The sequence below is a fragment of the Odocoileus virginianus genome, chromosome 21 (assembly GCF_023699985.2).
Source record: "Odocoileus virginianus isolate 20LAN1187 ecotype Illinois chromosome 21, Ovbor_1.2, whole genome shotgun sequence".
Taxonomy (NCBI): domain Eukaryota; kingdom Metazoa; phylum Chordata; class Mammalia; order Artiodactyla; family Cervidae; genus Odocoileus; species Odocoileus virginianus.
The window spans coordinates 55374005-55429349 of record NC_069694.1 but is presented as its reverse complement, the minus strand read 5'-3'; the positions used below and the strand labels follow the sequence as shown (position 1 = coordinate 55429349).

General features: G+C 37.1%; 1 long non-coding RNA gene and 1 pseudogene across 1 annotated transcript; both read left to right on the top strand.

Annotated features, from left to right (window-relative positions):
* The first annotated feature begins 9247 nt into the window (after nucleotides 1–9247).
* On the top strand, nucleotides 9248–10882 carry LOC139030274 (uncharacterized). Its single transcript, XR_011482585.1, has 3 exons — nucleotides 9248–9394; nucleotides 9671–9950; nucleotides 10154–10882. It is a non-coding gene; the product is annotated as an uncharacterized lncRNA (long non-coding RNA).
* Nucleotides 10883–26805: 15923 nt separating this feature from the next.
* LOC139030255 (serine/arginine-rich splicing factor 3 pseudogene) lies at nucleotides 26806–52676 on the top strand (annotated as a pseudogene).
* The last annotated feature ends 2669 nt before the right edge of the window (nucleotides 52677–55345 follow it).

The window sequence follows — 55345 nt, the reverse complement described above, 5'->3', positions numbered from 1 at the left end:
TTTCACAGAGTTGAAGATTGAAAGAATAAGCAGAGCTAAAAGCATACCACCACGGAGCTGTTTATTGAGATTTTTATTATTACTTACATTTCCCTGTAGGCAGGGAACAACAATGCAGGAGACATGAGAGACATGGGTTCGATCCCTGGGTCAGGAAGATCCCCTGGAGGAGGGCATGGCAACCCAGTCCAGCATTCTTGCCTGGAGAATCCCATGGACAGAGGAGCCTGGCGGGCTGCAGTCCATGGGGTCACAAAGAGTTGGACACGACTGAAGCGCCTTGGCACTGCACAACCCAGGGGACAGTCACTGTATCTGCTCATGCTCCTCACAACTCACTAACCCTTGAGAAGTTTCCTATTTTACCAGAATGCATTTTTATGGATTCTTTTGTTTAGGGAAGTGAATGTGTAATAAGTGGTTGAGACAGTGAAGAAACTGCTTGCAATGCAGGAGACCCAGGTTCGATCTTTGGGTCAGGAAGATCCCCTGGTGAAAGGAATGGCAACCCACTCCAATATTCTTGCCTGGAGAATCCCATGGACAGAGGAGCCTGGCAGGCTACAGTCCATGGGGTTGCAAAGAGTTGGACAGGACTGAGTGACTAACACTTTCACTTTGACTTTTTTTGTCCTATATTACAAGTTAATCACTAAAAGGTTGCTGTCTATAAGCTTAAGTTATACATAAACGGCCCATCTCTGGGAACCCTGCTTTCCAGGGAATGCACATTAAGCTAAAATCCTCATAGGAAACATCCTGACCAGACCCACCTGTGAATCACTGCCAGGAGAAAGAAATTAACACACCCCCCTCCAGAGGCTGATAGGAAACAGAAGGCGTTTGACTGTACTCCCTCCACTTTTACTATTTAAAAAAAAAAGCCTAAATTCTAACTCAGGCAAGATGGTTCTTTGGGGCATGAGCCCACTCTCTTCTTGCTTAACTGACTTTCCAAAGGAAGTCATTATTCCTTGTCCCAACTACTTGCTTGCATCTTGATTACTGGCCTTTTGTACAGCAAGCAGTATAAGGTTAGACTTGGCAACAGATGGGTCAAAGGAAAACAAGTCTTGGGTGTATTCTAGAGGTCAGATGCTATGGGGCCCCTTTTTTGTGCTTGTGCATTTGTCTTAGCTGGAAATAACCCTGAGATATAAAAACAAATAGCCTACTGAAATAACCTGCTCGTAGCAGGGGACTCCGTGATGCTTCTCCTCTCTTTATATGAAGGCAGGAAAGACTGAAGTCTTAAGTTATTACCACTATACACCATATTATCATCTTATTCCAAATTCAAAGTACTAGCAGAAGTAGACTAAGAAAGTCATGTGGCCCCATGTTTCATTGGAAATTGTGGCAAGTACTTAGTAACGTTATATTCTTATATATATATATGTCTATATTCTTCAAGAGGGGATTTACCTTTTGAAAATAGTATTAAATCCTCCAGATCAAAAGCAAGTGGTCCAGGCTAGGTCAAAAGGGCTAAACTCAGTAACAGGTGGGTCATAGTAAAACATGTCTTGGTTCATGTTCTAGAGGTCAGATGCTAGGGGTCCCCTTTCTGTGTTTGTTCATTTGTCTTAGCTGGAAATAACCAGTTCTAGACTCTACCAATTGTCATGTATTTCTCAATAAGTAGCTCTGAAAGGCAATTACAAGAAGGAGTCTTAAAAATCCTTTGAGTAATGGCAGCACTACTTGAAAAAGTATGCTGACTTCCAAGGGCCCTATACTGTAAAAGGCAATACTAACTTGTACTTAAAAATTAGCTGCATCACTTGCCAGTCACATGCGTACTGATTTGAACTTTTATTGATCAGTGATGTAAATAGACATTTTGTTCACTCAAATATGCATTGATATTTATTGAGCATTTTATAGGACAGACACTATTATGGACCCTCGGGTATATAAAAAAACAAAAACAAAATCAGACAGTTTTCTTTAGGGAGCTTACGATTGAAAGGAGGGGAAAAAAATGTTTTCCTGGTAAAGTGCAGCCCAGTGAGTGGTATTTGAGCCCCATACTCACCCACAGTCTGCTCTGTGATGATGGTTGAGCTGGGAGTTCACAAACTGAATTTCCCAACTTTCCTTGTCTGATGGCTTCCTGTAAGATTCTGCCAAGAATTCTGCACAAGCAGAAGATTAGAAGGTGGAACATGGAAAAGCTATTGTCCTTTATTTCTCTGCCTCTCTGCTTCTATGTCTGGGGGAATGTCTGTGGCCTTTACAAAGTTGTAGAGCCAGTTGAGGAAGCCCCTCTTTAGTGGTTCAACCTTCCCTTTCCCTACACTCAGGTGGATGTCCCCAGAAGTGACTGTGCTCTTGGGCTCTGAAAATACCACCTCCCCACTCTATCCTACCAGTTCTAGGGCTGGCAGCCACTTCGTGAAATTAGGAATTTATGATTTAATCTCACCTTCCACTTTTTGCTCTTCTAGCCTTCAACATTTCTCCATAGCAAATGCTGTCTCTTTAGAATTCCTTGTATGATTTGTTTTCCTGCCTGAAATGTGTATTGATAAAGAAGCAAATGTGTACTACCTTATAGTATTTACAAAGCCATTGGCATGTAGCAGAGAGTTGTTGCAGTTTTCACAAAGGGATGTAACTCTGAAGTCTGTCTCCCAATGAATTTTTAAAACACCAGACCACACCAGCACACCTGTAGAGTACTGTACATGTGCATCAGTAATATTTCTTCATCACAACAAAATAAGGGCCACTAGGAAATGTGTGTGGCAGGGGCGGGGGAAGAAGAAATTTGGAAATTCCCCAAATATAATTCATATTCTTTGAAAAAGCAGTTTTACTTGTAGGCACTTATTTGAAGGAAGTAATGAGAGATGCGGCTTTCCCAGGTGTCTCAGTGGTAAAGAATCCACCTGCCAATGCAGGAGATGTGGGTTCAGTTCCTGGATTGGGAAGCTCCCCTGGATGATGGAATGGCAACCCACTCTAGTTTTCTTGCCAGAAAAATCCCGTGGACAGAGGAGCCTAGCGGGCTATAGCCCATGGGGTCACAAAAGAGTCTGACATGACTTAGCAACTGAACAACAACAAATAAAAGATCTCGGCAACAATTAATGCAGCTCCCCTCTTGGGCTCCATCCCATAGGCCTACAAGTCCTGTGCTGACCCAGCTTCAAGCCCAGAGTTAGCAACAGAGACACCAATGGTTTAATGGATGGGGAACTCACATGTGTGAAGCAAAGTCCTGGAGCAACACCTCATGGTGTATGGCAGACGGCAGGCAAGACATGGTGGCCATCTTCACTGGGGGACGGGAGTATATTACCAGGTATAAGGGAACTGATGTCAGGTGGGCTCATTAGTTACTAGGGAAACCAGTAGAGGGGCATGCCCCTCACCACCCCTTTGATGAGAACAATCACTAAATCACTAGCTGGAGCCTGAGGCAAGTTCATAGGAAGGTCAGCCATCTGATTAGGGTGCAGGCAGTAGGGGTGCAGGGCATGTGCAGAGTGCAAGAGAGCAAACTTCTTCAGTGACCTGACCATGCATCCCTCTAAGTTCCTTGAGGATGACTCTTCCAAACTTACGCATCCAACTGCCTATTGTCCATCTTACTAGTATGTCCCTTACAGTCTCAAAGTGGAGATGGCTATAAGGTGAATCCATCAGTTACCCGCATCCGTTTATCTTTTAATTACCTTTTATTGAAGTGTAGTTGCTTTAGTGTTGTGTTAGTTCCTGCTGTACAGAAGAATGAACACACATACATACCCCGCGCTTTCGGACTTCCTTCCATCCAGGTCACCGCAGTGCGTTAAGTAGAGCTCCCTGAGCCTGTCTTTTTACTTCTACTCTGAAAATGGTTCCTCTTTCAGTGCGTGCTCTGAAAATGGTTCCTCTTTCAGTGCGTGGGATCAGTAGCCAGCCATTTTCCTAAATAAGAAGCACTCTACCTCTCCTTCGGCCTCCTTATCTTCTTTGTGGCTGTAATCTCTTCCCTGACCTTAGCACACACACACACACACACACACACACACACACACACACTAGTCTTCATTTCTAAAAACACAACCTTGGATGATACATATCCTGATTCATATCCTAATTTTCCTATCAGTTTTCAGTCTATCAAATTCTTCCTAGAGATTTGTGGAAAAATAAACATTTATCACTTCCAACTCTACTAAAAATTTTTGCATGCTTCCCCACTGTCTGGGGGCAGTGCTGTCCAAAAAATAATTTTATAATTATAGAAATGTGCTATTTGCACTAAACCACTAGCAATATGTATGCACTGAGGACTTAAAATGTGCCTAGTGTACCCAAGGAATAGAATTTTTATTTGGTTTTAATTAATGTAATCAACCATATTTGGTTTATCAGCTACTATTATATAACACAGCTCTAGGTTCAAGAGGATTAAAATCTAAACTACCCAGCATTATATGCAAAACCATCCTCTGTTACCCCTCCCATTTTCATTCTATTCTCCTTTATGTATCCAATCTTCCAGGTATATTAAAATTTTTATCTATTTTCCTAAAACATACCTTTTTTCTTGTACTTTTTATGAACTTATAACTGGGTGAGAGAAAATCTCCTAAAATAAAAAGAGATATTCTTAAATGACTTTTAAAAAATACATTTGGGGACTTCCCTGGTGGTCCAGTGGTTAAGAATCTGCCTGCCAATGCAGGGGACTCCGGTTCAATCCCTGGTTCGGGAAGATCCCACATGCCATAGAGCAACAAAACTGGTGCGCTATCAATACTGAGCCAGCACTCCAGAGCCTGTGAGCCATGACTAGAGAAAGCCCATGCACAACAATGAAGGCCAAGCGTAGCAAAAAAAAAAAAAAAAAAAATTAATTAATTGATTAATCGAATAAAAATTTTAAAAAAATTAAAAAAATAAAAAATACATTTGGTAAGAAACTTTTTAGGAAAGAGCTAAAGAACTAGAAACGAATGCTTTCTCCCAGTGCCTTGGAAAGAACAAACGCTCAACACATGCTTATTGATGAACTGGTTGAGGCTAACTCTCTAATTTTTCTGAGCTTCGTTGGGAAGGTTGGTTGTAAGTAGCTGTTTTGGGAGGGATGGGAGACAGCCAGTTAGCATTTGACATTTTCTACATCATCCGTGGAAATCCATTTACAGCCATGGGTGCAGGTTTCTCAGTCTGTGATTGTGCCCAACAGGAAAACGGTTAAGACCCAGTGCAGCTGTAGCAGGAGAGAATACTTAGCAAGCCTCACGTGTCAAATAAATGGACTACATAAGAAACAGGGATTAAGATGGTTTTCTTATCATCTGTCAATAGAGTTTATTAAGGGCACTGTGATTAAATTATTCTGGAGACTTTCCTGGTGGTCCAGTGGCTAAAATTCCACGCTTCCAAAGAAGGGGGCCCAGTTTCTACCTCTGGCCAGGGAGATGGATTGCACATGCCACAATTAAAGAGTTTGAATGCCTGCAATGAAAGATCCCGCATGCTGAAATGACGATCAAAGATCCCACGTGTCACAACTAAGACCTGGTGGAGCCAAGTAAATTTTTAAAAATACTTTAAAAAATTTCATAAAAGATTGGTTTCCTGGAATATAAGAATATTTCAGAGATTATATGTCAGTGTTAACTGGAAAAATGTGGAGAATGGAGTATGTTTGATTTACCTGGAGAATTAGCACAAAAAAATCCCTAGTCTTTTCAAAATGAAAAAAAAGAAGCAAGTGAGACAAGGCAAAGTGAAAAGCATAAAATAATGCAAAGACACTTTAAGTAATGTCAACACACTTAACTAAATAGATGAAGAAAAATATTTAAATATTGGTTAGTGTGATGTTAAATGACTGCATTATTCGCAAAAATCAGTTCTGCTGGAGCACACAAAATAGAGTGGATGAATCCTATAGGATGTGTTAAGAACAGATAATGAGTAAGGCCTTGGAGTACAGACTGAAGCAGGGCAAGAGGTTTACCAAGGGGACACTCTGGTCACAGCAAACACCCTCTTCCAAAAACACAAGAGAAGACTCTACATGTGGACATTACCATATGGTCAATACCAAAATCAGATGGATTATATTCTTTACAGTCAAAGAATGAGAAGCTCTATACAGTCAGCAAAAACAAGACCAGGAGCTGACTGTGGCTCAGATCATGCACCCCTTATTGCAAAATTCAGACTTAAATTGAAGAAAGTAGGGGGAACCACTAGACCATTCAGGTATGACCTAAATCAAATCCCTTATGATTATACAGTGGAAGTGACAAATAGATTCAAGGGATTAGATGTGATAGACTGCCTGAAGAAGTATGGATGGAGGTTCATGACATTGTACAGGAGGCAGGGATCAAGACCACCCCAAGAAAAAGAAATGCAAAAAGACAAAATCGTTGTTTGATGAGCCCTTACAAATAGCTGAGAAAAGAAGAGAAGTGAAAGGCAAAGGAGAAAAGGAAAGATATACCCATTTGTATGCAGAGCCAAAGAATAGCAAGGAGAGATAAGAAAGCCTCCCTCAGTGATCAATGCAAAGAAATAGAGGAAAACAATAGAATGGGACTAGAGATCTCTTCAAGAAAATTAGAGATACCAAGGGAATATTTCATGCAAAAATGGGCACAATAAAGGACAGAAATGGTATGGACTTAACAGAAGCAGAAGATATTAAGAAGAGGTGGCAAGAATACACAGAAGAACTGTACAAAAAAGATCTTAGTGACCCAGGTAATCATGATGGTGTGATCACTCACCTAGGGCCAGACATCCTGGAATGTGAAGTCAAGAGGGCCTTAGGAAAAATCACTATGAACAAAGCTAGTGGAGGCGATGGAATTCCAGTTGAGCTATTTCAAATCCTAAAAGATGATGCTGTGAAAGTGCGGCCCTTCAATATGCCAGCAAATTTGGAAAACTCAGCAGTGGCCACAGGACTGGAAAAGGTCAGTTTTCATTCCAATCCTAAAGAAAGGCAATGCCAAAGAATGCTCAAACTACCGCACAATTGCACTCATCTCAAATGCTAGCAAAGTAATGCTAAAAATTCTCCAAGCCAAGCTGCAACAGTATGTGAACTGTGAACCTCCAGATGTTCAAACTGGATTTAAAAAAGCAGAGGAACCAAAGATCAAATTGCCAACGTCCTTTGGATCATCAAAAAAGCAAGAGAGTTCCAGGAAAATATCTACTTCAGCTTTATTGACTATGCCAAAGCCTTTGTGTGGATTACAAGAAACTGTGGAACATTCTTCAAGACAGGAATACCAGACCACCTGACCTGAGTAATCTGTATTCAGGTTAAGAAGCAACAGTTAGAACTGGACATGAAACAACAGACTGGTTCCAAATTGGGAAAGCAGTACGTCAAGGCTGTATATTGGCACCCTGCTTATTTAACTTATATGCAGAGTACATCATGAGAAAAACCAGGCTGGATGAAGCACAAGCTGAAATCAAGATTGCCAGGAGAAATATCAATAATCTCAGATATGCAGATGACACCACTCTTATGGCAGAAAGTGAAGAACTAAAGAGTCTCTTGATGAAAGTGAAAGAGGAGACTGAAAAAGTTGGCTTCAGTCAGTCAGTTCAGTTGCTTAGTCATGTCCAATCTTTGTGACCTGCAGCACGCCAGGCCTCCCTGTCCATCACCAACTCCCAGAGTTTACTCCAACTCATGTCCACTGAGTCAGTGATGCCATCCAGCCATCTCATCCTCTGCCATCCCCTTATCCTCCCACCTTTAATCTTTCCCAGCATCAAGGTCTTTTCAAATGAGTCAGTTCTTCATATCATGTGGCCAAAGTATTGGAGTTTCAGCTTCAACATCAGTTCTTTCAATGAATATTCAGGACTGATTTCCTTTAGGATGGAATGGTTGGATCTCCTTGCAGTCCAAGGGACTCTCAAGTCTTCTCCAACACTACAGTTCAAAAGCATCAATTCTTCAGTGCTCAGCTCTCTTTATAGTCCCACTCTCACATCTATACATGACTACTGGAAAAACTAGAGCTTTGACTAGATGGACCTTTGCTGGCAAAGTAATGTCTCTGCTTTTTAGTATGCTGTCTAGGTTGGTCATAACTTTTCTTTCAAGTAGTAAGCAGAGACATCTGGACATCACCAGATGGTCAACACTGAAATCAGATTGATTATATTCTTTGCAGCCAAAGATGGAGAAGCTGTATACAGTCAGCAAAAACAAGACCAGGAGCTGACTGTGGCTCAGATCATGAATTCCTTATTGTCAAGTTCAGACTTAAATTGAAGAAAGTAGGCAAAATAAAAAAGTTGGCTTAAAACTCAACATTCAGAAAATTAAGATCATGGCATCTGGTCCATCACTTCATGGCAAACAGATGAGGAAATAATGGAAACAATGAGAGACTTTACTTTTGGGGCTCCAAAATCACTGCAGATGGTGACTGCAGCCATGAAATTAAAAGACGCTTGCTCCTTGGAAGAAAAGTTATGACCAACCTAGACAGCATATTAAAAAGCAGAGGCATTACTTTGCCAACAAAAGTCTGTCTAGTCAAAGCTATGGTTTTTCCAGTAGTCACGTATGGATGTGAGAGTTGGACTGTGAAGAAAGCTGAGCACCAAAGAATTGATGCTTTTGAACTGTGGTGTTGGAGAAGACTCTTGAGAGTCCCATGGACTGCAAGGAGATCCAACCATTCCATTTAAATCAGTCCTGAATATTCATTGAAAAGGCTGATGCTGAAGCTGAAACTCCAATACTTTAGCCACCTGATGTGAAGAATGGACTCATTGGAAAAGACTCTGATGCTGGGATAGAAAGATTGAAGGCAGGAGGAGAAAGAGATGACAGAGGATGAGATGGTTGGATGGCATTACCATTGTGATGGACGTGAGTTTGAGTAAGCTCCACGAGTTGGTGATGAACAGGGAAGACTGGCGTGCTGCAGTCCATGGAGGTGCAAAGAGTCAGACACGACCGCGCAACTGAACTGAACTGAACTGATATTTTAAAACATTTAAATTATCAAGAAGAGAGAAGAGTAAGAGGCTTTAAAAACACTTATAATTAGGAGAAAGTGCATGTATAGTTCACCTTTTATGAATTCTTCTATTATTTCTATACAATTTATTCAACATTCCCTGTAACTTTATTCCTATTTCAAAAACACTAATAATGCAGTTGAGGTAAAAAATTTAATAAAATGAAATATCCCTATGAAATGAAAGCAATTTCCCCCTAATTTATCTCTTCTATAATTTATTTTAACAGGTCAGTGTATCTCAATTTCCTGGATAAGGAAAGGGCAACTCACTCCAGTATTTGTGCCTGAAAACTCCCATGGACAGAGGAGGCTGGTGGACTGCAGTCCATGGGGTCGCCAAGAGTCAGTCATGACCGAGCCACTGAGCACGCACACAGGTATCTCTATGTAGCACAGAAAATGTTGAGTTAAAAATCTGTAAAGTTTGAAATACCTGTAAGGGCATGTAGGGCTTTCTCTAAGAAGATTACCATACTTATGTAAGAAATGAAATTGTTTATGAAGCAAATACTTTTGGGAGCTTATTCAGTGGTTTTTAATAACAGGAGGTTTTGTTCTGTAGCTCACTCCAATTAACAGCCTTAATGCTTTACACTATTTTTCAAATGTGTTTGTTTTTACAGCTTAATTCTTTGAGTTTTCTCTCTCTCCAGAATTTGAAATGTTAAAAACAATTAGAAAAAGAAAGTACGTTCTGGAATGAATCAAAATAAAACCTATAGGGACTTCCTTGGTGTTCCAGTGGTTAAGAATCCACAATTCGATTTAGGGGACACAGGGTCTATCCCTGACTGAAGAAGTAAATCCCACACGACGCTGGGCAACTAAGCTTGCATGCCACAACTAGAGAAAGCCAGCTCAGCGAAGACCCAGTGTGGCCAAAAATAATAAATACATAAAACTCATAGTCGAAGAGGAATTGATGATATAATAGTAAGTGCTGCTTACTTTTTACTGATCTGTCTGGGATTTGGGGGATTTTAAAATATTTATGGTATTTTATAAAACACACATACACACTGCACAAGATTTGGTCTAATTACAAAGTACTATTATAAAGGAATACACTATTCCAGAAATTTGGATCAGAAAAATACTAAAAACTATTTTTGTAACTTTATACTCAAACTTCCCAGGTGGCGCTCATGGTAAAGAACCTGCCTGCCAATGCAACAGACGTTAAGAGACACAAGTTCAATTCCTGAGTCGGGAAGACCCCCTGGAGGAGGGCACGGTAACCCACTCCAGTGTTCTTGCCTGGAGAGTTCCATGGACAGAGGAGCCTGGTGGGCTGCAGCCCATAGCATCGCACAGAGCCGACTATGACTGAAACAACTCAGCACACAGGCACCGTGATTATAGATTTCACTGGATACATTCTTTAAAACAGGCGACATATTCATACAGAGAGAAGTAATCGGAAGAGCAAAACAAACATTTATTAGTGCATGTGTGTGGAATCTAGAAAGATGGTACAGATGAGCCTGTTTGCAGGGCCGGAATAGAGATGCAGGCGTAGGGATAAGTGGGCACGGCAGGCGGGGAATGGATTGACATATACTATACACGACTGTGTGTAGCACAGAGAGGTAGTGGGAAGCAGCTGTGCACAGCACAGGGAACTCAGCTCGGTGCTCTGCGGTGACCTAGACAGGTGTGATGGGGGAGCTGGGAGCGTGAGGGAGGCTCAAGACGCAGGGGACACAAGTACACACACAGCTGGTTTACTTTGCTGTACATCAGAAACTAACACGACACTGCAAAGCAATTATATGCCAATTCAAAAAACAGTATAACAGATTATTGTAGCCAATGCAAACGCTGTAATTTTTACAGTATTTAAAATTAAATTTCTAAATTCCGAAGAGTTAAGTTTCGAATGAGTATGAAAAGACAATTCTTGTATATGTGCAGAAAAATACAGATATTAAGACCAAATTATGGCTGAATCTGTTTTAGATTATAAATCAGTGCATCCAAGAGAAATCACTGGAGTCGCCCTACTTTCTCCTTCCCAGCCTTCTCCTCTGGGCATTTATGTCAGATGACTTAGGAATGTGCAGAATTAGTACTCACTGGCTACTCACTGGTTATGCAGAATTCCCTCCGATTTGAATGATCTCAACTGTTTTTTTTTTTCTCTCATCTGCTTATGGGTCAAATGTACAATAACTCAAAGCATGTTGATCCTAGTGAAATTTAGTGGAGAAAAACAGCTTTGGCCACAGAAACTTGAAGAGCGTTACTGAAGGGAAAAAATTGGACATTTTCTCATGGAGAGGAGCTGGATAGGATTCTAACTTCAATTTCCAACTGTAATAGTTTTGTTATGTCTCTAAAGGCTGGACCTTACTTGCAGTAAGACTCATCTTAGGCCAAAATAAACAATTTCCATATTTGTAGCACAGTATTACTGCTCTGTAAGTTAACTAATTCAGGAAAACTGGAAATGACATTATAAGTAAGCAACTCTTTCACATATGTACCCAAGTCTGAATTGGTAGTTTCTGAAAACAGGTATCATTTTCATAGCAGGGGTAAAAACACATGATTCTGTATGTATGTGTACACACATATGTACATATGGCAATAGTATAATTTGGAAAATTTTTGTTAAGATGTATAGGAAGATTAGGGCTTCCCAGGTGGTGAAGAATCTGCCTGCCAATGCAGGAGGTACACTACACGAAGGTTCGATCCCTGGGTCAGGACTATCCTCTGGAGAAGGAAATGGCAACCCACCTCAGTATTCTTGCCCGGAGAATCCCATGGACAGAGGAACCTGGTGGGCTACAATCCATGGGGTCACAAAGAGTCGGACACTGAGTCTGCATGCATAGGAAGATTACCTTTGTATTTAGAATACTGACCCAGCAGGGCTTGTAGCATATATTCATAAAGCAAATTAATTATTGTCTTCTACTACTCTTTCTGTGAAACTGGTTCTTCCCTTGTCTTTGGATGAAAACTTAACCATTCTTCATAGTTTTTCTGGTCATTCTTTTTTATTGGAAACAGTATTTGGTTATTCAAGTTTTCATCTCATTATAACAATCAATGAGATGGGGGCGTGGTGGGGGAGGGGTGCCTTTCCTGGTGGCTCAGTTGGCAAGAATCTGTCTGCAATGAAGACCTGGGTTTGATCTCTGGGTCAGGAAGATCCCCTGGAGAAGGGCATAGCAACCCACTCCAGTATTCTTGCCTGGAGAATCCCATGGACAGAGGAGCCTGGCAGGGCTACAGTCCATGGGGTAGCAAAGAGTCAGACACGACTGAGTGACTAACACACACATGACAATCAAAATAAGAAGTCACAATTTAATTCTGGCTTTCCGGTAAAGGCTTGTCTCCTTACCCCCGTCTTCAGGCCAGTTGCAGGCGTGAAGCTAATCACAGCAGAGGCAGAGAAAGGCGGGCGCCATCTGCTGCTTCTCTCCATCCTCCTGGGGATGCTCCGGCTCCACCAGTTAGATCTGCAGACCTCCACCCCCAAGGTAGGAGTGTGGGGACCCAGGGGACTTAATGGACAGCTTTCTGGAAAAGTTCTTACTAAATTGGTACTGTCTTGATGATCTAGCATAGAAACTTTCTGGACTTGGCAGATGTTCAAAATTGATTCTTTTTCTCTCTTTAAATTATTTCTTGTATGCATTTGGCTGTGCCACTTCTTAGTTGTGGCACGTGGGGTCTTTGCTCTTCGTTACAGCATGTGGAATCTTTAGTTGCAGCATGCAAACTCTTAGTTGAAGCATGTGAACTCGAGTTGCAGCATGTGGAATCTCATTCCTTTGCTGAAAGAGAGTGAAGTCTTAGCCACTGGACCACAATGGAAGTCTCTTAAAATTGACACTTTCTCATTTTGCATTTTCCTGGGTTCTTCCAAGACCCACTCTACTCTCCCTGTGGGTTCCCATGACAAGAGCTAATGCATCTCTGTTTCTACTTCTCTTTAGCTTTCTTTATTTGCTTGGCTTCTTTCTGCAGAGGACTAGTCAGCCCTCTTGGCTATTTTTCAGGGCATAATCTAAGAAGACCCCATGCTGGCTTTCTAAGTGAGCAGCTTTCCAAGATTTGGTTCACGGAATAACCACTGTTTATCCCAACAGACTCTGGGAGCAGTATTTTACTGCCAGATTTCAGGAAAACCAGAAATCCTATTACAAAGTGGCCACTTGACCCTTTGAGCAACTAACCAACCATTCCAAATGGAAAGTAAACAGTCCCATATCCCCCAGACCTCAGGTTCCCCCATAGTCTCTTTAAGGCCTCCTTTGTTGATTTAGGTTAAGCAGGATTAAGCTCTCCCTCCCTTCCTTGAAGGGAAGGGTGGTATCACAACATAATACAGTGAACTCTGAAAATTCTCTCCTCCAATCATCACTTCTTGATCATTTGAGGATTCAGAAGCAGACAGACTAGTTTAGAGCCTTACAGCCAATTATCTTCTACTTCTTTTACATGTCCGACAGGGTGGTTGTGATCCACAACTTTGGAAACTTTGGAAGTTCTAGCCAAAACTTCCACAAGTACTATTGTACACTTAAGTGAAAGATATATCCTACGATGTTGTTCAGTAGCTAAGCCATGTCCAACTGTTTGTGGCCCCATGGACTGAAGCTCACCAGGCCTCCCTGTCCTTCACTATCTCCTGGAGTTTGCTCAAACCCATGTCCACTGAGTCAGTGATGCCATCCAACCACCTTATCCTTACTGGCTCTCTTCTCCTCCTGCCCTCAGTCTTTCCCAGCATCAGGGTTTTTTCCACTTAATGGGCTCTTTACATCCGGTGGCCAAAGTATTGGAACTTCAGCTCCAGCATCAGTCCTTCCAATAAATATACAGGGTTGATTTCCTTTAGGATTGACTGGTTTGATCTTCTTGCTGTCCAAGGGACTCTGAAGAGTCTTCTAGAACACCACACCTCCAAAGCATCAATTCTTCAGTGCTCAGTTTCTTTATGGTCTAACTCTCACATCTGTACACGACTACTGGAAAAACCATAACTTTAAAGAGACCGACCTTTGTCGGCAAAGTGATGTCTCTGCTTCTTAATACACTGTCTAGGTTTGGCATAGCTTTTCTTCCAAGGAGTAAGCATCTTTTAATCCTAAAAATCATAGCAAACACCCTCTTCCAACAACACAAGAGAAGACTCTACACATGGACATCACCAGATGGTCAACACTGAAATCAGATTGATTATATTCTTTATAGCCAAAGATGGAGAAGCTCTATACAGTCAGGAAAAACAAGACCAGGATCTGACTGTGGCTCAGATCATGAACTCCTTATTGCCAAATTCAGACTTAAACTGAAGAAAGTAGGGAAAACCACTAGACCATTCAGGTATGACCTAAATCAAATCCCTTATGACTATACAGTGGAAGTGAGAAATAGATTTAAGGGACTAGATCTGATAGACAGAGTGCCTGATGAACTATGGATGGAGGTTTGTGACATTGTACAGGAGACAGGGATCAAGACCATCCCCATGGAAAAGAAATGCAAAAAAGCAAAATGGTTGTCTGAGGAGGCCTTACAAATAGCCGTGAAAAGAAGAGAAGCAAAAAGCAAAGGAGAAAAGGAAAGATATTCCCATTTGAATGCAGAGTTCCAAAGAAAAGGCAGGAGAGATAAGAAAGCCTTCCTCAGCGATCAATGCAAAGAAATGGAGGAAAACAACAGAATGGGAAAGACTAGAGACCTCTTCAAGAAAATTAGAGATATCAAGGGAACATTTCAGGCAAAGATGGGTTCGATAAAGGACAGAAATCGTATGGACCTAACAAAGAAGATATTAAAAAGAGGTGGCAAGAATACACAGAACTGTACAATAAAGATCTTCATGAGCCAGATAATCACAATAGTGTGATCACCCACCTAGAGCCAGACATCCTGGAATGTGAAGTCAAGTGGGCCTTAGAAAGCATCACTACTAACAAAGCTAGTGGAGGTGATGGAATTCCAGTTGAGCTATTTCAAATCCTGAAAGATGATGCTGTGAAAGTGCTGCACTCAATATGCCAGCAAATTTGGAAAACTCAGCAGTGGCCACAGGACTGGAAAAGGTCAGTTTTCATTCTAATCCCAAAAAAAGGCAATCCCAAAGAATGCTCAAACTACCACACAATTGCACTCATCTCACACGCTGTTAAAGTAATGCTCAAAATTCTCGAAGTCAGGCATCAGCAATACGTGAACCGAGAACTTCCAGATGTTCAATCTGGTTTTAGAAAAGGTAGAGGAACCAGAGATCAAATTGCCAACATCCTTTGGATCATCAAAAAAGCAAGAGAGTTCCAGAAAAACATCTATTTCTACTTTATTGACTATGCCAAAGCCTTCAACTATGTGGATCACAATAAACTGGAAAATTCTTCAAGAGATGGGAATACCAGACCACCTGACCTGCCTCTTGAGAAACCTGTATGCAGGTCAGGAAGCAACAGTTAGAACTGGACATGGAACAACAGGCTGGTTCCAAATTAGGAAAGGAGTACTTCAAGGCTGTATATTGTCACCCTGCTTATTTAACTTATATGCAGAGTACATCATGAGAAATGCTGGGCTGGAAGAAGCACAAGCTGGAATCAAGATTGCCTGGAGAAATATCAATAGCTTCAGATATGCAGATGACACCACCCTTATGGCAGAGAGTGAAGAGGAACTGAAAGGCCTCTTGATGAAAGTGAAAGAGGAGAGTGAAAAAGTTGGCTTAAAGCTTAACATTCAGAAAACTAAGATCATGGCCTCTGGTCCCATCACCTCACTGGAAATAGATAGGGAGACAGTAGAAACAGTGTCAGACCTCATTTTTGGGGGCTCCAAAATCACTGCGGATGGTGACTGCAGCCATGAAATTAAAAGACGCTTACTCCTTGGACGGAAAGTTATGACCAAACTAGATAGCATATTAAAAAGCAGAGACATTACTTTGCCAACAAAGGTCCATCTGGTCAAGGCTATGGTTTTTCCAGTGGTCATGTATGGATGTGAGAGTTGGACTGTGAAGAAAGTTGAGCACCGAAAAGTTGATGCTTTTGAACTGTGGTGTTGGAGAAGACTCTTGAGAGTCCCCTGGACTGCAAGGAGATCCAACCAGTCCATCCTAAAGGAAATAAGTCCCGGGTGTTCATTAGAAGGACTGATGTTGAAGCTGAAACTCCAGTACTTTGGCCACCTCATGCGAAGAGTTGACTCATTGGAAAAGACCCTGACGCTGGGAGGGATTGGGGGCAGGAGGAGAAGGGGACGACAGAGGATGAGATGGCTGGATGGCATCACCGACTCGATGGGCATGAGTTTGAGTAAACTCCGGGAGTTGGTGATGGACAGGGAGGCCTGGCATGCTGCGATTCATGGGGTCGCAAAGAGTCGGACACGACTGAGTGACGAAGTGAACTGAACTGATACAATAGTTAAATTTTTTAAATTAAAGGTTTTACTTTGTTACTACTCTGTTGTGTGTTATTCTTCTGCACTAGATTAGCTGAAATTATTTGTCTACTTCATCTGCCCCTACTCAAAGTGTGACCTTGCCTGTCATAGTCATCACATCTCAAACACTCAGCACATAGGGGTCACTCAATATTTATTACATGTTTAACATTTCTATTTCCTTTTCAAAATGCAAATTCTTTTTGAGTATTCAACTACTGGTAGATTCAGTATATCCTCAAAAGGGACTGTTTATAGTGTTGTTAATTAATTACAGAAACAAAGAAAAGTGAGCTCTGATTTCAGATAAATCCTACTCATGCTGCTTACCACTAAGTCCAGTCCTCTGTTCATGCTGCCTGAAGTAAATAAAACACGTGGAACCACATATTAATATATCTCAGACATAGCTTGATTCTAAATGAAAGAGAGGATATTGTTGTTGTGTTTCACAAGTTCCAGAAACCATGGGAATTTTTATCCTTTGACTTCATTAGTAATTTGGTGATTTAACCTAGGCAAGTCTGAACAGGCTTTCACAGCTTTGTGTTTTGTTGTGTTAAAAGGATATAGCACAAGCTTACCTCATCAAGATGCTATGTAAAACAGTTTCTATTTGTTCTAAGTGCTGTGTGATTTTGTGTCTATATTTGTATGGAACAGCACATTTATTACATGATGGCGTCAAAAGAGTTCATGCCACAAAGGATGCTACATTCTTAGAGATACTAGTGGGATTCTATTATATCTGTTAAATTAATTTTGGGGGTTGGGTTGCAATTAAGTCTAAAGATGAATTTGGAATTTAGCTAGGTTGAAAAATTGTCTCAGACCTTTTTAAATTGTGTCTCTAGAATAAGACTCTTAGATATCTCAGGATAGCCTCAAAACTTTAGTAGAAAATCAGTGAAATACAACTTATAAACTTAAAATTCTATAGTTTATGTATCTATTACATAATTAGAATACTGAAGGCACATTCCTGATTTTGAAATGAAAGAGCTTTCTGGTATTATTAGCATTCACTTACTTGAAACCCTGTGGAACTCAACACAATAATAGAACACACAAATAGAAAAAAAAATTGTCCATTTATCCATTCTGATTCTGAAAGGATTTTAAAAGAAACTGAAACTTAAAATATATGATACACTTTCATAAAATGCATTGGGTAGAGTTTTTAAAAGAATTTTAAAATATTAAAAGAGCCTTATGGTTACCTTACTATAACTAGGAGTAATATTATAATAGAATTCAGTAAAATAAAAAATGTAATTTAATTTACAAAATTACAATTTTTATTTATAAATGTAAACTAGGCTTTAAAACTTCTTGAGCTATGAAAAAGAAGTAGCTTTATGGCATGGATCAAGTCATCTAACCATTTGTATCCTGTGTTCCTAAACTGCAATTCAAAAGGAATGAAATAATTTAGTGGTTCTCAAATAATTCAGTGGTTCTTTGAGATTTCTCAAAGAAGTCTCATGGACTTCTTTACTCTCTTAAAACAGGTGATCTCAATGAGCTCAATTTATGTTTGTGAGGATTATATTAATCATTATTACAATATTAGAAATTAAGACTGAGAAAAACTTGAGAAATATTGTATTCATTCAAAAATAACTTTTCACTGTATGTTAGCATAAACAATACATTTTATGAGAAATAACTATGTTTTCCAAAACAAAATATTTTTTCTAAGAAGAGTAGCACTGTTTTGTATGATAAAAAAAAATCTGTTTAATGTCTGGTTTAATGAAGAAAGGCTGGATTCTTAGATGTTTTCCTGCATTGATTTTCCTGTGATATGTTGTCTTGATTAAAGTATATGAATAAAATTTGGTCTCATGTAGATACTTGGAAAGGAGTTTAAACCTTTAAAATTTTAATATTGTTTTAAGATAATTATGGATATTTTTCTTCATACCACATGGAAGCTTGATACATGATCATTTTTTTAAAGCCCAGATGCTATGTGAAATCTGTCGGAGAAGGCAATGGCAATCCACTCCAGTACTCTTGCTTGGAAACTCCCATGGACGGAGGAGCCTGGTGGGCTGCCGTCCATGGAGTAGCTAAGAGTTGGACACAACTGAGAGACTTCACTTTCACTTTTCACTTTTATGCATTGGAGAAGGAAATGGCAACGCACTCCAGTGTTCTTGCCTGGAGAATCCCAGGGACAGGGGAGCCTGGCGGGCTCCCATCTATGGGGTCACACAGCATCAGACACGACTGATGCGACTTAGCAGCAGCAGCAGCAGCTAGGTGAAATCTGTAATCATAGCAATGAATTTTTCATATCAAAAAGTAACAACTTTCTGCAGAGTGGCTTGAAAATGAATAGAGGTTATGCCACCTTTTAGTCTACCACTAAGTGATACGATGAGAGTTTTTTATTCCTTTATCTTTACTTGACCCCTTTCCATTTGTGAGTATTCTTTCATTGTCTTAAAAAAATTTTATTTTTGGTGAATTTTCTTAAGACCAGATAATAGCTAAGCAATCTAAATAGAGAGGTAGTTTAATAGATATCACAGTAAAATGAAGAATACTGATATCATTAATTTAATTAGAAATTCTGTGAGTCTGTCTCGACTGAAAGATAGAAAATCAGTGGGGGAGGGGAGTGGGCGGAACAGAGTTAGTGGTTCAGTACAGTCACAGTAGTAGTAATAACAGAATAATGCTCGGTTCAGTTATACCAGCAGCATCCTGGGAACCTAGCTTCTAAACCTTTCATTCAGGATCGAGACAGGCTCAAAATGTCTCTTAGATCAATTTACGATCTGAGTCTTCTCGGTGCTCTCTTAGAAGCCTCCCTTTCTACTGCTGGTGATGATGGCCTCTTGTGTCCTGTATCACTGCATCTCTGATCCTCTGTTCTTACCCCAGTTGAACAGTCCTGGTGCTCAGATGGCAAAGAGTCTGCCTGCAATGGAGGAGACCCAGGTTCTATCCCTGGGTCAGAAAGATCCTCTGGAGAAGGAAATGGCAACCCACTCCAGTATTCTTGCCTGGAGAATCCCATGGATGGAGGAACCTGGGGAGTTGGAGTCTATCTGGTTGCAAGGAGTCAGGCATGACTGAATGACTAACACCTTACATTTCTAGGACCAAGAGAAAATGAAATCCAGAGAGGGAGCATCCTGTTTCCCATCTGTTCTATGCCATTAGGACACACATAAAATAACTCTCCTCAAAATGGCTTTATTCTATTCTTCATTTTGAGAGTTTCTTCTCAACCTGACACTCTAGCTGAGCGGTAAAGGACTAGACCTTGTTCTCTGATGATTTAAGGACCTTACAACTGCGCTAGGGAACAGCTATCAAAAGTAGCTCAGCTAGTCATTGCCCTTCTAATGAACTGTACAGTTTTTCAAGGGAATAGACCCAGCTAGCCCACTTGCTTTCACTATAAAGGTAGCTGGTGACTATTCAAGAGGTTCATGCTTTGGACTTCATTCCATTAACTTCCTACCCAGAATTTTGGTTTACCTTGCTCTCTTGATTTCATTTTCTCTCAGTCTAAGATACTCCTGTGCCTGCATTCTCTTACTCTCTTTAGCCCAATTACTTTCTTAATCATGAGCAAAAAAGTTTGATCTATGCTCCAAAGGCTTAAATACTTCTCTGTGTCTCAGAATCACCTGGGGAGATTTACAAAAGCTTTCTTCTAAGGCTGTATCTACCTCTTTCAAGAAACAGAAGCTGTGTGTGTGTGTGTGTGTGTGTGTGTGTGTGTGTGTGTGTGTGCACGTGCGTGCGTGTGTGCGTGCGCGTGTGCGCCTGGAAGAGGAAGGAGATGAAGACAGGGAATAGTGACCTCCAGGTGAAGAGAGCTAGGCATCAGGAATGGAGGTCTGGTTGGAAGAAGTTTGTCCTTTTCTCTCTCCTACATTGTTCTGGCTAATTATTTCCCATCCCACTGCCTTGGGCAGGGCAGAAAAACACTAGCAGCAGCTCAGTGCCAGCCCAGGGTAATGATATGGTAGCATGTAACAACTAAGGCAGGCAAGCTGACTATGCCCTGAGCATGCATCCTGCTCCTTCACCCACTTCACCCCAGCTCTGGCCAGATAATTACAGCTGAAGGAAACAGTTGCTGGAAAGAACAGTGCCCAGGTTGGTAAAAGTGATAGTTTCCTAAGGGATAGGATTGCCTGGTAGATCATGGGAAGGGTGGAGATGGGGAGTGGTCAATTCACATTGCAACATCAAAGACAAAGAAAACATCTTAGAAGATTTCTGAGAGAAAATGCGAATCACCTATAGAGAAACAAAAATCAGCTTGATTAAGCCTTTCATGAGCCACTCTAGGTGCAAGAAAGTAAGAAAGTTAATATTTTCAAAGGATTTTAGCAAAACAACTTTTAACCTAGATTTTTTACTTCTAGGAAAACTACATTTGTATGTGAGGGCTTGATAATACAAGGAGGCAAAAGGTTTTTCCTGAAAAATTCTTCTTTTCAATGACTCTTGGAGGAAATACTCCCTCAAGAGAGAAATAAATTCTGGAGAAAACAACTTTATATTTATATTTAAAGATGAACAAACTAATATAAAGATAAACAATAAGTTCATTAAGCACTGACTTGAGAAAAAGAATGTGAAAGAAGCATTTAAAATATATTTATATCAATTCTGAGCAAAAATGCTAGATGATATCAATATGGGCTGGTGAAGGGCTGAGGCAGAACAGAAAGAAATGGGCTGATGCTAAGGTCTTTATCTTGTTTGAGGCAAGACATACCTATTGATAAGTACAACTGATTCGTAGAGACAATTGAGTTTAGTCCTTTGGGTTTTAGGAAGAGACAATAAAGAACCAAATAACACAATTATTCTTGTTGTGCAGTTGCCAAGTCATGTTTGACTCTCTGCAACCCCAAGAACTGGAGTGCACCAGGCTTCCCTGCCCTTCACTATCTCCCTTTGGGAGGATAGAATTGACTGGTTTGAGCTCCTTGCTGTCCAAGGGGACTCTCAAGAGCCTTCTCCAGCACAACTTGAAAGTCTCAATTCTTAGGTGCTCAGTCTTCTTTATGGTTCAACTCTCACGTCCATACCTGACTACTGGAAAAACCCCATAGCTTTGACTATATGGACCTCTGTTGGCAAAGCAATGTCTCTGTCTTTTAATATGTTGTCTAGGTTCGTCATAGTCTTCCCAGGTGGCTCTAGTGGTAAATAATCCCCCTGCCAGTTCAGGTGATGTAAGAGACATGGGTGCGATCCCTGAGTCAGGATGATCCCCTGGAGGAGGGCATGGCAACCCGCTCCAGTATTCTTTCCTGGAGAATCCCATGGGCAGGGGAGGCTGGTAGGCTACAGTCTGTGGTGTCGAAAAGAGTCAGATACCACTGAAGTGACTTAGCAAGCACCACACAGGTTTGTCATAGCTTTTCTCTCAAGGAGCAAATGTCTTTTAATTTCATGGCTGCAATCACCATCCACAGTGATTTTGGAACCCAAGAAAATAAAATCTGTCACTGTTTCCACTTTTTCCCCATCTATTTCCCATGAAGTGATGGGACCAAATGCCATGAGCTTAATTTTTTGAATGTTGAGTTTTAAGCCAGATTTTTCATTCTCCTCTTTCACCTTCATCAAGAGGCTCTTTAGTTCCTCTTCACTTTCTGCCATTTAAGTGGTATCTATCATCAGCCTATCTGAGATTGTTGATACTTCTCCTGGCAATCTTGATTCCAGCTTGTGATTCATCCAGCCCAGCATTTCGCATGATGTACTCTGCATAAAAGTTAAATAAGCAGGATGACAAAATACAGCCTTCACGTACTCCTTTCCCAATTTTGAACTAGTCCACTGTTGCTCATCCAATTCTAACTGTTGCTTCTTGACCTGCATACAGGTTTCTCAGGAGGCAGGTAAGATGGTCTGGTATGCCCATCTCTTTAAGAATTTTCCACAGTTTGTTGTGGTCCACACAGTCAAAAAGTTTAGCATAGTCAATGAAGCAGAAGTAGATTTTGGGGGAATTCCCTTGCTTTTTCTATGATCCAGTGGATGTTGGCAATTTGATCTCTGGCTCCTCTGCTTTTTCTAAATCCAGATTGTACATCTGGAAGTTGTCAGTTCATGTACTGCTGAAGCCTAGCTTGGAGGATTTTGAGCATAATCTTGCAAATGAGTGCAATTGTACAGTAATTTGAACAATCTTTGGCATTGCCTTTCTTTGGGATTGGAATGAAAACTGACCTTTTCCAGTCCTGTAGCCACTGCTGAGTTTTCCAGATTTGCTGGCATATTGAGTGCCATACTTTAACAAAATACATAACTTTTAAATCAGCAAAACATAATATGCATTATCCTATGGAAAGTAGAAAAGGAAGAAAAGAATACGGCAATTGCAAAACATTAAATAAGGGATCAGAAAACATTCCAAATATCACAATAATTTCAATCAATGTCAGTAGGTTAAATTTACAGATTACAAGACAGAAATTTTTCAGATTGTACTAAAAATATAACAGTTTCTAAAAATACATTTCTTAAAAGAGACTGTTTCTTTTCTCAGAGAGATACACGGGTGAGCTGGGCATCCCCATTGGAGTCTGTATCCGTTCTCCTTCTGGGTATCAAGAACCTACAGCCAGATCTTCACCATATCCGTTGTCAAGATCATTGCCAAAGCTTCCTAGAAACTTGGTGTTGAGGTTAAGCTTTCCATCTGAAAACTTCTCTTCAGAGCTCTTCTAATAGCATGTCAATCAGTATACATATATATAAGGCCCTCAAGCTCTGGGAAACAGTGAAAAAAAGTGACACCAAAGCTGTCAAACACATCAGCTAGACTACTGGAACTGCCCAGTAAACAAGGGACTGAGTGTTATGTAAAGGAGGTTGACAAATTGATGACAAATTGTCACTGGGAAGGAATTTAAGTAGAAATATTGTCACACTAAGTATTCCCCTTGCTGTCAAGGCTGAAACTGTCAAAGGGGTGGGGGCTCTCTCCCCCATCTCATTATAACTAATCTGGCCACTCAGATGTCAGCTAGTCAGTTCCAGTTTTCAGTGTGATCAAGAATAGAAACAAGCTCACAATGCAGTGTTTCATAATAACACTTCCCTACCAGTGATGCAAACCAGATAATGCAGTAGAGTTGAGGTCTAACAAAACAAAAGAACTTCATCAAGGAGGAATAATGAAAGATGCACCAATAAGGGGCATGAGAGGTTTTTCTCTAAACACCCTTGAGAATAATGAAGCCCTGGTCCTGTTAAAGATCATCATTGCCAAGGCTGCATACAAGGATAAAGTTGTTGACATAGATGAAAGTACCTCTGGTTCTTCTTGTGTTGGAGATATGACCTGGATTTCAAGTCTTTTGTTAACTCTAGCTGATATATCTTATCTGACTAGTTATCAAGCATGTGCAGTTTTTTCATCAAGGATAATTTGGTGGCATGATGCTGTGTCTATTTAATATGATTTTCATAAGGATGTCTAGGAAACTTGAAAGAAGTTCTCCAGCATACTATTTTCCAGGTGGTGGGAGTAGATCTCATAGTGACCAGCCCCAAGCAAATTTCCAAGGCTATGCTGAGAAGTCATGCCATTGCCTTCTGCTCACAGTGAATCAGATCAGCTCTGAAACTGAGTGTTTTCAGGTGTGCTATTTGGTTCAGTCCAAAAGGTGAATTCTCATGGTTTCCCATAATTCTAAAGATACTGAGATATTACTGTTGTCAGCATGGACAGCACAAGGCCATCCCTGTTCCAATCTAAGTGCTTGGCCAAGTACAACCAGGCAACAAAGAAATTAAAAGTTCCATAGACAAGTATTACTGAGTAAGACCTCTGCTTCTCTTCTAAAAGCAGGTAGCCCAAGATAGCATAATTACCTCTTCTTTTGCCCGTTTACCTTTTGATAGGCTCCATGAGATTCATTAGAACTGCTAACCTGGAAACTAAGCTTGTACCTGGAACATGTTGGGGGAAGAATGTAAAATTTGTGTCTGACTCAGAATTATTATGTTATCTCATCTGTCTCTACGAAGCTATATACTTATAATGTAGATCTTAAAGTGTTTGTAAGCAAGACCTGTGGTTTTATGTTGAGGAAGGGAAACAATTCAGTAACTTACCTCAAATGTGTGTATAAAAGGGTATATGTTAAGAAAAAGAGATGTCAGGTAAATATGAAACAATCTCCTTTAAAAAAAGCCAGATAGCAAAATAGAATTTGAAGTTAAAAGTAACTTTTAGAATAACAGTAAGCCAATAAAATATAACAATATAATATGAACATTTCAGCAACAGACAACATAACTTTCAATTATATAAGGAAGCAGAAAGAACTATTGAGAGAAACTAATAAATTAATTTAAGCTGGAGATTTTAAGTAATCCCTTTAAAAAAACTGATTAAGTCTTCAAAAAATCAACACTATACAAAATTATAACATGATTTATAAACTGAAATGAAGATAATAGAATCTTACACTCAGCAGAGTATATATATATAATATATATAAAATTATATAATATAAATATAGTTTAATATATTAATACATATCTTAATATTATGTATTAGTTGTTAATATATTCTCTATATTACACAATATGATCTATATTATATAACAATTATATATAATTATACATTACACACTATAAATTATACATATTGTATAATGTATATAATATATTCTATATTATATAATAGATAATATAGAATATATTATATAGACAATATATTACATTATATAATTATTATATATAGCATATTAAATATTAATTATATTGCATACTTATTAGTATATATTATATTATATAATGTCTATAATTATAAATTATAGATAATATATTATATGTATATACATTATCTATAATATATATTGCATTACATATATGTTACATATTACATATGTATATATATTAAATTATATATATACATATATTACATGTGTGTACATGTATATGGCATTATTTATACATTATATAATGTCATATATATTATATGTTATATATAATGTATATATAATGTCATATATATGTACTGTAATATATGTATATAATATATTATATGTTATATAGTGTCATATTATAATATCTAATATGTATAATATACATTAAGTGATAAATAATATATATTAATGTTTATAATATATTAATATATAATATATAATATATGTGACATTATATAATGTATATATAATGTCATATATATGTAATGTAATATATGTATATATGTAATATATGTATATATTATAATATATTATATAATATTATATATAGTATAATATAATATATATCTATATCATAATATAGATATAATATATATTATACAATATATATAATTTATATTATATAATTGTATATATTAAACAATACTTGTGTTATACATATAATATATATACTTGTTATATATATTATACATATTAATATATATTATATAATATACTATATATTTTATATTATATAAAATATATATTAATATAATATAATGTATTAATATATTGTGTATATATTAATATATTTTATATTTAATATAATGTAATATTAATATAATAACACATACATTCATAGTATATATAATAATACATAATGTATATATTATTTAATATATATTATGCAATACATATAATTTATATTATATTATATATTAACAAGTACTTGTTATAATTAATATTATAATTTTATATATTAATATGCTATATGTTATGTTTGTTTATATATATGTTGATATATATAAAATGTTATGTTATTATAATGTTATATATTAATATTATGATGTTATATGATTAATATTATAATTAATGTTATATATAACATATATAACAGTTTTAAAAAACAGTTTTAAAATAACTGAGAAAAATAAAACAAGCATTAAACTCAAAGAACTAGAAAAGGAAACAGCAGAATAAACATAGAAACAGGATGGGAGGAGATAATACAAATAAGGAAAAGTCAATAAGAAAGAAAGAAATCAATAGAGATGACAATCAAAACCTTATTTCTGAAGAGATAAAGTATTGAACACAAATATCTGACAAAGCTGATCAACCAAATAAAAGACTATTAATTAAAACAACCCCCAAAAGAAAATTAACTATTGAAATGATTGAGATTTAAAAATAACAGAAACGATGAACTGTGTAACAGTAACATCAAACAGTCTACAGGCGGGCGTGCGTCCGTGGTGGCTCAGTGGTAAAACTCGCCTGCCAGCGCAGGAGACGCGGGCTTGATCCGCGATGCGGAGGATCCCACGTGCCCTGGGGCCACGAAGCCCACGCGCCGCAAGCGTTGAGCCTGAGCTTTAGAGCCAGGGGTCCACGAGCACCCAGCCCGCGCGCCGCAGCTCCTGGAGCCCTGGCCCGAGTCCATGCGCTGCTACAAGGCAGGGTGCCACAGTGAGGAGCCGGAGCCCCGCAACTGGAGAGAAGCCTATCGAAGGACCAGCACAGCCGAAAATAAGAATAAAGAAAGAATTTTTTCTAACATCTAAATGAAAAATAAATTTTCAGGAAGAAATTTGCCTGAGAAGAAATAGAAAACTTGGATAATGCATTAATCATGAAAGAGATTTCTAATTATTCATCAGGACTCCAGTCTAAAATTTATGGTCAAGTTTCTAATTTTAGTTAAGTAAATAGTTAAGTAGTTAGGATACTCTCCAAAGGATTTTTTAAAGAATATATAAATCACAGAATTGTTAAAAAGACTGATGAAACAGACTACAGCTGAGCTTTCAAGAACGATTTCCAAAACCCACCAGGAATAAACAAAAGAACTGTGGCCACGGTTATGATCAGGAATTTGCTGCCCGCACTTCTGACTTTACCACCACCGCTGCCAAAATCTATACGATAAAAACAAATGTACAAAGTTACAGTTATAAGATAAAATCAGTACTAGAGATGTAAAGCACAACATGATAAAAATAATTAACATTGCTATATGTTATATATGAAACATATGTATATATGTTATATATAGAAATTGTTAAAAGAATAAATCCTAAGGCTTCTCCTCACAAGGAAAACATTTTTTTCTCTCTTTACTTTTATATCTATATGAGATGATGGGTGTTCACTATACTTACTGTGATAATCATTTCATGAACGTATCTATGTTGAATCATTATGCTGTACACCTTAAACTTATACAGTGTTGTATGTCAATTATGGGTTTCCCTTGTTGGTAAAGAATCTGCCTGCAATGCAGCAGACCTGGGTTTGATTCCTGGGTAGGGAAGATTCCCTGGAGAAGGAAATAGCAACCCACTCCAGCATTCTTGCCTGGAGAACCCCATGGACAGAGGAGCCTGGCAGGCTACAGTCCATGGGGTTGCTAGAGCTGGACATGACTTAGTGACTGAACCACCACCATGTCAATTATATCCCAATAAAACTGGAAGAAAAAAAATGAATGCACTGTACCCTGTTTCCACATGACTCTTTGATTCAATCTCAATTCAGATTTTGAGACTGAATCAAAATCTCCCACAAGTGAATCTTATTACCAGACCTTAAATCACATTCAGAAAACTGTCAGAGAATTTGAAACAAGTAGATTTCAGTTTCTGCATGTTACAAGAGTTAGAATGAGATTGAAAAATAAATCCACAGGATCAGATAGTATTTTGAGTTTCAGAACTTTCAAAGTAAAGATAATTCCAGTTGATATAAAGTGGTCCGGAAAAAAGAAAATGAGGGAAAGCAGTGCACTTCATTTTAGGTCTCAATTCAAGTTAATTAACTTTAATTATAATCTTCAGATCAGTAATGGATTGGGAAATGACAACAAAAGAATCTATTAGCCCATTTCGCTATGAACAAAATATGAAATCCTAAATAAATATTAGTTGAGTTCAGAGTGTTTTTATAAACAAAACACGGTGATGTCAATTTCATTTCAGAAATGTAAGGGGGTTCATCACCAGAAAAGTTATCAATACAATTTAGCTCATTAATGACCTATAGGGAAAAAAATTACTTCAACATAAGCATAATTAACATTTGGTAAAGTTTAAAACCTATTTATGATATTTTTAAGTGTTAAAAAATTAGGAATTAGAGAAAATTTAACTTAATAAAAGCTTTTAACAAAAACCTATGAAAAAAATTATGACATGTTATGATTAGGACCAGGGAAGAGAGACTTGTTATTACAGCTCCCATAGTGAGGAGATTTTGGCCAATATAATAAGACAAGAAAAAAACAGGAGGTATAAGGATTGGGTAGAATAAATTACTCTGTCACTATAGATCATTAGATCTTTTATTAGAAGACCTAACTGAATCAATAGACAAACTATTAGAACTAATAGAGTTCAGAAAGATCGCATAGGTGCAAGATCAATAATAGGCAACATACTAAGTAATATGTAAGTATATACTAAGTACTATATAAGAAACTATATAAATATTTTACTTATACTAATCTATTTATATTTAATGTAAATATCAAGACACTTTTCTGCATCAGCAGCAACCAACCAGAAATAAGCATGGAGAATATGACTTCATTTACATTAGCAACAAAAACTACAAAGTACATAAGATAACCTAATGAAGAAGTACTAATCCTTTATAAAGTACTTTATAAATTTTATTAAATTACATAAAATAAGATTTAGGTAAAAAGAGAAAAGTAACATGTTCATGGATGGGAAAAACTACACTGTCAAAAAATATCATTCTCCATAAATGAACTTATAAATTCAATGCAGTTTTGATGAAAATTTTAGCAGGGTTTTGTGAGAAAACAGAAAAATAGTTTCTGTGAATGGAAGAATAATGGACTAAAGAAAGGGAATTTGTTTTATTGGATATATTAAGATATTTTATAAAACCAAAGCAATAAAAACAGCATGGTACTAGTACAGAAACAGATTTAAAAAAATAGATGCAACAAATAGAAAAGGAATGAAAAAGTGCCTGTTATATATGAGAAGGTAGCAGAAATCAGCATCACAAATCAAAAAAGAGGGATTATTTAGTAAATGACTCAATATATAGGTAAAAGTATATTTAGATTCTTACAGAATTAATTCCAAATATATTAAAAACCTAACTATAAAAGGCAATATATAAAGTAATAAAATATATGAGGCTGTCTTTGTGAACTTGGGATAGGAAAGGATGTTTAGACAAGACTAAAAATTTGTAAACTTTAAGATAGGAAAGGATGTTTAGACAAGACTAAAAATTTGTAAACTTTAAGAATAAGTTGAACCATGTATATTATCAAGTGTGAAACAGATCTCCAGTCCAGGTTGGATGCATGAGACAAGTGCTTGGGGCTGGTGCACTGGGATGACCCAGAGGGATGGGATGAGGAGGGAGATGGGAGGGGGGTTCAGGATGGGGAACACATGTAAATCCATGGCTGATTCATGTCAATGTATGGCAAAAACCACTACAATATTGTAAAGTAATTAGCCTCCAACTAATAAAAATAATTGGAAAAAAAAAAAAAGAATAAGTGAGGAGCTTCCCTGGTGGTCCAGAGGTTAAGAATCTGCCTTCCAATGCAGGGGACTTGGGTGTGATCCCTGGTCGAGGAACTAGGATCCCACATGCACAAGACAACTAAACCCTTGGGCTGCCACACCACAGTGAGAAGTCTGAGCACCGCAAAGAAGACCCAGCACAGCCAAAAAGAGTAGGTGGTATATGAATTTTAATTCACATATAACTTAATACAGAAATCTTTCATTTTAATTCATATTAAAATGAAAGATTTCTATACAAAGAGGATGTAATAGACAAACTTAACAAGCTAGTGGAAGATTAAAAGATGTTTTCAAAATTTAAAACTGAAAAATGATTATTAACAAATAGAATATATAAAGAACTACTAATATCTTCAAGGAAACAAAAATTCGACAAGGAGTAAAACTAGATTATTCATCGAAGAAGTAGTCTAAATAGCCAACATGAACATGAAGAGATGTTTAACTTCATATGAAGTCAGAGAAATTCAAATTAAGCCAACCTAGTACTGGGAAACGGAGGAGGAACTGGCAACCCACTGCAGTACTCTTGCCTGGAAAATCTCATGGACGGGGGAGTCTGGTGGGCTGCCGTCTAAGGGGTCGCACAGAGTCGGACACGACTGAAGCGACTTAGCAGCAGCGGCAGTATTGGGAAAAATTTAAAAGTCAGCTAATACTAAATGTTGGTTAGAATGAGGAGTCATGAGAAACTTTATGCACTCTTGGGAGAGTAAACTGATAATATTGAGTGAAATTAACTATCCATATAGTCTGTATACATATCATTACTTCATCTGGGTTTACACTGTGTACAAGTGTCCCCTTAATAGGGGACATTTATGAGGATAATGTCATTGCCTTATTTGTGTTAGCAGAAAGTTATAAGAAGCCTTGATATCTGTCCCTAGGGAAATGGATTATCAGAATATGTGATAAATACATGCAGTGAAATACAGTACAGCAGTAAGTAGGTAATCATTTTAAGTTATAGCAATATGGACAGATCTTAGAAATATAGAATGAATTATATATGGCAAAACAATTTATGTACACTCAAAACACACACATAGAAAGTAATATTATTTCTCAGGGTTAGAGCTTCAGATGCCTAAGGACATATATTGAATATACTAATGTAAACATCTCTGATGGGAAGGACAATGTAAATGAGAATGGGTAGGACAAAGGGGAAAGAATAATGAAATAAAACGAGAGGAGCATTTCATGGACTTTATAATAAGAGTAGAAAATGAAATCTGTGTTTTTGAGAGCCATCTGACTCATGAATAATCAGCATCTGTCCTAACTTGGGAGAGGAGTAAGTAATGTTCCCAGCAAAAGGATGCACATATTTTAAAACAGATTCTGGGAGGATTTGAATGGCCTTATGTAGAAGACAGACGGATATCTGACTAGTATAAATCTTTGCTTTAAATATATTTCTCCACTGAAAGTGTTAGAAATTAGTTTGAAATTAGCCTCCAGCAATCAATCAGTCTAGGAAAGGAGTGGAAATTTGAAAATGTGATTATTTAATATTCAGAGAGAATTGCTCTGTAAATCTGGAAAATGCAAAGTACTCTGAAAAGTTTGCCTTTTGTTGCGTTTCATGTAATCTGTCATGCAGTAGTTTAAAAAGCATCAGTTTGTTTTGTTCAATGGTTTTATCTCATTGCACATACTCACTGACTAACCCTTTTATTCATCAATAAAATTTTCCCTATCATTAATTCTTGTGTGAACAATATACTACAAATTACAGCTTGTAGATGCTGCTCTGTCATGCTTAGCATGTTGCATTTTTCAATTGCTTTGGTATTCTCGGTATTAATCTTAAAACTCTTTAAAGTCTTCTGGACATTATGTCACTTTTGTCCATATTGTCCTTAATAAATCATAGCAACATGAACTATATAATTAAACGAAGGTTAAATTCTGTGTGCTAAATATTCAAAGGCACTACTTTTTGATGGTCCAACCTCATGCATGCTTTTCTTGGTTAAATAGAAAATATAACCATCTTTTCCTATCACTCACATTTTAGACATAATACGATTTTCATTATTAATATTTTAAATAATATTCCTTAATCATAGCAAATATCTCTACTAAAATGTTTTGGAGCTTGTCAAAAATTGTCCCTCATTTTTCCGTTACAATGTAGGGGAAATCTTAGGAGTTACTAGAATGGGGGATTAATAATAACAAGCTTTGCCAGAACTTAGGCACAATATTCTCTAAATCATCACATTTTCTTTATCAGGTAACTAAAACCACTGTTTTATACAAGTTTGCTAATAATGTTATAGATGTATATATTTATATATATATACTTATGAATGTCTTATTGTTCCACAATTTTGTGATTCTTATTTAATATTTCATGTTCTTTTCTAACTGGAAAGTAGGTCAGTGTACAAAAGTTCTGAGCATATTAATGTTCTTCTTTCAGATGTTTTTCATGCCTTGTGTGTGTCAGTCACTCAGTCGTGTCTGACAGTGACCCCGTGGATTGTATCCCACCAGGCTCCTCTGTCCATGGAATTCTCCAGGAATGGAGTGGGTTGCCATGCCCTTCTCCAGGGGATCTTCCCAACCCAGGGACTGAACCTGAATTTTCCACATTGCATACAGATTTCTTTACCACCTGAACCACCAGGGAAGTCCTCGGTAAATTAAAATATGATAACATTTATAAAGCACCCAGTGAAAGTTATGTGAAGCCACTTGAAGCCAGAGGCAACTCCCTGCCCTGTAAGTCCTGCCCCACCATCCTGGAGCTGAAGGGGGAGCTATTTCCTACACATTTAACAACTCTGCTCCAGCAACCAGATTGGAAAGCTCTGAATTAACGCTTTAAAATTTTTTAAAAGAAATCATTTCTTTCCCAGTCTCTAGAGGTAAGATTAAATTTAGAACACAGTGAGACCTCCTCTTTTATACAGAAAGAAGGAATAAAAGATGGTAAGTTGTATGGCCCTTCAAAGAGTAGGGAAGACTCAGGGAAAATCTCTGGAGACTTTTTACTAGTAGTAGTAGTAGTATAATGATTTATATTTGGAATCATTATGTCAATATCTGTCTAGATTTAACAGTTTTTAAGGGATGCTAGTAATGCAGCAAACACAGAAGGTGATAGGCAAGCAGGACAGGACACTTGAAAATAATAATGGGTGGACAGTAGGAGACTATACTGCAGGTGAGACAAGGTTATTTGAGAGCAATGATCCACAAACTGCTCAGTCTTTCAGTGTCCAAGATAACTGGATGAAACCCTCAGTAGGTAATGACTAATCTGTCTGCCTTTTCCAAAGCACATTCTTCAGGACATCTTGTGAGATACTCATAAGTATTTGGAGGGGCGGAGGAAAGACGAATCTCTTTTTCAAATAAATGTGAGAAATTCTGAAATAAAGTTACACTTGATGCTTGATTTCTAAGAGTCTTTAATATGCTGCTATTATTCATATGTTTCCAGGAGGAAACAGTAACACATACCCTTTCTCAGATGAGCAAACTATAATATACACCCTTTCTCAAATGTGTTTGGCCATGTGTACTTACTTACTTACTTATTTTTTCTCAAAATATATTATTAACCCTCTCAGAACACTAGGGTTTTTTCTAAGATAAGAGTAGACCTATCCTACTGCCTTTAAGTGTGTTGTTTGGAACAGTATATAACAACTTTAAAGACTATAAACTGGTGGTAGTAACCTGTCCTGAGGTTGGATCAATAAAAGTGTTTTTCCCTTTTTACCTTTGTTTTCTATCTCTAGTCAATATCTTTTAATATACAAAGTTGTAATACAAATTGATTTGTGACATGTTTCTCAATTTATATGAGATGATTTCACAGATTTTAAACAATTCGATCAATCTTTCAAGTGGTTGCAATTCTTTGCTATTCAGGAAAAAATTTTGTGGAAAGTTATATATGGCTTTTACAGCCTGTTAGGATTAATTTTATGTATATATTAACTTTTAAATGTGGTTAAGAAAATGTAGCAAATTAGAAATTAATAAAACTGATTAAGTTAATTTCAGTTGATAGTAAATTTTATTTGGGCTTCCTAGGTGGGGCTAGTGGTAAAGAACCTGCCTACCAATACAGGAGACTTAAGAAATGTGGGTTTGATCCCTGAGTTGGGAAGATCCCCTTGAGGAGGGCATGGGAACCCACTCAAGTATTCTTGCCTGGAGAATCTCATGGACAGAGGAGCCTCATAGGCTACAGTCCATAGGTTCTCAAAGAGAAGGACACAACTGGAGGGACTTAGCACACGCACAAGAAAATTTTACTTGTCACTAACCCAATTATTTTGCATTTTTTGCTGATTTGTTCTTTATACACTATAGCTTTTCTAACTTTCTATATTGCTTTTACAGTGAAAAATCAGACTTCATTATATTTTGCTATATGATATGTAAAAACATAAGGTCCTAAGACACTGGAAGGAAATGTGCAAAACATAACCACAATTGTCTTGGAGTGATGGGGCTTTATGCAATTCAACTGCGAGGGCCCTCTGAATTCTACTTTTGCATTTTAGGAATTTATTATAAAGACAAATAAATATGTTTTTAAAAAGATTTAATTGCCACCTGGACAATAGAGTGGTGCAACACTGTAAGCATCTAAAGTGAAGCAGGAGATAAACCTCCACAGGCCCTAGGGTCAGTAGGTCCTTCACTTTCCATGGGACCTTCACTAAGTCACTGACCTGTTCCAAACCTCTTCTGTAAAACTGGAACAGTAATGCACCTACCTCACAGGAAATTAAAATAGGAAAATACTGTTTTCTGGATGACTAAACTGAAGATGTAACTGCCTACATAAAAATGAAAGTTCTTTGGAAAAAATCTCCAAGTTTATGATAACACAATTTAACAGTGTTTTGCTATTGACACAATCAGTTCAGTCTTCAGTGAATTAAAGTTTGAGAAACCATGAGGGAAATTATAAAGAGTTATAATTCTAAAATAATTGGCAGCAGCTCTGATGAGACAATGGATGTCCAGCCTGCCTCTTGTTGTTTATCTGCATTTTACATAGATCAACATTCTATCAAGGTAGAGGTTCTATTGCTTGTGTTCACTGAGACAAAGCCTACTTACTATTGCTTTACTCTAGTTCAAAGATGCAAATATACTTTTGGCGTTTTGATTCTGGAAATTATCCTATCTGGTTCTACACCATTTTGACATCAATGTAATTGTTGATTTTCCACCACAAGGAGTATAAAAGGAAAGATACAGCCTAGAGGCAGCAATGTATTTTAGATTAAGGGTGGCTGTGAATCCTATTTTCTCACCCTGGTCCACCAAGAGAAAAACTTCATGCTCTGTGTACTGGTGGGACAGGATGAAGCACACTGCTTTGAAACTTTTATCTTTAACTAATTTTTACTATTGTATTTTCTTTCTTTTCAATTTAGAAAGATAATAAGAGAAAGAATTACAGGGGAAACTATGTTTCTATCTGTGTTTTGAACAAAGCAATCTATTGAATCTTTGACATTCTTTAGAAACCACCCACATGATTTAAAAAAAAAAAGTTTGCTTCTTCTTGAGGCTCATTTAAAGAAACTTCAAATACAAGGAAATTCATGACAATTATCTTCTGATTCCTGCAATTCAGTGGTACTCATTTAATGTTAGAATGCCAGTAAAAATTTTTGCTGCCCAGCAGAAACACAGAATCCAGATCAGATGGTCCTGATTACCTATAACACTGACAATAGATGTAAGAACAGGCACTGTATTTTGGAGCATACTGCTCTTATTGTGAAGTTTCGGACAGCTTTTTTTTTTTTTAAAACTTTCTATGTTGTACTGGGGTGTAGCCGATTAACAATGTTGTGACACTTTCAGGTAAACAGTGAGGGGACTCAGCCATCCATATACATGTATCCATGGGCTTTCTCAATGGCTCAGTTGTAAAGAATCTACCTGCAATGCAGGAGACAAAGGAGACATGGGTTCAATCCTGGATGGGGAAGATCCCCTGGAGGAGGAAATGGAAACCCACACCAGTATTCTTGCCTGAAAAAATCCCATGGACAGAAGAGCCTGGTGGGCTACAGTCCAAAGGGTGGCATAGAGTCGGACATGACTGAGCACATTCTCCCCTCAACTCCCCTTCCATCCAAGCTGCCACATAACATTGAGCAGAGTTCCATGTGCCACACAGCAGGACCTTGTTGGTTAGCATTTTAAATATAGTAGTGTGGACATGTTTTTCCCAAGCTCCCTACCCATCCCTTCCCTGCATCCTGACCCCTGGCAACCATAAGTCTGTTCTCTAAGTCTGTGAGTCTAGGACAACGTTTAAGTGAGGATTCTTCCTCCGCAATCTTCTTTGTGAAAGAGATTCAAACTCCTTTGATCTAAGCTCAGATTTCACCCTGGGGCCACTGGTTGCTGGCTGGGGATGGCTGGTGGCAGATGCAAGGAAGGGACGTTGAGCAAAGGCACATGCGGGCTGGGTTTGGGTTCAGAGGGAGACAGACACAGATAAGTGATCAACAAGATAAGTGATCAAGAAGATAAGTGATCAACAAGATTAGTGCTCAACAAGGCGTGTTTGTTCATACTCAGATTTGTGGTATTGAGGGAGTACCGCTTCTTAGAACTTCTTCTTAGAATAAAAGCACCAGGAAGGGTCCACACCATGTGGTTCAATAGGAGGAATTTAACATAGGAGCCTCTTACAAAGGTCATGAAATCTGGGGCCACCATGACTTTCTGCCCAGAGAGTCTTTACCATCAGGCTGTTTCTTTCACTTAGGGAAGAATTAACTAAAAACAGATATTTTCCAGTTGTTTCTTTCTTAGGTGTATTATTTTCCCCACTCATTCTTTAAAATATGTTTAACAGTTATTCTAAAACCCTTCCCTTATTTACTTTTCCTCATATGCAAATCAGACTCTGAAAAATACCTTCAAAAATAGAAAAATCAACAATGCAGATCATAGAAATAAAAAAATACAAAAAAAAACTCTTTAAAATACCAATCACTCTACACCCAGAGATAATAATTTCAAATTTTTGGTTGAAAAGTTTATAGAAAAATCTTACAGTATTATACAGTTTTGTTACTAGCTTTTATCCTCCAATGAACATTTTTTTTCCCTATTTCTTTACATATTCTTCAGAAACTTTCCTTTTGGTGGATTCACTATATTCCAAGCCTAAATTTCTTTACCATTTTCCTGCTATTGGAAATTGAGTTTATTTCCAACCATGTAATTTTAAATAAAGCTAAAATATAATATTCTTATAAATAAGCTTTTTTTTTTCTTTTTTTTGCCTCTTTGATTATTTCTAAAACTAAGAGAAGTCCTACCCTCTTTTTGTCCCTTCTTAATTTGTGAGAGGGGGAAAAGAGTCAGGTCTAATTACGACTTAAATATGAGTAGTGCTAAATGACATGGTTTCTTAGAAATTAAAGAAAATTATAACTTTAAAATACAATGATACATAAAAAATAACCAATTCCAGAAACCTCTAAAGTTTTCATGCCCTTTAGCCCCCTCAATATTCTCTTCATGTTCTCTCTGTTTTCCTCTTAATGAACATAATTTTCTACAGTGTCATCCTTCAAGAAAAAGAATCAGATTCTCTTATATAGATTTTCTACTTTATTCAGTTTCTGTAGTTGGAAGCAATATTATTTTCTACTATTTCAATAAACTGTACTTCAGCTGAATAACAGGCTCGGATACATATCTTTATACTTAATATTGTTTCTATGGGAAAATGTATTCAGAGATTCAAATACATATTTAAAAATAAACTTTAACAACACAGTTTGCTTACAGGTAAAGGACGTTCAGGATTTCAAAAAGTAAACCTATTTGGTTAACCAGGTTTCATTATTCATATATTACCAAATACCATTATGCTTTGATATATAGTTCATCAGGTCACATATGAAATCTCTTTTCTAAGAAATGTGTGTGTGCATTAAATATTAGATATGGTAGATTCTTTGAAGGATTTAGGCACTTGGAATTACTAGCTGACCCTTAAGTTATGTTGATTTCCAGAAGAAGACTATAAACTGTATCAATGAAGATCCTGAGCAAATTTTGCACAATAGCATAGTCATCACTGTTGTTATTGTCTTGCTTTATTTTTTTATAACATCTATCAATCGGTTTATAATATATTTATATGTTTTTATTTTAAATTCCATCCTTCATTAGAGTATTAGCACCATAAGAGCAGGTCATTTCTTTCATTCTCTGCTTTATTCACTGTCTTGTATATAGTAGGTGTTCAATTAATGCCTTATTTGAATGAATGACTATTGTGTGAATAAAATGTGAAGATTGTTTCAGATATGATACAACAGAAATAACATATAAAATATTGAAAATTTTGTAAATAAGCCCAATTTAAAAAATTGCAAGTGTCATATTTTTATTATCATCCAAAGTATTTGTGAGCTGTTTTGTTTTATAGATATGTTCATTTGTGTCATTTTTTAGATTACACATATAAATAATATCTTGAAATACTGAGTGTGTCAAATCTTGAGCTGTGTCTGTACAGAAAAGAAGTGTGAATCTCAAAGCCTACATTACAAAACATGTATCTTTTTCTTTCAAAGTAAATTAAAAAATGTTGTCTTAAAAAATGTGAAATAGACCTAACTCTTTAAACCAAGCAGCATTGCTGATGATTTTAGAATGTGGTTGCCCTGACCTTCATGGAAAGTCACAAATATGTTTTTCATTTAATACAGACTTCATTTGCTTGATTCTTAGTAAGTAAGTTAAATGTCCCACACCATAAAAATTACCCTCAGACAAAGGGTACTTTGTCTTCTAAAAGTAAGAATTCTGAAGCTAAGAATTCTCAATGATTCAAAGATAAACGTTAGTCTTTATGGAGGGGCAAGGCTACAAAGAAATAATAAGATGGCCAGGGTCAAATTTAGTCTGGCTTTTTCCCCCCAGCAACTCTTAGGCATTTGTCATAGGGTTTAACAGAAGTTCCCAAAGTTAAATGAGGGAATGGAATTAGAATAGATTTTAAACAAATGTTTATTAAGATCCACAACTGTATTCACTATTGGTAACTGAAACTTCAAAGCAGAGTAATGAATTTAAATACATAGTAACAGAAAAATACTTTTTAAAATTTATAGAAGGAACAAGTTAGGTTGGAAAGAATCATTACCATCAATCAGTCTCAGAACTGAAGCCTTTATTTTATGCATGCCTGAGGGGTAAACTGGTTAATGTATCTATGGCCTGTACATTTCCACTATATCTCTTTTCTCTCTCTTTCCCACTCTACCCTTCATTTTTCAGGCCCCCTTCACCTCTCCCAACACAGTCACCCCACACATTCATGCACATGCACAAGTCTGTCTTTGGTATGAAGCTAACATCTTAGGTTTATTGGTAACTCATCTTACTAATGGACCCAGTTACAATGATCTCATTAGAAAAGTTAAAACAATAGCTGCCTATTAATCACAGAAATGTTTGCAGATGATTAAAAAAATAATTCCCTTTTCTTGTCCTAAATTGCAGAGACTGTAATGAAAGCAATTATTTTTGCCATTTCCTGTGTTATCAGAATGTTCATATCACTGCAGAAGTAAGAAAAGTTTTTCTATTTAGTTTGGCCTCTGCAATCACAACAAAAGGTATTTATATAAAAGGCCAGAAAACCATCAAGAAATTTTACCCAGTATCCCAATGCTATCAAATCTATCCTAAGAAAATATTCTAAAATAGCGAAAATTATGAATACAAGTATTGCTGCAAGCAACAAAATGAATTCAAGGTAACTTAAGCAAGTGGGAGAATTTGTTGAAAAGATAAGTCATAAATTTAATGGCACATTTGTAAAACAGCTTCAGGAACAGATAGGAGCTAAAAAACAACCCTAGAGTGGGTCAGAGCTACAGGAATTCCTACATTCTCTTATCATTGTGCTACCACTGGAATTAGACAGCTCTAACTACGTTTTCTTTCTAGACTTTTACATGCTTAAGATTCAAAAAGTAAAGAAAAAAAAGGACTAACTAAAATCAGAAATGAAAGGGAGATATTACAACTGATTCCACAGAAATACAAAGGATCATAAGAGACTACTATGAACAATTACATGCCAACAAATTGGACAACCTAGAAGAAATGGAAGAATTTCTAAAACCATACAACCTATTAAGACTGAATCACGGTGGAAGAGAAAATCTAAACAGACCAATTAACTGTTAATGAAACTGAATCAGTAATTAAAAACCTCCCAGCAAACAAAAGTTTAAAACTTCACTGATGAATTCTACCAAACATTCAAAAGAGAATTAAACCAATCCCTCTCAAACTCTTCAAAAATAGAAGAGAACTCTTTTAAACTCATTTAAAGAGGTCAGCATTACCCTGATACCAACACTAGACAGGATATCAAAGAAAAGAAATTATAGGCCAATATTATTGATGGATCGGAGAAGGCAATGGCACCCCACTCCAGTACTCTTGCCTGGGAGATCCCATGGATGGAGGAGCCTGGTGGGCTGCAGTCCATGGGGTCGCTAAGAGTCGGACACGACTGAGTGACTTCCCTTTCACTTTTCACTTTCTTGCATTGGAGAAGGAAATGGCAACCCACTCCAGGGTTCTTGCCTGGAGAATCCCAGGGACGGGGGAGCCTGGTGAGCTGCTGTCTTATGGCGTTGCACAGAGTCAGACACGACTGAAGTGACTTAGCAGCAACAGCATTATTGATGGGTGTAGATGCAAAAATCCTCGACAAAATATTAGCAAACTGATTTCAACAATACATTTTAAGGATCATACACCATGATCAAGTAGGATTTTTTCCAGGGATGTAAGTATCATTCAATATCTGCTATGAAGTCAATGTGATACACCACATTAACAAAATGAAGGATAAAAATTACGATTATCTCAACTGAAACAAACAAAAAAAGCATTTGACAAAAGTCAACATCCATGTACAAAACAATCTCTAAACAAAATGAGAATAGAGGGAATGCACCTCAACATAATAAAGGCTGTACATGACAAAGCCACAGCTAACATTAGACTCAATGGTGAAAAGCTGCAAGTCTTTCCTCTAAGATGAGAAACAAGACAAGATGTTCACTGTCACCAGTTATTTTCAACACAGTATAGGAAATCCTACACAGAGTAATTAGGTGAGAAAAAGAAATAAAAGGCATCCAAATTGGAAAGGAAGAAGTAAACCTGTCACTTGCAGATATTATATGCAAAAAACCCTTAAGATGCCATCAAAAACTGTTAGAGACAGTAAACAAAATCAGTAAAGTTGCAGGATATAAAATCAATATGCAAAAATTTGGTGTGTTCCTGTACACAAATAAACTAACATAAAGAGAAATAAAGAAAACAATCTCATTCATAATTACATCAAAAAGAATAAAGTTCTCAGGAATAAATTTAACCAAGAAGGTGAAAAGCTTACATATTGAAAACTAGGGAATTCCCTGGCAGTCCAGTGGTTAAGACTCCGCACTTTCAATGTGGGGGCCTGTGTTTGATCAAAATAGACAAAAACAACAGAATGGGAAAGACTTGAGATCTCTTCAAGAAAATTAGAGATACCAAGGGAACTTTTCATGCAAAGATGGGCTCAATAAATGACAGAAATGGTAGGGACCTAACAGAAGCAGAAGATATTAAGAAGAGGTGGCAAGAATACATGGAAGAACAATACAAAAAAGATCTTCATGATCCAGATAACCACAATGGTGTGATCACTCACCTAGAACCAGACATCCTGGAATGCAAAGTCAGGTGGGCCTTGGGAAGCATCACTATGAACAAAGCTAGTGGAGGTGATGGAGTTCCAGTTGAACTGTTTCAAATCCTAAAAGATGATGCTGTGAAAGTGCTACACTCAATATGCCAGCAAATTTGGAAAACTCAGCAGTGGCCACAGGACTGGAATAGGTCAGTTTTCATTCCAATCCCAAAGAAAGGCAATGCCAAAGAATGCTCAAACTATCACACAATTACACTCATCTCACATACTAGTAAAGTAATGCTCAAAATTCTCCAAGCCAGGCTTCAACAGTATGTGAACTGTGAACTTCCAGATGTTCAAACTGGATTTAGAAAAAGCAGAGGAATCAGAGATCAAATTGCCAACATCTGTTGTAGTTGTTGATTTTATTGGCACAATGAAATCTAATTAAGCTTTTGAGATTTTTCTTTTTTTCTTCCAATCATACTTTTTACTGCTATTATAAACCTCTGCCTCTATGTTGGGCTTTTGCAGTTCTGTAGAGTTTTTCTTTTTTTTCCTTTCCTCTTCCTTTTTTCTTCTAATTTTTTAAAACCTATTATTATTTTTTCTACATTACTTTGCTTGCTTTTCCTACTGTTCTTTCCCCCTTGCAGTTATCTTTAATGTATATAAATCTTCTTTATCTATCTCTATTTAGCTTTTCATATCTATTCTTTCTTTCTTTTCTTTCTTACCTTTCCTCTCAACATACGTTAGTTTTGTTTTCATTGCTTTATTCCAAACTTGGCACCTTGCTTTAGTTTTATTTTCCAGTTTGTGCTTTAGTTAGTTTTGTTCTTAATTGATAGATATAATTTTTGGTTTCCTTTGTTCTCCAGGTCACTCTATTGTACTTTATTTTTGTTGGAGTGTTTTGATTTTGCTTATGGATGTATCTGTATATGTGTATAGTCCATGATTTTAATTATTATTTGCTGATTATGTAAAACTGCCATTAGTCTGGGATTCATCTTTGCTTTCTCATTTTTGAGTATGTGTTTTTATCTCACTTAATGCCATAACAAACCACTTGTGGAATTTCATTTCTGACCAGAGATCATGCCCTGAACCTTTGGATTGGGAGTGCTGACTCCAAGATGCTAGACACCAGAGAATTAACCCTAGGGAGTATCAAATAGTGAGAAGTCACACAAAGGAAACCACTGAATACAAGACCCAGCATCATCCAACCTCCAATAGCACCCTGTGCAGGATGCCTCATCCAAAGAACAAACAGAACAAAAATACAAACAGAATTATCAGCCTTAATTACCACCTCACTCAGCCTTACCCAGCAGAGGAAAACCAACCAAACAAAAAACTTAGCATAAATCTCACCCTATACAAAGCTTACACAAACCACTGCACCAATCTTAGCGAGGCAGAAACCAAAAGGAAGAAAAAATTCAACCTTGAAGCCTGGGAAAAGGAGATCTCAAACACAATAAGTTGAAAAAAAAATAATGAAAAGTCAGAGAATTACTGCACAAATGAATAAACAAACTAGAAACACAGAAGTCCAAATAAATGAAGAGGAAATAGGCAAACTACTTGAAAAAGAATTTAGAATAATGATAGTAAAGATGATAAAAAAAAAATCTTGGAAAACATAATGGAGAAAATGCAAGAATCAATTAACAAAGACCTAGAAGAATTAAAGAATAAACATACAGAGACAAACAACACAATTACTGAAATTAAAAATACTCTACAAGGAATCAGTAGCAGGATATCTGAAGCGGAAGAATGAATCAGTAAGCTGGCAGATAAAATGGTGAAAATAGCTTCTGAAGAGCAGAATAAAGTAAAAAGAAGGAAAAGAACTGAGGATAGTCTCAGAGACCTCCAGGACAAATATCAAATGCACTAACATTTGAATCATAGGGGTCCCAGAAGAAGAGAAAAAGAAAGGGTATGAGAAAATTTTTGAAGAGACTATAGTTGAAAATTTCCCCAACATGGAAAAGGAAATAGTCAATCAAGTCCAAGAGGCACAAAGAGTCCCATACAGGGAGAAACATGCCACAAGACACATACTAATCAAACTAACAAAGATTAAACACAAATAAAGAATATCAAAAGCAACAAGGGAAAAGCACAAGTAACATACAAGAGAGACCCCATATGTTTAACAGCTGATCTTTCAGGAGAAACTCTGCAGGCCAGAAGGGAAAGGCAGGATATATATAAAGTATTGAAAGGGAAAAATCTACAATCAAGATTACTCTATCTGGAAAGGATCTCATTCAAAATTGATGGAGAAATCAAAAGCTTTTCAGACAAGCAAAGTTAAGAGAATTCAGTAACACCAAACCAGCTTTACAACAAATGTTAAATGGACTTGTGTAGTCAAGAAATACAAGAGAAGGAAAAAGATCTACAAAATCAAACCCCAAACAATTGAGAAAATGGCAATAGGAACATATATATAAATAATTACTTTAAATGTAAATGGATTAAATGCTCCAACCAAAAGACACAGATTGGCTGAATGGATAAAAAAACAGGACCCATATAAACGCTGTCTACAAGAAACCCACTTCAGACCTAAAGACACATATAGACTGAAAGTGAGTGGATGGAAAAACATATTCCATGAAAATGGAAGCAAAAGAAAGCTGGAGTAGCAATCTTCATATAAGACAAAATAGAGCTTAAAATAAAGAATATTACAAGAGATAAGGAAGGATACTGCATAATGATCAAGGTATCAATCCAAGAGGAAAATATAACAATTGTAAATATCTATGCACTTAACATAGGAGCACCTCAATACATAAGATAAGCACTAACAGATATAAAAGGAGAAATTGACAGTAACACAATAATAGTAGGAGACTTTCACACCCCACTCACACCAATGGACAGATGATCAAAACAGAAAATTAATAAGGAAACACAAGTCTTAAATGATACATTAGATGAGATGGATCTCACTGATATTTTCAGGACAGTCCATCCAAATGCAGGAGAATACAACTTCTTTCCAAGTGCACATGGAACATTCTCCAGGATAGACCACATCTTAGGTCACAAATCAAATCTCAGTAAATTTAAGAAAATTGAAATCATATCAAGCATCTTTTCTGACCACAATGCTATGAGACTAGATATCAATTACAAGAAAAAAACTAAAAAACACAAACACATGGAGAGTAAACAATGCATTTCTAAATAACCAACAGGTTACTGAAGAAATCAAAAGGGAAATAAAAAAACTTCTAGAAACAAATAACAATGAAAACATGACAACTCAAAACCTATGGGATGCAGCAAAAACAGTTCTAAGAGAGAATACAATCCTACTTCAAGAAACAGAAAAACATCAAATAGACAACCTCACTTTGCACCTAAAACAAATGGAAAAAGAAGAACAAAAAAACCCCAAAGTTAGCAGAAGGAAAGAAATCATAAAGATCTGAGCAGAAATAAATGAAAAAGAAATGAAAGAAACAATAGTAAAGATTAATAAAACTAAAAGCTGGTTTTTTAATAAGATAAACAAAATTGACAAACCTTTGGCCAGACTCATCAAGAAAGAAACAGAGAAGAATCAAATGAACAAAATTAGAAATGAAAAAGGAGAGGTTACAACAGACAATGCAGAAATACAAAGGATTATAAGACAATTATGAACAACTATATGGCAATAAAATGGATAGCCTGGAAGAAATGGATGGATTCTTAGAAGAGTTCAATCTTCCAAGACTGAACAGGAAGAAATAGAAATTATGAACAACCCAGTTACAAGCACTGAATTTGAAGCTGTGATCAAAAATCTCCCCCCTAAAACAAAAGCCTAGGACAGGATGGCTTCACAGGAGTATTCTATCAACATTCAGAGAAGAGCTAATGCCATCTTTCTAAAACTCCTTCAAAAAACTGGAGAGGAAGAAACACTTTGAAACTCATTTTATGAGGCCACCATCACCCTGATACCAAAACCAGACAAAGACAACACACAAAAAAGAAAACTACAGGCCAATATCACTGATGAATAGAGAATCAAAAACCCTCAGCAAAGTTTTAGCAAACAGAATTCAACAACACATTAAAAAGCTCATACAACATGATCAAGTTGGGTTTATTCCAGGAATGCAAGGATTCTTCAATATATGCAAACCAATTAATGTGATCTACAATATTAACAAACTGAAAAATACAAACCATATGATAAGCTCAATAGATGCAGAAAAAGCCTTTGACAAAATTCAGCACCCATTTATGATTAAAACTCTTCAAAAAATGGGCATAGACAGGAACCTACCTCAACATAGTAAAGGCCATATATGATAAGCCTACAGCAAACATTATTCTCAGTGGTGAAAAACTGAAAGCTTTCCCCCTAAGATCAGGAACAAGACAAGGGTGTCCACTTTCGCCACTATTAGTCAACATAGTGGTTGAAGTCCTAGCAATAGCAATCAGAGAAGAAAAAGAAAAAAAGAATCTAGGTCAAAAAAGAAGAAGTAAAGCTCTCACTGTTTGTAGATAACATTATACTGTACATAGAAAACCCTAAAGATAGTATTAAAAAATCAGTGAATTGAGTAAAATTGCAGGATACAAAATCAATCCACAGAAAGTGTATTTCTATATGCTAACAATGAAAAACCCGAAAGAGTAATTAAGGAATCAGTCCTATTCAGCAGTGCAATGAAAAGAATTAAATATCTAGGAATAAACTTACCTAAGGAGACAAAAGAACTGTACACAGAAAGCTGTAAGACACTAATGAAAGAAATCAAAGATGACATAAACAGATGGAGAGATATTCCATGTTTCTGGGTAGGAAGAATCAATATTGTGAAAATGACCATACTACCAAATGCAATCTATAGATTCAGTGTAATCTCTATCAAATTACCAATGGCTTTTTCACAGAACTAGAACAAAAAATTTCACAATTCATATGGAAACACAAAAGACCCCGAATAACCAAAGCAGTCTTCAGAAAGAATGGAGCTGGAGGAATCAACCTTCCTGACTTCAGATGATGCTACAAAGCTACATCCATCAAGACAGTGTGGTGCTGGCACAAAAACAGAAATATAGACCAATGGAGCAAGATAGAAAGCCCAGAAATAAACCTACGCACCTATGGGTACCTTATTTTTTACAAAGGAGGTAAGAATATACAATGGGGAAAAGACAGCCTCTTCAATAAATGGGAAAACTGGACAGTTACATGTAAAAGAACGAAATTAGAACACTTCCTAACACCACACACAAAGCTAAATTCAAAATATATTTAAGACCTAAATGCAAGACCAGAAACTATAGAACTTCTAGAGGAAAACAGACAGAACATTCAATGACATAAATCAAAGCAAGATACTCTATGACCCACCTCCTACAGTAATGGAAATAAAAACAAAAGTAAACAAGTGGGACCTGATTAAACTTAAAAGCTTTTGCACAGCAAAGGAAACTATAAGCAAGGTGAAAAGACAACCCTCAGAATGGGAGAAAATAATAGCAAATGAAACAACTGGAAAAGGATTAATTTCCAAAATATACAGACAGCTCATACAACTCAATACAAGAAAAACAACCAACCCAATCAAAAAGTGGAAAAAGACCTTAACAGACATTTCTTCAAAGAAGACAGACAGCTAATAAACACATGAAAAGATGCTCAACATTGCTCATTATTAGAAAAATGCAAATCAAAACTATAATGAGATATCACCTCACACTGGTCAGAATGGCCATCATCAAAAAGTCTACAAACAATAAATGCTGGAGAAGGTGTGGAGAAAAGGGAACACTCTTACACTGTTGGTTGGAATATAAATTGATATAGTCAGTATGGAAGAAAGTATGGAGATTCCTTAAAATCTAGGAATAAAAGCAACATATGACCCAGTAATCCCACTCCTAGGCATATACCCTAAGGAAACCAAAATTGAAAAAGGCACAGGTATCCCATTGTTCTTTGTAGCACTATTTACAATAGCTAGAACATGGAAGCAACTTAGATATCCATCAACAGATGAATGGACAAAGAAATTGTGGTATATATACACAATGGAATACTACTCAGCCATAAAAAGGGAACATATTTGAGTCAGTTTTAATGAGGTGAATGAACCTATAGACTATTATACAGAGTAAAGTAAACCGGAAAGAGAAAGATAAATATTGTATCCTAGGACATATATATGGAATCTAAAAAAATGGTACTGAAGAATTTATTTACAGGGCAGCAATGGAGAAACAGACATAGAGAATAGATTTATGGACATGGGGAGAAGGGAGGAGAGGGTGAGATGTATGGAGAGAGTAACATGGAAAATTACATTACCATATGTAAAATAGATAGCCAATGGGAATTTTCTGTATGTCTCAGGAAACTCAAACAGGGGCTCTGTATCAACCTAGAGGGGTGGAATGGGGAGGAAGATGGGAGGGAGTTTCAAAAGGGAGGGGATATAGGTATACCTAAGGTTGATTCAGGTTGAGGTTTGACAGAAAACAACAAAATTCTGTAAAGCAATTATCCTTCAATTAAAAAATAAATAAATTAAAAAAAAAAGCTGAAGGCATCATGCTCCCTGATTTCAAACTGCAATATAAAGCATTATAAATCAAAACATGGTACTGGGGAAAAAACACATACATAGATCAATGGGACAAGACAGAGGCTGCAGAAACAGACCAACACACAGGGGCCATTGATTTATGATAAAGGACCAAGAATATATAATGAAGAAAGGGCAGTCTCTACAACAAATATTGTTGGGAAAGTTGGACAGCCAAATACTAAAGAATGAAACTGGATTACTATCTTGTACTACACACAAAAATTAACTCAAAATGGATTGAGGATTTGAATATAAGACCTGAAGCCATAAAATTTCTAGAAGAAAATATAAGTGATAAGCTCCTTGACATAGGTCTTGGCTACAATTTTTTAAATGACACCTAAAGCAAAGGCAACAAAAGCAAAAATAAATAAGTATAACTACATCATACTAAAAAGCTTCCACACAGTAAATGAAACCATAAACAAAATGAATAGGCAACCTATGGACTGAGAGAAAATATTTCCAAATCACCTGATAAGGAGTTAATATTCAGGAAATGTAAAGAGCTCACACAATTCAATAGCCAAAAAATAAAAACAAAAATGTGATTAAATAATGGACAGAATATCAAAAATAGATTTTGCCAAAGAAGACATACAGATGTCTAACAGGTACAGGAAAAGATATTCAGCATCCTTAATCATCAGGGAAGTGCAAATCAAAACCACAGTAGGATATCTCCTCACATCTCCTAGAATGGCTGTTGTCAAAAGACAAGAAATAACAAGTGTCGGCAAGGATGTGAAGCAAAGGGAACCCTTCTGAACTGTCGGTGGGAATGCAAATTGGTGCAGTCACTTGGAACACAGTATGGAGTTTTCTCAAAAACTAAAAATATAACTACCATACCATTCAGCAGTTCCACCTCTAGGTATTATCAGAAGAAAATGAAAATACTAATTCAGAAAGATGCATAACTTCAAGTTCACTGTAACATTATTTACCACATCAAGATATGGGAACAACCTAACTGTACATGGATGGGTGAATGGGTAAAGATGTGGTGAATATATACAAACAAATATGTGTGTCAAGTATTTTGAGATTGCTTAACAAATTTAAAAATGAAAAAAAAAACTTGCCATTTGCAACAACATGCATGGACCTTTAGGGCATTATGCTAAGTGAAATAAGTCAGAGACAAATATTCTACAATCCCTTTTATATGTGAAATCTAAAAAATAAACATAACAGTTCATAGATATATAGAATAAATTGGTGATTGTCAAAAGTGGGTGTGGGTGTGGGAAGAATAGGTATTAGAGGTGAAAAGGTAAAAAAATAAAAAAGAATTACTTGTGAAATAGCCAATAGATTATTATCCTATTCTTAAAATTTCCTTATTTCTATCAACAGAAGCAACATTAATTCAAACCTACTGGAGGCATTTAGATGTAGTGAAAACATCTGATTTATAGTCTAATTCTCCACAACATACTTTTATAACCAAACTACAAGATTGAGTAGAGGATTATAGAAGATCCACTGCTTCATTAATGGATTAAGCTGCTCTGTGACTACAACTTAAGATGTTTATTCTTACAGCAAACGATTATTGAATATTTACTGTGGCCAGCTTCAGAGGTAACTGCCAACACGTAACTGTCTGTACAAAGGTGATTACTGCACAACTGCACTCATTTCACATGCTAGCAAAATAATCCTCAAAATTCTCCAAGCTCAGTATGTGAACTGAGAATTTCCAGATGTTCAAGCTGGATTTAGAAAAGGCAGAGGAACCAGAGATCAAATTGCCAATATACATTGGATCACAGAAAAAGCAAGAGAATTCCAGAAAAAAACATCTACTTCTGCTTCATTGACTATGCTAAAACCTTTGATTGAATGGATCACAACAAACTGTGGAAAATTCTTAGAGAGATGGGAATACCAGACCAACTTACCTATCTCCTCAGAAACCTGTATGCAGGTCAAGAAGCAACAGTTAGAACTGGATATGGAAAAACAGACTGGTTCCAAATTGGAAAAGTAGTACATCAAGGCTGTATATTGTAACCCTGCTTATTATACTTATATGCAGAGTACATCATGCAAAATGCCAGCTGAATGAAGCACAAATTAGAATCAAGATTGCTGGAAGAAATATCAATAACCTCTGATATGCAGATGACACCACCCTTATGGCAGAAAGAGAAGAGGAACTAAAGAGTCTCTTGATGAGGGAGAGTGAAAAGGTGGCTTAAAACTCAACATTCAAAAAATAAAAATCATGGCATCCAGTTTCATCACTTCATGGCAAATAGATGGAAAACAATGGAAACAGTGACAGACTTCATTTTCTTGGGCTCCAAAATCACTGCAGATGGTGACTGCAGTCATGAAATTAAAAGACACTTGCTCCTTGGAAGAAAAGCTATGTCAAAACTAGACAGCATATTAAAAAGCAGAGACATTACTTTACTGACAAAGGTCTATCTAGTCAAAGCTATGGTTTTTCCAGTAGTCATGTATGGATGTGAGTTGGACCATAAAGAAGGCTGAGTGCCAAAGAATTGATGCTTTTGAACTGTGGTGCTGGAGAAGACTCTTGAGAGTCCCTTGGACTGCAAGGAGATCAAACCAGTCCATCCTAAAGGAAATCAATCCTGAATATTCATTGGAAGGACTGATGCTGAAGCTGAAGGTCCAATACTTTGGCCACCTGATGTGAAGAGCTGACTTATTAGAAAAGACCCTGATGCTGGGAAAGACTGAAGGCAGGAGGAGAAGGGGATGACAGAGGATGAAATGGTTGGATGGCATCACTGACTCAATGGACATGAGTTTGAGCAGGTTCCAGGAGATGGTGAGGGGCAGGGAAACCTGGCGTGCTGCAGTCCATGGGGTTGCAAAGAGTCGGACACAACTAAGCGCTGAACAACATAGAGGTGGTAAAGGTAAATATTCTATAATGCTCTTTGGAGCCAGGTTTATATGTTTAGTTTCTAAAGTATGTTCTTTTGTAAAAAATATGTTCAGTTCAGTTCAGTCGCTCAGTCATGACTTGGCATGGACTACAGCATGCCAGGCCTCCCTGTCCATCACCAACTCCCGGAGTTTACTCAAACTCATTACCCAAAGGAAGGCAATGCCAGAGAATGCCAAAAAATATGTAATATCAATGTAAATTTAATTTCAGTGTATGAATTATGATGCTACTGTTGTCTGAATTGGTAAAATCTCACTCTGTTCTCAAAAGTGTTAATGAGGTTATTCTTGGTACAGACATAGCTTGTCTCATTACACTTTGCTTTATTGTGTTTCAAAGATACTGTGGCATATATCCAGACAAAACTATAGCTCAAAAAGATAGCAGCACTATTCACAGTAGCCAAAACATGAAAACAACCAAAATGTCCAATGACGGATGAATTGATAAAGAAGATGTGGTACATATTTACAACTACTCAGCCATAAAAAGGAAGAAAATAATGCCATTTGCAACAACAAGGATTCAACTAGAGATTATCATACTAAGTGATGTAAACTAGAACGAGAAAGACAAATACCATATGATATCACTAATAGGTGGAACCTCAAATATGGCACAAATGAACCTGTCTACAAAACATAAACAGACTCATAGGCAGAGAGATCAGACTTGTGGTTGGCAAGGGAGAGGAGAAAAGAGACAGGGATGATCTGGGAATTCGGGGTTGATAGATGCAAACTATTACATTTAGAATGGATAAACAACAAGGTCCTATGGTACACCACAGGGAGCTATAGCCAGTCTCCTGGGATAATCCATAATGGAAAAGAATGTTTTAAAAAGAGAATGCAGGCCATTTTGTGGACGTCGGGTGTGCGAGCTCATCCGGGAATGCGGGCGGGAGGGGACCGGGAAGACCTAGCTTAGGTTCTGTGGATTTGAACCTCCGCATCTCTAACCTAAGATCTCGAAACGCATCGTGATTCCTGTCCATCAGACTGTAGATAATCTTGGAAACAATGGTAACAGAACTGAATTGGAAGCCGCTTTTGGCTATTATGGACCACTCTGAAGTGTGTGGGTTGCTAGAAACCGTCCTGGCTTTGCTTTTGTTGAATCTGAAGATCCCCCAGATGCAGCTGATGCTGTCCCGGAGCTAGACGGGAGAGAACACTGTGTGGCTGCCAAGAAGGGTGAAAAGGGAAGTCGAAATCGTGGCGCACCTCCTTCTTGGGGTCATCGCCCTTGAGATGATTATCGGAGGAGGAGTCCTCCACCTCCACGCAGATCTCCAAGACGGAGAAGCTTCTCCCGCAGCCGGAGCAGGTCCCTTTCTAGAGACAGGAGAAGAGAGAGATCACTGTCCCAGGAGAGAAATCACAAGTCCTGATCTTTCTCTAGGTCTCATAGCAGATCTAGGTCACATGAAAGGAAATGAAAGATCAGTCTGCGAGAGGAGTGGTGTACAGGAGATAATGTCATTTGACAGGAGTATGTGCAGAAAATTCAAGTTTTGTCTGAGACTTCATAAGCTTGGTGCATTTTTAAAATGTTTTCGCTGTTCACATTCATCTGTTGGAACAGTTACACACAAAGTCACTGGTTTGTGATGGTTTGAAATGGATCATATGAGGCACGTAATATCAAGAATTGTTCCTTTACAATGTTCCCTTAAACAAAGTTTAATTTGCTTTGAATTTTAGTCTTGCATAGGCTGATAATAAACCTCTAACTCTTGCCCAGGTAAAGTCGATGTTTAACATCATGGAAACAAAAACTGGCAAAAATTGGAAGATTTTTTTCCACATAGCTGGGATATGGTATGCAGCTGTAGGTATGCAGTTTTTAAAAGCTGCTGTGAACTCAAAAGCTAGCTGGAAAAATTAAAGCTGCACCCTTAAACTAGATTAGAGGTTTAAAAATTCCACTAGTCTTCACACTGGACAAAAGGTTGTCCAGTTGGTGTAGAATCTAAGAAGTTTCAAGGAAGTTGGTTTACCTTTGCTTTAGGTTGTAAGTTCCTTCTGTGATTGCTTTATAAGAATACATAGCTCTTTGTAACATTCTTTATTTGGAAATCTGAGACTACTCAAGATACCAAATATCCTGCCAGTTTAAGGGTGCATTGTAGAGCTGAACTGAGTTACTGTGCAAGATTCTTTTTTCATGCTGTCATTTGTAATATGTTTTGTGCGAATCCTTGGGATTAAAGTTTTGGTTACAAAAAAAAAGAGAGAGAATGTATGTATGTGTAAAACTGAGTCACTCTTCTGAGTTTTGCACAATGTTGCAAATCAAGTCAATAAAAAAGGGAAAAAAAAATAAGGTGGTTCCACTGTGAACCTGTAAGATTAACAGAGCAGAAAAGTCTGGCAATACCAAGAATGTCAAGCACATAGGAAAACAAACTCTCAAGTACAGCTGGTGGGAGTATAACTTTGTATAATCATTTTGGAGAGCATCTGGCAATGTTTAGTATAATTAAAGATGCACATACACTACTTCCCAGAAATTTAACTTCTAAATATATACTCTGAAGAAATTATCACCGATATGTACAAGGATACATGTTCAGGATGTATACAAGATTATTTTCTGTAACAGCAAAAAAATTGTACTAAATGTAGAAGGAATGAATGAATAATATATGTGCATATATGTGTGTATAACAAAATATATATCATCTTGAAACACAAATAAAACACTAAAAAATAAATCAAGGGATTTCCCTAATGATCCAGTGATTAAGACTCTGCCTTCCAATGCAAGAGACACAGGTTTGATCCCTGGTCCGAGAATTAAGAGCCCACATACTGCGAGGCAACTAAGTCTGACTGCTGGAACTAGAGAGAAGCCTGCACCCCAAAGAAAGGTCCTGCACGCCGCACCTAAGACCTGATGCAGATAAATAAATAAATGTTAAAAGTAAAATAAAAGCTAGAAATGATTAAGTGTAGTATGGAAGGCACGTAGAAAGCCAAGACAGGCCAAAAGTGAGGCTTCTTGCACGGACCACTTAGCCAAGTGTGAATGCAAAGGAAAAGTTCTTGAAGGAAATTAATCGTGTGTGTGTGTGTTTTCCTTCACTCTGTTAGGTGTCTGGGCACGCGTCTGTGATGCGTCACTTCAGTCATGTCTGACTCTTTACAACCCTGTAGACCGTAGCCCACCAGGCTTTTCTGTCCATCGGATTCTCCAGGCAAGAATACTGGAGTAGGTTCCTATGTCCTCCTCCGGGGAATCTTCCTGATCCAAGAATGAAACCCACCTCTTACGTCTCCTGCATTGGCAGGCGGGTTCTTTACCACTAGCGCCACCTGGGAAGCCCAATGTGGTGTATTACATTAATTAATTATTAATTGATTTCCGTATGTTGAACTATCCTTACATTCTAGGAATAAATCCCACTTGGTCATCGTGTTTAATCTTTATCGCATGCTGCTGAATTCTATTTGCTCGTATCTTGTTGAGGATTTTTGCATCAATACTCACAAAGGATATTGATCTGTAGTTTCCTTTCTTGCTGGTCTTTGGCTTTGGTAATTCTGACCTCACAGATTGAGTCAGAAAGTGTTTCATCCTCTTCAGTTTCTTGGAAGAGTGTGAGAAGCAGTGTTAGTGCATCTTTAAATGTTTGGTAGTAAAGCCATGGTCCGGCTTGCTTTGTCAGATTTTTGATTACTGATTCAATCTCATCACTAGTTAGTTCTCAGGTTTCAATCTTGGTAGGTTTTGTGTTTCTAAATAAACGGAGTTTATCCATTTCAGCTAAGTCATCTATTTTGTTGGTATATAATTGTTCATAGCACTCTCATAAAGCTTTTTATTTCTATGTAATTGGTAATAATGATCCCATTTTTATTTATATTGGTTATTCATTCTCTGTGTCTTTTTTTCCTTTGTCAACCTAGCTTAAAATTCGTCAATTTTGTTCTTTTCGAAGATCCAGCTTTTGGCTTTATTTTCTCTATTGTTTTTCTGGCCTCTATTTTTTCTCTGCTGTTATATTTATTCTATTCTTTCCCCTCTTTTACGGCTTCTTTAGTGTGCCAACCTTATCTCCAATTTAAATCCTTTAAAATAGTGTCTTGTTTTGTGGCTTGGGAT